This window comes from Vigna umbellata, chromosome 10 (assembly GCF_029865625.1).
Source record: "Vigna umbellata cultivar VRB3 chromosome 10, Vumbellata_1.0, whole genome shotgun sequence".
Lineage (NCBI taxonomy): Eukaryota > Viridiplantae > Streptophyta > Magnoliopsida > Fabales > Fabaceae > Vigna > Vigna umbellata.
This window is the reverse complement of record NC_142174.1, coordinates 8,333,620-8,405,708: the sequence shown is the minus strand read 5'-3', so window position 1 is coordinate 8,405,708 and position 72,089 is coordinate 8,333,620. Positions and strand designations below refer to the sequence as shown.

General features: G+C 37.0%; 1 protein-coding gene, 1 long non-coding RNA gene, 1 other non-coding gene and 2 pseudogenes across 3 annotated transcripts; 4 read left to right on the top strand and 1 right to left on the bottom strand.

Annotated features, from left to right (window-relative positions):
- The first annotated feature begins 21,377 nt into the window (after positions 1-21,377).
- On the top strand, positions 21,378-22,648 carry LOC148191810 (disease resistance protein At4g27190-like; annotated as a pseudogene).
- A 13,801-nt stretch (positions 22,649-36,449) lies between these two features.
- Positions 36,450-39,251, top strand: LOC148191809 (uncharacterized). The gene is made up of 3 exons (XM_088100169.1): positions 36,450-38,786; positions 38,859-38,914; positions 39,074-39,251. Exons 1-3 carry the CDS (start codon positions 36,450-36,452, stop codon positions 39,249-39,251), a joined length of 2,571 nt encoding a protein of 856 aa, XP_087956295.1.
- On the bottom strand, positions 37,024-37,126 carry LOC124841429 (small nucleolar RNA R71). The gene has a single exon (XR_007029111.2). It is a non-coding gene; the product is annotated as a small nucleolar RNA R71 (small nucleolar RNA).
- Positions 39,252-41,731: 2,480 nt separating the features above from the next.
- Positions 41,732-44,156, top strand: LOC148191808 (uncharacterized). Its single transcript, XR_015782531.1, has 2 exons — positions 41,732-42,285; positions 43,629-44,156. It is a non-coding gene; the product is annotated as an uncharacterized LOC148191808 (long non-coding RNA).
- Positions 44,157-54,126: 9,970 nt separating this feature from the next.
- Positions 54,127-54,924, top strand: LOC148191807 (putative disease resistance protein At1g62630; annotated as a pseudogene).
- The last annotated feature ends 17,165 nt before the right edge of the window (positions 54,925-72,089 follow it).

Here is a 72,089-nt window from a genome sequence, read left to right as displayed (position 1 = left end):
TCCTGAATTCGTTTATAAGAGTCGTAAAACCTATATCAATGATCTCGCACTTGTGAAACCTTCTCAAAGAAGAGTATTAACAGTTTTGTTCATACTTCCCCATTTTTCTCATATGCTCTCGCTATATTCTGTTCCAATTCCAATAACAGAGATATGTTTTGTAGTTTATATAAATTTCAATCAACCAATCAATATATGGCTCATTTTTTATTAAGATTTTAAGAAATTTGATTCATACAAAGATAGATATTGCGTACAACTTTTGGATCTTTTAACTGTCGTAGCTTTTACAAAGATTATGATGTTACCAAAATATAATTTGAAGTTTTACATTGCGCACGTCTAACGAACGCAAAAAGGGGAAAAGAAATGGAAAATGGAGCTTGATGGTGATGAATGAGAGATTTCTTATTCTTAATTAGTTCGTCTCACACTAAGGTAAGATTCTTAATGAAACGTTAAATAATTTTATTATCTAATAAATAGAAAATTTATTTGAATCTTCTATTTAATTGTTTTAAAAATTATACTGGTCATTATATTAGATTCATATTCAATGGTTCAATCAAACTACAACCCAACAGATGTAATAAAATTTGAAAGTTGAAGTATCATTTTCCAAAAGATTTATATATATTTAGCCAATGTGTAATTCATTAATTTTGAATAAAGAATTAAACAACATCAATTTGATAAAGTTTGAGGAAAACGATAATTCCAAACTCAAATTATTCAAAATGATTAGCCTACCTTGTTAAAGATGGTTTCTACTTGTTTGAGTAAAAAGTATAAAATTTTCTTTGTGACCTTCCTTGCTTAAGATGTATGTCTCGTAAAAGATAAAGTTAACTTAAGCAAATCTTGTCCTTTGAAAACTTTACTTGCTTTGATCGTTTAATCTTCACTCGTTTACTCTTGAAATTAATCAAACTTTATTTAAGAGTTAATTCAAACTAAATTCTAATTAATAACAAATGCTTATAAATTTTTTAAACCATTAAATATCTAAATTGAAAGAAGCAAATATAATTGCTAAAGAAATTAAGCACGAAGTACAATTATCATTTAAGTCGACGCTTCCCTCTTACACAAAATATATTCTCTATTTATTGAAGGTGGTCAACAAATTCACGCCCACAGCACGATAATTAAGTTTCTTTATAAATAATAAATAATACAATCGCAAACAACTCCGAACTGAAATAGTAGATGAATGTTTTTAATATTTTAAGAAAATAAAAGCTATTAATTTGTTCTTAGTACTCAAAATCAATAGGAAAGGTGAAAAAAAATGATAATGCGTAAAGAACTAAAACATGAAATCAAAACTATTAAAAGGTCGAAAATTTTTGTCTTGGTTTTTCATTTTTGTCCAAACCATTTCAGTCTTTTTAATATTATCTACTTTTGAAAGTTTTTTTAAAATCCATGAACTTATTTAAAACTTTATAAAGTTATAATATTCTTTTAAAAATTGTAAATTCTTTCAACATAAATCCTTTAAATACAAACTACAAAATTTTAATTTCGTAGATTGTTCTTAAAACCAAGATAAGTATGCATAGTCTTTACATTTGCGAAACTTTATCTGTTGTCAACTTAATTAATATCTTATTTTATACGCCTTTATAACTTTTAATATAATTAAGATTGATAGATTTGAATTTAGTACATGTACATGTGAATTTTTATTGATTAAACATATATAATAAGAATCAAAAATTGAATTCTTTGGGGCCTTTTGCCAAAGCTTCCAAAGGAGACATTATATGTCTTTTTATAATTTTTAAAAATATTTCTTTGTATACCATATTTTTAGTTGTATTAGTTATATTTCTATCTTCATATAAGATCACTAACACAGTTAACCATGTGTAAAAATTTGAATACGGAAGATATAATCCAACGTTTGAAAACGATTGAACATGAGTCTTATTTATTATGATGACAAAATATAAAAATATCAATATATTAATATATTTATCATGTATGCTACAATATATTTGCGTCTTCACTATCATAGGTCAACAACATGTAAAAAAATGTTAAGGAGATAGTTTGTACACTATCTAGCTTCTTTTAGTTCATGATAACTTCTTTCATAGTACACATATGTTAGATTAGATCTAGTTTTGATATGATTGCGGAATTTGAACAAATACATAAAAGATAGATGCTAACAAAGAGAATAGTGAGAAAATAGTATTTCTCATTAACTAGACAAAGAGAGTACAGAGGGTTTTTGTATGCAGAAACAAAACTCTATATAGAACTGTCATTTAATAGTTATTACAGTTACAACACATTTTGGATTATCTCAATACAACCCTTAATCTATTGAGAATCATTTTTTATTCTCTTATCTGTCTTTCAACAGTTACTTTATTTTAGGTGTTCTTTCTGTTTTACCCTTCTTCCATGGAACTCTATATATAGAGTTTCTTCCCCCGTTTTCACACACAACATGTATACACAAATTTCATGTTAATCAGAATAAAGAAAGGATCTGTTTTCCTTACTCACCGTGTTACGATCTATATTTTCTTCTTCTGCATCACCGGCAACCACCATCTCGGAGCGCCGTCGAAGGAGCCGTCGGCCACTTCGCACTCCATCGCCTCTCGCCCTCTGTCGCGCCATGCTCTCTCTTGCAATCTTTCACTTACCGAATAATGCCACGCATGCATCCCATTCTCAGAATAATAAGCTTCATGGGCCAGCAGAGATATTGGGCCATCAAGGGTCTAAGTGCACAGTGCTGGGCTCGTTGTAATATGGTATCAGAGCAGGTCTAAGTGCCTGCTCTGCTTCCGTTCGTTCCTCTGATTGTTCTTGATTGTTTCTTGGGCCCTCCTGATGGTTTCTTTCTTCCACCATGGAACAATTCGAACCAGCAACTAACCCAGCTAGTCCCTACTATCTGCACCCAGGAGAAAATCCCGGGCTCACTCAAATCACTCAAGTGCTAAACGAAAACAATTACTCATCCTAGAGCAGAAGCTTAAGGAGATCCTTACTATCAAAGAATAAAGTGAAGTTTATTGATGGTTTCATAAAGAGACCTCAAGAAAGTGACCCTGCCTACGACGCTTGGGAGAGATGCAACGTTATGATTTTATCTTGGATAACGAAAACTTTGTCACCCCACATTTCCGAAAGCGTGATTTACATTGAGGAGGCTAAAGAGTTATGGGATGAGCTCAAAGAAAGGTTTTCTAAGGGAGATTACTTCAAAATCTCTGACTTACTACAAGAAATACACTCCATCCGACAAGGTGAAAGGGGGGTGAGTCAATTCTTCACAAATTTAAAAATATTGTGGGAGGAACTAGAGTCTTTAAGGCCTATACCCACTTGCATTTGTGCCACTCCATGCAGCTGCGATTTATCCAGAATTTCTTTGAAATACAGAGAGGTCGAACATGTAATATGCTTTCTGAAAGGTTTAAACGATTCTTACAACACTGTCAAGACACAGATACTCTTGATGGACCCTCTTCCCAATGTTAACCGTGTCTTTTCCCTCATTATGCAACAAGAAAGGCAAGAAAAACAAATCTCTATAGAGGCTAAAACTCTAGTTAATGTTGCAGGAAGAAATGGTCAATGGAAACCAGACCAGAATTGGAAAAATCAAGGAAGAAATGCTGAGAACCAAGGAAGGGGAACTGGGTTTCGTGGTCAAGGCAGAGGAAGGGGAAGAAATCCCAATTATGGAAAACAATGTTCTTACTGTAACAAAATGAACCATACCATAGATGAGTGTTATTCCAAACACGGATATCCTCCTTGGTACAAAAAGGAAGACAAAAGAAATGAATGGAAGACTACCAATGTTTGCCAGAACAACATTGACTCTGAAGAAGCCCAGAAAATTCAAAAAATCAGCAATGGAAATAGTTTCAATTCTCTCACACCAGAACAGATGCACAAACTCCTCAAAATGATAGACAGAATAGATGAAACCCCCCCACACAAGATCAATCAGGTTCAAAGAAATGAAACTGAGAATGAACAAGGTATTTTTTCTTGGATTGTTGATACTGGTGCTACTGACCATGTCACTCACAGTAAAAACAATTTTATTACCTCCTACAAGATCAAACCAATTTCTATAAAACTACCAAACAACACTATACTGATTGCTGAACATGCTGGAACTGTACAGTTTGCCAAAGATTTTACTATTTTCAATGTTCTTTATATACCAGATTTCTGTTTTAATTTGATATCTGTGCAACGACTTATCAAGGATATGAATTGCAGTCTAACTTTTTCTTCTAAGCATTGTCAGATCAAGGAAAATCATACTTTGAGGACGCTTGGATATGCTAAATCCTGGAATGGGCTCTATTATCTACAAGTCTTACCTAAACTAGTTCAAAGCAATACTTCAAAAGGTGTTTTCTCTTGTAAGAATATTGATGTTAACCTGTGGCATCTTAGACTAGGACACCCAGGACATAGAACAATGAAACACATATGTGAAAGTTTTTCATATATCAAAGCTTATGATAATTCTGTTTGTGACACTTGTCATTTTGCCAAACAACACAAGTTACCTTTTCCTAAGAGTATTTCTGCTACTAGTGAAAGTTTTGAAATCATACACTGTGACATATGGGGACCTCTAAATACTATCTCTGTTCATGGTCATAGATATTTTCTCACGATTGTAGATGACTATACTAGGCACACGTGGATTTTCCTAATGAACAATAAAGGACAAACAAGAGACTTATTACAAAATTTTGTCATTAAAATCAAGAACCAATTTAATAAGATGGTTAAGAACATTAGGTCTGACAATGGACCTGAGTTTAAATGTGAAAGTTTCTATAATTTACATGGTATTAATCATCAAAACAGCTGTGTTGAGACACCTCAACAAAATTCTATTGTTGAAAGAAAACATCGTCATATACTTAATGTTACACGCAACCTTCTCTTTCAATCAAATATACCTAAAGCTTATTGGTCATATGCTGTTGGGCACGCTGTTTTTTTTAAATAAATAGAATGCCTTCACATATTCTCAACAACAAAACTCCCTATGACATGCTTTATGATAAATCACCTGCTTATATAGATCTTAAGGTTTTTGGATGTTTGTGCTTTGCTTCCACTCTTGAAAATAGCAGAAACAAACTTGATTCCAGAGCAAGGAAAGGTGTTTTTCTAGGTTATAAGAGTGGTGTCAAAGGTTATACTGTTTTAGATCTAAATACTAAAGAGCTTTTCATAAGCAGAAATGTTATCTTTTATGAAAATGTTTTTCCTTACAACAACTTGCAAGAAGACAGACAGGATACTTCCAGCAATGAAGAGAAAACTGAATCTCTCAATGATCTTCTAAAGGATTCTTATCCTTTGGCTGAAGATATAAATGATGAGTCAGATGACCAGGAAAGACAGGAACAAGCCCCTGTTAACAGAGACAACAATAACGACACTGAAGATCAAGAGAATCATATAAGCAGAAGATCCAACAGGCTCAGAAAGACCCCTGACTACCTAAAAGACTATGTCCATCAGGTTCATCAATCTTTATCGATTAAAAATACTCTTAAAACTGCCTACCCTATAAATAATGTGTTGAATTGCGACAATCTGTCAGAGAAATACTCGAAATATATCATGACTATTACTAATAACAAAGAACCAGAATCTTATATTGAAGCTAAAACCAAGGCTGAATGGGAAGAAGCTATGGATAAGGAAATCAAAGCTTTAGAAGAAAATAATACTTGGATCCTAACTCAGTTACCCCTTGGAAAATTCCCCATAGGGTGCAAATGGGTGTACAAAATTAAATACAAAGCGGATGGTAGTATTGAGAGACATAAAGCCCGATTAGTTGCCAAGGGTTATACCCAACAAGAAGGAATAGACTATCTTGACACATTTGCCCCTTTTGCTAAACTTACTACTGTTAGGCTTCTTATTGCTCTTACTGCTTCCAACAACTGGTTTTTACAACAACTTGATGTTGATAATGCTTTTCTTCATGGAGATTTGAATGAAGAGGTCTATATGCAATTACCTCCAGGTATGGACACTAGCAAAGAAGGATTGGTATGTAAGCTAACTAAATCTTTATATGGTTTAAAGCAAGCCAGTAGGCAGTGGTTTGAGAAGTTATCTGCCTTTCTTATATCTGTTAATTACAGTCAATCCAAATCTGATCACTCATTGTTTACCAAAAGAACTGCTACTGGTTTTACTGCTCTACTTGTATATATGGATGATATTGTGTTAGCAGGAAATTCTATGGAAGAAATTAACTACATTAAAGAGCTTTTGCACAAAAGGTTTCGTATTAAGAACCTTAGAGAGCTTAAATACTTCCTTGGACTTGAAGTGGCAAGATCCAAGAAGGAAATTCATTTGTGTCAAAGAAAGTATGCCCTGGACATACTTGAGGAAACAGGGATGCAAGGTTGCAAGCCTTCTTCTACTCCCTTTTTAAAAGACACCAGCACTCTATACAAAGAGGATAACTATCTGACCAATCTTGAATCATATAGAAGATTGATAGGGAAGTTACTCTATCTTACCAATACTAGGCGTGATTTATGTTTTACTGTCAATCTTCTCAGTCAATTTATGCAAAACCCCACTCATTATCATTATCAGGTTGTTCAACATATTCTAAGATATATAAAGTCCTCACCTTCTGAAGGTTTATTCTTTGCAGCTGACTCTCTTAAACAACTAAAGGCTTTTAGCGACTCCGACTGGGCCACCTGTCCTAACACAAGGAGATCCACTACGGCTTTTTGTGTTTTCCTTGGATCGTCACTCATTTCCTGGAAATCTAAGAAGTAGAAGACTGTTTCCAGATCTTCCACTGAAGCAGAGTACAGGGCTCTTGCTGCCACTGTATGCGAAATACAGTGGCTCCATTATCTTCTACAAGACCTTCAAATTGAAGAATCTGGGGTTCCTGTTTTGTATTGCGACAACAAATCGGCTCGTCACATAGCCCACAACCAAAGCTTCCACGAACGAACCAAGCACATAGAGCTTGATTATCACGTGGTCCGTGAAAAACTTCAAGAGCGCCTCTTACATCTTCTCCCCGTCCGATCCGACGAACAGCTTGCTGATATCTTCAAGAAATTTCCGCATCGCGTCAAGTTTGGAACAATTATCCCCAAGCTTGGACTGGTAAACATACACTGTCCAGCTTGAGGGGAGGCTATTGAGAATCATTTTTGATTCTCTTAACTGTCTTTCAACAGTTACTTTATTTTAGGTGTTCTTTCTGTTTTACCCTTCTTCCATGGAACTCTATATATAGAGTTCCTTCCCCCGTTTTCACACACAAGATGTATACAGAAATTTCATGTTAATCAGAATAAAGAAAGGATCTGTTTTCCTTACTCACCGTGTTACGATCTATATTTTCTTCTTCTGCATCACCGGCAACCACCGTCGAAGGAGCACCGTCGAAGGAGCCACCGGCCACTTCGCACTCCATCGCCTCTCGCCCTCTGTCGCGCCATTCTCTCTCTTGCAATCTTTCACTTACCGAATAATGCCACGCATGCATCCCATTCTTAGAATAATAAGCTTCATGGGCCAGCAGAGATATTGGGCCATCAAGGGTCTAAGTGCACAGTGCTGGGCTCGTTGTAATATAATCCAAAGAATCTATTAGCTTCAAACCCAACAAATCTCTCAGCTTCTCAAATTTGTTCTCAGATTTGGTAAACACATAAACTCTTCGAACTTTTGTAGCACAATGTACAAGCTCCAATATGCTCTTGCTTACTTGGTCTCTCAAAAAGTGAATTTTCTCTCTATGTGCTTATTTCTTGCGTATAAACAAGATTCTAAGAAAAACTAATAGCATATTTATTTTCTACCAATAACTGAATTGGTTTTCTGTACTCAAGCTTTAACTCTTCGCTTGAATGCAATAAACTTATTTTTAATCTTTAATTTAACAATTCGCTTTTAGATAAAATCTTAGATGTGTCTGACATTATTCTCTCTCTTTTATATATATATATATATATATATATATATATATATATATATATATATATATATATATATATATATATATATATATATATATAATTTGATACTTAGATCCCCTATGTTGATCTAAAATTTTGAAAATTATTTCTTTTACTGTTGGCCGGTAAATGTCACCAGTAAAAAAACGGCTTTAGAACGCGTCTGATATGCCTCGGTTTTGGCACACCCGGTGCCTATACGTGATACCGCCTCGGTCCTTTGCAGAACCGGTGTCTAAAGGGTATACGACTTCGGTCTACAAGAAAACCGAGGCATATATAATTATTTTGAATTTTTTTAAAAATGTTTAGGCATCGGGTTTGTGTAGAACCGCTTTAGTAGCTCGCATACGGCTTCGGCTTTCTATGAAACCGAGGTAATATCCTTTGCTTTATTTTTACCAAAGCCATTTACAGTTCTGTCTTCCACTCCCGTTTCTGAGAGTTTCTCTTCCACCAGCACCAGCCCTTCTTTCTCTTCGACCAGAGCAAAAGCGAACTGGTGCAAGGCGATGCGATTCTCTCCCGCTGCCATCCAACCCTTGCTCGCGCTTCCCCACTACTGCTCCCTCACCGCCGCGGCCTCCCCGTTGCTGCCTCACCGTCGTCGATCCACTACAGATCCGCTCCAGATCTGCTTCGTCCAGATCCACCGCTAGCTTCGTCGATCCGCTCCAGATCTGCTTCGTCCAGATCCACCGCCAGCTTCGTCGATCCGCTCCAGATCCGCTCCGTCGTTCCGCCTCTTCGTCGCCACCACTTCGTTGCTCCGTCGTCGCCACCTCTCCTTCAACACTGCCGCTCCGTTTTCGCTGCCCAAAGCCATGGCTGCATCCCACCCCGCAACCCCAACCCATGACGCGATCTCAGATCTCATCTCCAGCACCGGACGCGATCTCAGATCTCACTCCACCCGATCCAGCCCCCTTCCGGTCCATCCCTCTTCTGGTGCCAGTGGTGGTCACGGCAAACCGATTTGGCGGTTAGGGATTTCAATGGGGTTTTGATTGGATTTGGGGGTTAGGGATTTGAAGGGGTTTTGACTGGATTGGGGGTTAGGGATTTGAACAGGATTCATGTATTGCTGATTCAAAAACATTCATCTGTGATGAAAATCACAAGAACAATCAATTTGCTTGTTCCCTATTTCCTGATTCAATTTTTATTTCAATTTTTGGTATCTGAATCTGCTTGTTTACTTCAAATTTTTGACTGTTCAATTTTTGGGTTTCTGCGTTTCTGCGTGAGAGTTCCAGGAACAGAGGTTCAGAGGCTGGTGGAAAAAATTAAAAAACAAACACGTTACTGCCTCGGTTATTCAAAAACCGAGGCATAAATTTTAATTTTTTTAACTCAGTTCACAACCGAGACATAAAATCTACCTTTTTTTACCTCGCTGGTATATACACCAGTTGTAGAACCGGTGCCTATAACCAAAAGTAACCAGTGTCATATCCTGATAGTGTACTAGCGTGTATAAGTTGTTTATGAGTTTGAATAGTACACTATCTTTTTTTTTATAGCTTACTCTTTAGTTTTACTGTTAATTATAGTTGGTACATAAACAAATAGCATTGAAAGCCTAGGAGATAATATGGAAACATTTAGGATGATGTTGTCATATTCATATATAATCTATGAATCACAACGTAAGGTGTTTTGTAGCTTTATATATATATATATATATATATATATATATATATATATATATATATATATATATATATATATATATATATATATATATATATATATATTAATCTGTATATCGACTCATTTTTCTAAGATTATAATTAAAAAAATTGACCCATACAAAGATGGATATTACTTACAATTTTTTGGATGTTTCAAGTGTGAGCAGCAGTAACCTGTAAACGAGGGGAATGTTGAGTAAGGGAAAGAGAATGCAAGGGTGAGGCAGACGCGTATAAAGGAGAAAAGAAATGGAAAATGGTTGATGGTGATCAATCAGAGGTTTCTTATTCTTAGTTTGTCTCACACTCAAGGTAATATTTTTAAACTACCACTTATCCATGGATCCATTGCTCAAATGATACTGTTTTTAGCTGAATTATAGTGCCGGTTAGTGTAAAATTTAGTTAATATGAAATAATCAATCATCATTTTATCATTTCCGTAACAATTAGTTCTCAGATATTTTAAAATATCAATTTAACAAATCATACAGTTACAATTAACCCAACATTACATTCACGAATCAAGAACCACAAGCAAGAACAAGATCATTACACATACACATATGCAAACAAATTAGCTCGCCATACTTCGTTTGGCTTTCCTCCACCACTAATGTTAACTATGCTAGGTTCTCTTTTTCACTAAACTCTCCCTTCTTCGCTCTGACACCCCTAAGTCACGCACTAGAAACACACCACACCTTACAACTAAGCCAACTTATTTTGGTTGATAATATAGCCATTAACATCCTTTAAAATTTTTCTTATTTTCTTATTCCACCTTTTTAATGCAACGAATAATATTTCTTGTCATTTAAGACTTGTACGCATCACAACCAACTCTACCTTATTAACTCCATGGTTCTAGAAAGTTAACTTTAAAGACAACAATAAGAACTTGAGATCCTGAAAGAAAGACAACAATAGAGAAGAATGCAACTATACACATATTGGAAAGGTACAAAATTCCACCACAAAAATAAAATATTTGAATAGAATTGTAAACAACATATTAGTCTCAAGAACCAAAGCAAGCACAAAAACACACAAATAAAATAAGAAAATAACACTCACCACAATGGAGAAGACCAGCGACTAAAACAAAGAACAGTGGAATTTTTATCCTGGTTCAATTCAAAAGAATCTACGTCCAGTTGTTAATCACTATAAAAAGTGATTAACGATTTTACTAAAATCAGTTTCAACAAATTACAATTAAGAGTGAATAAACAAACAAAGAGATAAAACCTTCCTTCGACCAACGAATTGGAAGCAAGCAATTTACATTTTCCTTCGACTGACGAACCGAAACAGTGCAGAACAATTCTTCCTTCGACCAACGAATTTGAAGAACAGTAGCGTTACCAACTCGAAGAGAATCGCTCCAACCTTTGACCCACAAAGCGCGAGCTTCTCCTTTTCACGAGACTAGGCAGTGCAATGAACTAGCTTATGGAACTTCCTCAGATCACACTGTATTCTCAAAAGCTCAGATATCTTTCTAAGAGTTTTGGAACTCACCTATATAGCCTACTGGTCTAATTTCGCAAAGATGAATTATAACTGCCACAAATAATCGATTATTGTTAGTGATAATCGATTATTCGAGTCCGTTACAGGGTTTTTCAAAAAGTGATAATCGATTATCCTGAGGAATAATTGATTATTCCAGAGACTTTGACAGTTCTCGTCAGAACTAGTGATAATCGATTATTTGGAGTAATAATCGATTATTCCAGAGCAACGAGGTTTTTCAGAAGGGCTCAGGATAATCGATTATAGCTTCTAATAATCGATTAAATACGTAGTAGTTCTAAAAATACGAATTTTTCTAAGTATTACATGTTTAAGGCTTTTCCTAATACATATATAATCTACAAAGTGCTTTTAAAACAACTATAACAATGTATCATCTTTCAGCATCATCAAAATCATTTATCTTCAAATTTACCAATGCTCTTCATTGGTAACAGAAACGGTGCAACATGGAAGAAAAATTACCTGAACGTTAATTGCGAACGAGAGAAAGCAGATGAAGAAGATGCACGCAACAAGAGAGAAAACGCGTAACTGGCAAACGCGAACGAAGCAAAAAATCAAACGAAAATGCGAGAGAAAGTGAGGCTCACATTATGAGTTATTGGGGTTTAAAAGGGAATTTGACGTCAGCCCCCCTAGATCCGACGTCTAATTGCTAAAAATATCCATTTTGGCGCTAGTTTTGGGATATTTTCGCAGCATATTGACGTTTGGGGAAGGGGATTTAACGTCTAATGTCTACGAAAATGAGCTTTCAATTATGATTTTGCAGCTTTTGGCAGAGGATTTGAGATCTGATCTGGAGTCACCAACGTTTTTTTTATGTCTAATCTGCGGCCACGACGTCTAAAGAAGGATTTGACGTCTGATTTAGGGGGCCCGGCGTCTATGTCGTAGAAAAATTAATATTGGGTTTTAAAATGGGATATTTTTATACCTTTTTAATGTCTGATCTGTGGGGGCCGACCTCTAAAGAAAGATTTAACGTCTGATTTTGGGAGACAACGTTTATGTCGTAAAAAATAAATATTATCGTTTAAAATGAGATATTTTCGGATCTTTTTGATGTCTAATCTGAGGGGGCTGACGTCTAAAGGAGGATTTGACATCTGACCCTAGGGAACAAACTTCTATAATGACATTTTATTGACAAAAATGACATCGACCATTTCTTACGTTGAATTTTTGATGGTCAGACATTATACACGTGACGTTAAAGGCCATTTTTGCACTAGTGTAGACCTTGTTCACGAAGGAATAACTTAAACTGTCATCTTTTTGTAAAAATTGATGATTTAACATCCCTTTAGGTTTTATTTGTTAATTAATTAAGACCAAAAGGTACATATGACCTTGGTTCTTTAGTGAGCCGAGACTTATATGTTCACGAAATTTACAAAAATTCTACTATAACATTTTATGCTGTGGTTTCATCAAAATCAAAGCGTATTAAACATATAAATACATATTTGTAGAAGCCTAATTTTGTACTAGTGAAAGAAGACAATTACACGAAGGAAGACTATTTGCTCTGGTGTGCTAGTGAGAGGAGACAATTACACAAAAATGAAGAAGAAGGAAGACTATTTGGTGATGTGCGGGACAACTTAAATGAGGATTATGCAAATGGAAAGAAAGAGGGGAAAAGTCTAATATCACCCAATCACTAGTGCAGAAAGGAGTTTTAACGTCCGATATTTTGGCCTTTTGACGTCCGCCGTACGCCCGACGTTTATGTGGGTGACGTCGCTCAGACGTCCGTTGTGGCAGGACGGACGTCTCTGTAAACGTCCGTTGTGTCAGCACGGACGTCTACATGAACGTCCGTTGTGTCATGACGGACGTCGACATGAACGTCCGTTGTGTCAGCACGGACGTCTACATGAACGTCCGTTGTGTCATGACGGACGTTCACATGAACGTCCGTTGTGTCAGGAGGGACGTTTACATGAACGTCCGTTGTGTCTGGACGGACGCCTATATAAACGTCCGTTGTGTCTGGACGGACGTCTATATATACGTCCGCCTCCTCCCCCCTGACGTCTACCTTGCTGAAATGTTTTAGGTAGGAGCTGGGGGGTGGACGTCCGTGTGTGCACTGACAGACGTCTGTAGACGTCCGACTGTGCACTAACGGACGTCTACTGGGCGTTTTTTTTTTTAAAATTAGTTTATTTTTTCAATAAAACCACACCTGAAAAGCAGAAAAATGTCCCAGAACAATTTTGCAATAATATAAAAATGCGTTTTATATAAACAAAGTTCTACTTAATGTGGAGTTCAATCCACTACCAAACTATCAACATAAAACTTAAACTAAAAAACTAAACAATGTTCAACAAGAAATATAACTATTCCTAACTCCATCTTTGCAGAAGATAAGCTGTCCACTCCTGCCTTATCTGTTTAATTGTGTCTTCTGTAATAGGCGATGTAGTCTTGAAGCGCTGCAAAATTCAACAAAGATTCATTATTGTTTCATATATAGTTGTAGATGAATATGATTTGTAATGTATTGAAGGTATACATCATTACCTCATTCCAGTCATCTGTAATGACTGCTCGAATGATGGTCTTAATCCAACACATCACATAGAAGCCACATTCCCATGAATCTACCTGGTGGTTACACTAAAATAACAAACTAAATAGTTAAGAATTTAGATCATTCAATACATAAATGAAAAGGAAACGTTAAATGACTTACAACCTTTGGATACAAAACTTGAACCAGTTGACCACGAGATTTACCAATAACTCTGTACAGATTGAAAAGACAAAGTATAATTAATATGACTATTTTATCATAAAAGTTGAAGGTGAACATCAAATTCAAAGTCATTTTTGGAGAAACACTTACCCTTGAAGCATGGTTCTCAACTCAGTTTTCATCCTCCTGTGCAACGAACAAAAAAATATAATTTTACATTGTTTGGGAATGATTACCATCAGCTGCCAGTGCGACCTATCACGAAGGACAAATAGTTATTCAACTAATTAACGAAACTATAATAATAAACTGACCACATATAACAACACCTACCCGTCAATGTATGGCACAAGGTATACGTCTCTTTTTGACTCATCCATCCATGTTTGCAAATAATCTTGTCTGTTTTGAAGTGTGTTACCAGACGGTTGAATGGTCTGAGGTTCAACAAATCCGTACATGGAAGACCGACCTTGGTCTACAACGATTGTGTCCATGTACCTAAAACAACAAAGTTAAGTTGTTAGAAACTATATAACAATGTAAATAAAAGTAATATGAAAGACCAAATTGAGTAACTTACATGCACCACAGCTGAATGATGGAAATATTCAACATCCTGTCTCCCCCAATCACCTCCAATGCATCAGAAAATGTGATATAAACTGGCACATGTGGGGGAAGACCAAATACCCTCAAATCCCAGTAGACTTCTAATGATGCTTTCTTTAATCTGGGTAATTTTGTCACTAACTTTGATAGAGGATCATCCTCCGCTTCAGCCATCTCATCATCTTCATGTATGACTGTATCATGAATTGGCTGCTTCTGAGGACGTGTGAACTGATGAAGATAAGAATTTACGTCAAAGCTTTGTCAACAATTATATGAAGAATAAACATAGAAATACTATTTTAAAAGACATTATACCTGTGGAGTAGCGATGTGGGACATGATCAATGCTCTAGGCCATGCAATAAATGATCCTATGGCCTCCCCCACAAAGTTAATTTCTGGAGTGGGTACAGGCACCTGAGCCTGGGGATCCCGAACCTCGTCAATGGTCACACGCACGTGCTGGGGTAATATGGCAACACCATGAATGGTCTCCCCTCCCTCAAGCACTCGTCCGACAGCCACAATGCGTGGTCTTCATGTAACTTTCAACTGGGTACATCCACCTTAAGAAGACCGGCCCACATATTCGAATTTCTCTGACTAGATGAACAATCAAATGTACCATGATGTCAAAAAAGGAAGGTGGAAAATACATCTCCAATTGACATAGTAGTCTTATTCCCTCATTTTCCAATTCATCTAAACCTCGAGGGTCAACAACTTTCTTGCAAATGGCATTAAAGAAAAAACTCAGACCTGTCAGAATACCCCTAACAGAAGGAGGTAATATACCTCGAATAACAACTGGTAACAACTGTTGCATCAATACATGACAATCGTGAGACTTTAAACCAACTAGCTTTAAGTCTTGCATAGACACAAGGTTACTAATGTTTGAAGAATAACCTTGCGGAACCTTCACACTTCTTAAACAGTTACAAAAACTTTATTTTTCTTTTTTGGAAAGTGTGTGACAGGTTGGGGGCAGATAGGTGCGTCTTCCTATTATCTGTGGATGTAACTCAGATCGGATTCCCATGTCAGCCAAATCTTGTCTTGCTTTTATTCCGTCTTTGGTCTTCCCTTTGACGTTTAATAAAGTTCCGATAACACTGTCACAAACATTTTTTTCAACGTGCATCACATCAATACAATGTCTAACATCAAGTTCACACCAATATGGAAGCTTAAAAAATATCGATCGTTTCTTCCAGATTTCTTTGCATAGGTACTTTTATGATGTTTTCCAAACACAATGTCAATGTTTTTCACTTCGTTGTACACCTCTTCACCATTCCGGGGTCTGCACACAACCTCATCCTCAGCACTTCCATTAAATGCTTTTTTCAATCTACGATAAGGATGATTACGAGGAAGAAATTTTCGATGTCTTGTATATACTGTCTTCTGACCATGCTTCAACTGAAGGTAACTAGTGTTTTCTTCACATATGGGACATGCAAAATGACCTTTAACACTATAACCGCTCAAGTTTCCATATGCTGGGAAATCATTTATAGTGCAAAACAACATTGCACGCAAACGAAACTGTTCCTGAACATGTGAGTCAAACACGTCGATGCCTTCTTCCCACAACAATTTCAAATCATCAATTAAAGGTGCTAAGTAAACATCAATGTCATTTCCAGGTTGTCTAGGACCCGATATCATCATGGACAACATCACATATTTTCTCTTCATGCACAACGAAGGAGAAAGATTGTAAATCATCAACATAACTGGCCACGAACTGTGTTTGCTACTTAAGTTTCCATAAGGATTCATACCATCAGTTGCAAGTGCAAGCCTTAAGTTTCTTGGATCTGCACCAAATTCAGGAAATTTGTCATCAATCTTTTTCCATTGTGGAGAATCAGCAGGGTGTCGAAGAAGATTATCGCACTTTCTTTCGTCAGAGTGCCATTTAAGGTTCTTTGCATCTTCTTTAACAGAGAACATACGTTTGAACCTAGGTATTATAGGCAAATACCACATCACCTTAGCAGGTGCACCATCATTACCTTCATCACCAGTGACTCTGTCAGATTTCTTTTTAAAACGGGATAAACCACATGTTGGACAATACTTTAACGAAGCAAACTCCTTTGTGTACAAAACACAATCATTAGGACAAGCATGTATCTTTCGATATTCAAGACCCATTGGACATAAAATTTTTTTGGCCTCGTAATTACGAATAGGTAGAGTATTATTTTCTGGAAGCATCTCCTTCAACAACTTCAACAACTCGGTGAAACTTTTATCGGTCCATCCATTCCTTGCTTTTAAACTAAATAATTTTAAAGTTGAAGACAGACGTGTAAAGTTCGAGCATCCTGGGAACAACGGTTGCTCTGAATCATTAATAAGAGAATCATACAAATTAGCCCTTACAAAATTATCTTCACCGACATCACGTATCATGTCCTCTAAATGGTCACTCATCCATTCTTCCACATAATCCGTTCCTCGTGACGTGGTTTGCTGCTCCAGTAGTTCTCCATGCCAAGTCCAAACGGTATAAGTCCTCATTATGCCGTACATGAATAGATGGTCACGCACATTGCCTAAGTCTTGCCGTATTTGATTAAGACAACGCACACAAGGACAAAAATATTTCCCGTTGACGGATTTAGCATTTTGTTCAACGTATTGCAAGAACTTCGAAACACCCTTCTCATACTCTTCACTGATGCGACGTTCCTTCATCCAGCTTCGATCCATACTATGTTCGTAAAATCATTAGTTCAAGTGTTTTAACTCTCACAAGGTTAGGCCCTACCCATTCAAAAAAACTAATTTTCATAATTGTATCAGCCACGTGCATTGAAGTCTACATCATAAAATTGATAAGATTTCGGCAGCATTTCGCATTGGTCTCCGAAATACACGAAATGAGAGTAGTCAACGATGACCACAATCAAATATGCATCCGGAGAACAACACAAGTACTGAACCGAAATTTTATCAATCTTATCCTTAAACTCCAAATGACATGGAATTGCAAATTATGGAAATTAATTTTCTCAAACTGTCCAATCGGACAATTCAAAATTTAACACAAACGATTAAAAGATTAATCGTTTGTCTTAAATTTCAAACGGGAACTAAGTGTCACTCAATGATTTGATACTTATATAATACACAACTAATACAGATATATTCAAAAGCCAATTACGCAGTCACATTTTACAGTAAAAAATGTGCATTCACAAAACTCAATTACATGCATACAAAAAAATTTCAACCAACAAGCTAACCTGAAAAGTAGATTCGAAATGAAAAGGATGAAAACGGAGGAGTGAACGACCTAAAACGCAGTCCAAAAACAGTCAAAGAAGCCTCCAAGAACACGCAAGAGTCTGCAAAAAAACGGACCGAAAACGATTTTTAATCGGTTCAAATCAAAGGTATTTCATCACAGGGCAATGTAATCGGATTGAAAATGAATTTAAACGGTCCAAAAACGAGAAAACTCACCTGGAAATCAATGGCGCAGCAGCGTTTTGCGGAGGAAGACGATGAACAGTGCGTTTCCAAACGTTAACTGGTCACTGGTTCGCGGGAGCACGATATTATACCCTTAGACGTCCGGCGAGCTTGTGGACGGACGTCTATAATAGTATAGACGTCCGGTTCGTCACTAATGTGACGTCTTTGAGGATTTAAACGTCAGTCCTTGGTTGCGTCGACGTCTGTAATATGATAAACGTCCGTTTTGGGGGGCTGACGTCTATTATATTGAACAGACTGAACGTTTCAACTCCCCATGCCAGGCCCTCAACGTCCGTCCTAAGAGGGCCCGGACGTCTATAATAGTATAAACGTCTGGCCCCGCATATGGGACGTCTCTGGACCTGAAGAGAATTAAATATCCAACCACCCTGTCAGTACATTAAACGTCCGTTATACGGGCTCGGACGTCTATAATATTATAGACGTCCGTGCCCTCTTAGGACTGACGTTGAGGGCCTGAAGAGAATTAAATATCCAACCACCCTGTCAGTACCTTAAACGTCCGTTATAAGGGCACGGACGTCTGTGTTTATTATAGACGTCCGAGCCCTCCCAAAACGGACGTGTAAGGTCCCTACTTGAGAAATTGAAACGTTCAGCCTCGTAGACGTCCGTCCCCCTGAGACGGACGTTTAAGGGCTGCAATGGGTACTTGAAAACGTTCAGCTATAAACGTTCAGCCTTTTAACGTCCGTCTCCGAGGACGGACGTTCGCTATAGTATAAACGTCCGTCTCGGCCAGGGACGGACGTTCAAAGCCTGCAAATGGTTTTCACTGTTCAGCCAAATAAACGTCCGTCACTTAGGACGGACGTTCACTCAAGTATAAACGTCCGTCTCGGCCAGGGACGGACGTTCAAAGGCTGCACATGGATTTTCACTGTCAGCCTAATAAACGTCCGTCACTTAGGACGGACGTTCACTCAAGTATAAACGTCCGTCTCGGCCAGGGACGGACGTTCAAAGCCTGCACATGGTTTTCACTGTTCAGCCTAATAAACGTCCGTCTCCGAGGACGGACGTTCGCTATAGTATAAACGTCCGTCTCGGCCAGGGACGGACGTTCAAAGCCTGCAAATGGTGTTCACTGTTCAGCCAAATAAACGTCCGTCACTTAGGACGGACGTTCACTCAAGTATAAACGTCCGTCTCGGCCAGGGACGGACGTTCAAAGGCTGCACATGGATTTTCACTGTCAGCCTAATAAACATCCGTCACTTAGGACGGACGTTCACTCAAGTATAAACGTCCGTCTCGGTCAGGGACGGACGTTCAAAGCCTGCACATGGTTTTCACTGTTCAGCCTAATAAACGTCCGTCACTTAGGACGGACGTTCACTCAATTTTAAACGTCCGTCTCGGCCAGGGACGGACGTTCAAAGGCTGCACATGGTTTTCACTGTTCAGCCTAATAAACGTCCGTCACTTAGGACGGACGTTCACTCAAGTATAAACGTCCGTCGCGGGCAAGGACGGACGTTCAAAGAGCTGATAGGTGTTTACTAGTTCAGCCTATTAAACGTTCGTCACCCAGGACGGACGTCCAGAACATTATAAACGTCCGTCTTGACCAAGGACGGACGTCCAAAGGGCTGACACGTGTTCACTTTGTTCAGCCTATAAACGTCCGTCTCCAAGGACGGACGTTCATAACATTATAGACGTCCGACTAGCCCCACGACGGACGTCTACAGTTCCACTTATTTACTAATATGCCACCGGTCAATTATATACGTTGGGGCTTTTGTGGACGGACGTCTATTAGGAGACGTTAAAACCCCTTTCTGCACTAGTGAATTTTACCCTTTTAGAACAAACTTTCAAACTCTTTTAATGAACTTCCTCTCACCCAATTATAAACAAACACTTCAAAATAAGTTATCCATGTCAATTTTAATTGAGGCTAAAGTCTAATCTCGTTCAAGTAATAAAACAATCTCATTTATGGCTTTGGAGGTGTCAATGATAATTTTTACTCTCATGAAGGACCTTATTGCATGCTCACAATAACCTTCCTCACTTTCAAAGACTTACACTTGCCAAATTGAGAACAATTCATGTTCTTTTAAACCTATCTTCTTAAGGAATGTTTCTACATGCTTGAGTGAATAAGTAACACTTTTTTTAACTTTCTTGCTTAAGTAACACTGTTTGTTTAAGAAATGCACAAAATTCGAATATCACCTTGAATGAGTGTGCAAGTGCCAGCTATTGTAAGCAAATTCGTGCTTTAAAAACTTCATTTGCGTTGCTTTTTTAATCTTCACTAGTTTACTCAAAAAATTAATCAAACTACATTTTACGATTTGATTCAAATTATTCATGCTAGTTTTAATTTGAAAATATCAAATCTCTAGAAAAAATAAACATAATAAGGAAAATAATCATGGAAAGTAGTTTACCATTCACACCTTTTTACGCTTTCCTACGTGTATCCCTCTTCCGCACAATATATTCTTTATTTGTTGAAGGTCAAATATTCCTTTGTACTGCACAATTAGTTTCCTTGTAAATAATGTAATTCTGAAAAGTTTCCAACTGAACTGTAGTATGCCATTAATATTTTTAATATTTCGAATATAAACCATAATTTGAACTTATTGTTAAAACTCAATAGGGGCAATAAAATAATAATAATAATAGTAATACATAGAGGACTAATATAATATAAAAGAAATGAGCTCCAAACCAATCATTTATTAAAAGACTGAAAAAAGTTATCTTGGTTTTTCTATTTTGTTCAAACATGTAATCATGTAATTTTTGAAAGTTTTATAAGTCAATAAGTTATATCAAATTTTATAAATTTATAAAACTATTTTAAACATTTTACATTCTCACTACATAAACGCCGAAAAATTCAAATTACAAAATCTTAATTGTTTTAGAGTAAAAATCAAATAAGTGTATCACTTACATAGTCCTTCAAATTTGCAACACTTTGATTTTATCAAAAATATTATTTTAAAGTAATAATCCATTACATTTCTAACCAATATTTTTCCCTTCTTAAAAATTTAGCACGCCATTATAAATTTTACATTTCTAACCAATAATTTTCCCATTCTTAAATATTTAGCAGGCCATTATAAGTTTTAACATAACGTTGATTATAGTTTTATTTTAGTACATGTACATATGATTTTTTAAGTAATTAAACAATATCCTCTTTTCTTAATTAGTTATTCACTAATATGTTTCCACTTTATGTTTATGTTTGTTGGAAAATAGATGTAATTTGACCTTGTACAAGATAAATAATCTTTGAAGATGGACTTTTTGGGACCTTTTGGCAAATTTGTCGAAAGAGTGGCTAATTTTGTATGGAAACATGGGGTTCGACACATGACTTACATTGTCCATTACAAGCAAAATGTTGTTGAACTGAGCGACACTGTTAAAGATCTTAGATTTGAAAAACAAAAGATAGATCATAAATGTGACGAGGGTACAAAGAATCTAAACAACATTGAAGGAAAGCTATTGAATGGGTTCGAAAAGTGAGTGAAATTGAGACTACAATAGAGGTGTTTGAGAACGATGATGGCCACACAAGGGCCCGATCACCCAATTGTTTTGTTTTTCCATACTTGTGGAATAGACACAGGTTAGGAAGACAAGCACATAAGATGAAATAATATGATCTTAAAAGACTAATTGATGAGTTACAATGCTTGGATAAGTTACGAATGTTAGATATCAGTGATTGTTCTGAATTGAAGATTATACCACCTAATGTTATATCAAGGTTAACATGTTCGGAAGAGTTATATATAAGAGAAAGCTTGATCAAAATGTTGGTGGAAAGAGAGACAAACAAAGGTCAAGATTTGTTTCTTTCCGAGCTATAGAATTTACATCAGTTGAAAGTGGTGGAGTTAAGTATCCAATGTGTTTCAAATTTTCCCAATCACTTGTTCTTTGACAAGTTAAGAGATTACAAGATTGTGATTGGTGACTTTGAATCCTTTTCTCTTGGAGAATTTAGGATGCTGGATAAACATGAAACATTCAGAGTTTTATCATTGCAACTAAAGGATAACACTAACATTCATTCTCAGGAAAGCATAAAAGTTTTGTTTTAAACAGTACAAACTTTGTTGTTAGGAAAGATAAATGGTGTTTAAGAAGTTGTGAATGATTTGAATATAGATGGATTTCAAGATCTGAGGCACTTATCCATCTTAAATAACAAGGACATCAAATATGTCAATTCAACAGAATTGTTTAATATTTATGTGAATATTTTCTCCAATTTGGAATCTCTCTGTCTCTATAATCTGGGGAACTTGGACATGATATGTTATGGTCCAATTACAGTAGAGTCATTTGCCAAATTAAGAAACATCAAGATTGAGATGTGTCATCGATTGAAGAATCTCTACTCCTTTGACATGGTTAAGTTTTCTATTAGTGCACAAACATGTGAGATTTCTGAATGTAATTATGACATGGATATATTTCTTTCTAGTCTAGAAATAATTGAAGTTTCTGAATGTGAATCTTTAAAGGAGATCCTTCAAATACCAAAGCATTATTGAAGATTGAGTTTCTAAAGTTGCATACTTTGACACTCCGATTATTACCATTGTTTGCATGTTTTTATACCAAAGTGGAGAAATTTCGTTGGCCGCATAAAGGCTCAAACTACAATTAGGGGTCACACTGAACTTACTAGTGAAGAAGAAAAACAAAGTGATGAGGAACCTCCTCTTTTTGGTGAAATGGTATGATATTGCATACTTTTCCTACAATTTTAAATAATAAGTTCAATTGTTCTAAATATATTAATCATGTATGTATGTGTTTGCAGGTTGAAATTCCAAACTTAGAGACCTTGAATTTATCCTCACTCAAGATTTATAAGATATGGAGTGTTCAACATTCGTCAAGTTTCATTTTTCAAAAATTGATAAAATTAGTTGTGAAAGATTGTGATAAATTAACATATCTATGTCCGTTGTCTATGGCTAGAAGTTTGAAGAAGTTGAAAAGCCTTGTCACAAGTGAATGTCCAGTTATGGAGAAGATTTTTGAGACTGAAAGAAATAGTGCAAACAAGGTTTGTATTGGCATAAATAAGTAAATGTTTATAGTTGACCAAATATTAAGTTTACGACTTTATTATTATTGAGGTTGTGAAAGGAATAATTGATGAGATAGAGAAAATATGGAGATAATATAATGTGAAAATAATAGTTGGAAGAAGTGCATTTTGTAGTTGTCTTGTGTTGTGTGTTGTCATAGATGTTGTCTTACATCAAATGGTAGTATACATGGGTAATTATAAACAATAGATTATTATAGAAATTGCTAGCCATAACTTATGTGGAATTGTCTAGATTTTTACCTGTAGAATGTTCTTGATTTTTTCCTACTATCTTAGTTTTTTCAATAATATTTTATAATTTGTATTACATTTCAATAATTCTATCTTAAGGTTTTCTATACTGTTCTAGAATTTTCATTACACTTTAATATTCTTCCTTGATGCAAATTCGATAACTCCATGCATAGTATGCAATAGTTCAAACCTTGCTCTATGTAATGCCTTTGTGAAAATATATGTAATTTGATTTTCTTCCTCCATTACCTTGACCCATTTATCTTGTTTTGCAGTGCCTTCAAATCTTGTAGAGTCTAGTATGGCCAAGTTGCAAGATTCATATATGTCTAATAGAGATCTTGCTTGTCTTGGAGATTAAGGTGATGATTATTCTCAATCTTAAATTGATGTTGGAGTTGCAGGAGATTCTAGAGCATGTATATTGTTATCGTGTTGGCTTGTAATGGATTGATTGATGGGCATGTATATTGTCTTCCTCTCATTTTGCACTTCTTCCTAGTTCCAAGTAGTGCTTTCATCTACTTCAATGTCTCTACTAATGGTTAGCTTCTTTGTCTGAAGATTGTAGGCTCTATAGCCTTTTGATTATGTATTGTATCCCAAGAATATTAATTGTATAGTCTTGTCTTCAAGCTTGTGCCTTCTTTGATCAACAACATGTATGTAGTAGACAGATCCAAATACTTGTAAGTGTTAAGCTGAAGTGTAGAATAACTTGCTTTTGACTACTTCAAGCTTAATATGAATCTTGCTTTTGACTATCTTGGTTGGACATTTGTTTAGAATGTAAAGTGAAGTGTAGAATACTTCAGTCCAAAAAAGTGTTGGGCATACTTTTCTCTTTTATCATTGATCTTGTCATCTTCATGACAGTGCAATTCTTTCTCTCTAAGACACCATTTTTGTTGAGGAGAATATGCTACTATAAGTTATCATTCTATGTCTTACTCCTTTCCATGATCACTTTTAAGTACTTTTATCTGTTTTCCACTTTGCTTCACAATAAGGACCTTGAATTTCCTGAATATTCCAAAGACTTCTAACTTTTCCTTAAGAAATAGACTTATGTCATTTTAGAGAAGTTATCAATGAAGAGCATGAAATACCTTTTATTGTGATGTGACGACATCTTCTCCATGCTTTTCCTGTTAAAAATGGTAATCGATGTTGTATGTTGAGAAGATATCCTTTGCATGATTCATTATTCTCCTTCAAGCATGAAATATCTCTCATCATATTTTTCTTATCTAGAAGCTTTAAGACATGTGTCTTAAAGTGGCCAAATCTCCTATTTCAAAGCCATAAGTCATTAACTTCTACCTTCAAAGAAATATTAGTTCCAGGTTTGAAGCCGGTCACCAAGACAAATCATCGGCTCACTGAGAAGACACAAACATCAATGAGATATGAGCCCAATTATATAAAGGATTGACACCATTCTCTACCCAAAACCTTAAGGCAATGTGTTAATGAGTCTTTCATCTTTATATAGTGCTCTACTTTCTCATTTCTATTCAATGTGGGACCTGGACTCATACTTGGATTCCCAACACCACTATCCAAGTACCAATTTCCTTTTCTGCTAAGAGATTCTTGATTGACATGAAATGAGTGTTGCTCTTGATTATGTTATTCTAGAAAAGTTTGCTTGATGCTTATTTTTATTACAACAATACTTTTTCACATGGCAAAATTTCTTATAGTATTGACATTGAGGTTTTCCATGATGCCAACAATATTTTTCAAGTGACTTATTTTTTTACAGATGTCACATGGAGGATATTTTACTTCATGGGTTATAAAGAAGCTTCTAAAATTTTCTTTATTTCTTGAAATTTCTACTATATTTTTATTTCTTTTATATTCTTTATTTTGAGATCGTAAGTTTAGTTTTGATTGAAATTCATTTTCGACCGAATCTTCTTGACATCTTTTCAATCTTTGTTCATAAGCTTCAAGAGAGCATATTAGTTGTGTAATTGACAATATAGCTAATTCCCTTTTTTTGTTAAAAAACGATTGTGATTGCCTCATATGTTTGGGGATAAGAAATAAAGCCCTTGAATCTTTTTTTTTCTTCCTTCTAGTCTTTTTCCCTTTTGAGTTGTGGTAGAAGTAGAGGTATCTTCTGAAATAGTGAATTCATATTTTATATTGTCTCATAAATATTAGGAGCAAAAGAATGTCTTCATTTTGACACTCCCAAAATCATAATTTTCTCTCATAAAAATATGTACTGGAATTGATAATGTTTGATTGTTAGTGACCATCGGTTGGGAAAATATTTTAGAAGTAGTATAGAATGGAGTTATAAGTAGTTGAAATTTTTTATTTGTGTCTGTAGATGACTGAACGTAGTTCTAATACGAGTGTTATTATTTTGAGGTTATGAATGGAATAGTTGATAGGATATAGAAAATGTGGGTATAATATAGTGTGAAAGTAGTAATTGGAAGAAGTATATTTTGTAGTTGTGTTGAGTTGTCTACTGTCATAAATGTTGTCTTACATTAAGTGATAGTGTACATAGGTATTTATTGACGTATAGATTATTCTAGAAAATGTAGCCACAATTTATGTAGAACGTTCTTGATTTTTCCTCCTATTTTAGGCTTTTCTATAATATTGTACAATTTTCATCACATTTCAATAATTCTATCTTAGGCTTTTCTATATTGTTATAGAATTTTCGTTATACTTTAATAGGTTCTTGATCACACTTTACCTTGTGCATTTCCGCTTGGCTTCTATATGTAATAATAAATTGTTTTCAAATGCAGGTCTGCATCTTCCCTAAGTTAGAGGAAATCCACCTTAGCAAAATGAATAAGCTAATAGATATGTGGCAAACTAAAGTGAGTGTTGATTCCTTTTCTAGTCTCATTTCTATGAAAATTGAAGAGTGTAATAAATTAGACAAGATTTTTCCAAGTCACATAGATGGATGGTTTGAAAGTTTGGACAACTTGAAAGTTTATAGATGCAAGTCGGTTGAAGTGATTTTTGAAATCAATGATTATCAAGAAATAGATGAATTTGGAGGGATAGACACAAATTTGCAGGTAATTCTTCTTGAAGACCTCCCAAAGTTGAAACAATTATGGAGTACAGATCCAAATGGAATTCTTATAACTTTAAAAATTTGAGACCATAGAAGTAGGTGGTTGTGATGAACTTAAGAATTTGTTTCCAGTTTCTGTTGCCAAAGATGTTCCAAAGCTTGAACATATTTCAGTATTGTATTGTGATAAAATGGGGGAAATTGTTGCAAGTCAAGATGCATAAGAAGCTAACAAAGATCTATTGGTGTTTCCTCAGTTAACCTCTGTGAGATTACATCGTCTACTAAACTTGAAGTATTTCTACAAAAAGAAATATCCTATAAAGTGTCAAAAGCTGAAGGAGTTGAGTGTGAGAAATTGTGTGAAGCTTAACACATTTCTCAAAGATATCATTAAAAGAACAAACAAAGAGGAAAAATTTGTTTTCTCAATTGAAGAGGTAAGCAATACTATATCTTTTTTGGAGTTCGTGAAAAAAACATTTTAGTAACTTTTTTATTATATGTTTGGTAGAAAATAAAAAAGATACAAAGAAAATTAAGTATAAAAAAAGAAATAGGTGACAACTTAAATGAAGAAAAAACTATTTTGTTAGATAGAAACAAAATGAGTTAAATAAAAATAAAAATTCACTTAATATTTTATTTTATTTACTTTTATTTGTTTTATTCTTTGGGTATTCCCGAACTTGGAGCATATGGAAATTGACTTCAACGAAGCACAAGAATTGTTACCAAAGTACCAAATGCACCGCCTAAAAGAACTTAGTTTGATTTCAGTCGAAAGTGTCGATCTTCTCAACCAATTTCCATTCAGAATACCAAATCTAGAAAATCTAAAATTCGAATCCTCTTATTTTGAAGAGTTAGCGCCAAAAGCAAACATTAAACGACAAAAAGGATTAGGGATTGTATTGCAACTGAAGGAATTGGTTTTCTTGGATTCAGATATGAAGGATCTAGGATTTGAACGAGGCCAACTTCTACAGAGACTAGAGGTTTTAAGATTAGAACGTTGCTATGAATTAAGCAATCTGGCTTCTCCCTCTGTATCATTGACTTACTTGACACATTTGGAATTGAAAAATTGTTTTGAATTAAAGAACTTAATGGCATCCTCCACTGCCAAAAGTATGGTTCAACTCAAGACAATGAAAGTAATCAATTGTGACAAAATTGAGCAAATAATAAGCATGGAGGAAAGTGAAGAAGGCAAAGGGATGAAAATTGTATTAAGCAAATTGATTTCTCTAGAACTTGTGGGGCTAAAGAACCTTGCAACTTTTTGCAGTCACGGAGTGTGAATTTGAATTCCCATCACTGGAAATATTGATTGTAAGAGAATGTGAGAAAGATGGAGAAATTCAGTGAGAAAAGGTCAATAGCACCGAACTTAAAGAATATATTTGGTGTGGAAGGAGATGAAAAAACCAAGTGGCAGTGGGAAGGTGACTTGAATGCCACAATACACAAAATTTTCAATGATAAGGTACTCACTCTTTCGCTTATTTAATTTCCACTAGTACAAAATATATTTTTAAACTCGCACAATAGACCTCTTTTTACACAAAACCGCTGTCTATTCAGACACGGTGGCAGTTTGGTAATTAACGAGACCTTATACGTCTCGGTTCAGACGAGACCGGTGCCAAAAAGAGATATTACTTCGGGTGTAAAGGCAACCGGTGCCTAATTATTAGTGTCTGACGCAGTTTCTGACGCGGTTAAGAGAAACCCGAGGTGAAAGAACTATACGGCATCGGTTGGTAGGAAGGACCGAGGCATAAGCCTCTACTGCTCAGACCCGAGGCATATAAGCCTCTCTTTTTTTCCCCAAAATTTTCCCCAAGTTAACCTATATCTCCCTCCGCACTCTCGCCTCCCCTGGCTCTCCCTCCCTCCCTCCCCTGGCTCTCGCCTCGCCTCCCCTCCCCTCGCTCTCGCCTCCCCTGGCTCTCGCCTCCCTCCCCAGGCTCTCGCCTCCTCTCGCTCTTGGATTCTTCTCTCCCTCCATTCCATTGCCGCTTCTTCCTTACCCCCACGAACCTCCCACAACTAAACCACACCACGCCACTGCCAGCCCCAGATCTGCCACCGTTTCCGTAAAGAGCACCCGATGAAGAGGAAGGAGAGGCATCGCGCAGTCGGCGGCGGCGAAGGAAGAGCAGCGCGCGACAGAGGAGTGGACAATCTCCGATGAGATGCGGCGGCTGGAGGAGAATATCGGAGAAGAACGACGTGAGGATGAGGGCCTTGTGGCGGAGGCAGATGCGGAGGGCGCGGGGGCGAATGCGGAGGGCGCGGAGGGCGCGGAGGCGAATGCAGAGGATGTGGCGGAGGAGGAGGAGAAGCGACAGAGGCAGCGGTGATGGCGGAGGCGGATGCGGATCCAGATTTCATTTCTTTTTGTCCAGCTTGTGGCGGATCCAGAAGCTTTTTTGTCCATATTTCATTTCTTTTTGTTTTGAATTGAATTGAATCTGAGTTCACACCGAAGATTTGATTTTGTTTTGATTTGTTTGGTTCCTTTGTTAAATTGAATTTGACTTTACTTGTTAAATTGATTTGTTGAATTGAATCTGAGAAGCTTGAGGCACCAAAATGATTTTTGTCAAGAAGCTTGAGCAAAGACAGAAGCTTGAGGCACCAAAATGATACGAGTGGCTAAAGAAGAAGAAAAAAAAAATAAAAAATGGATCCTACTGCCTCGGTTCAGGCTCCAACCGAGGCAGTAAAGGAAGTGAAACGATTTCGGTTATTAGAACCGAGGCCTAATCGTATCATTATATGTCCCGTTTCAAAACCGAGGCATAAAGTCCACTGCTTTTTACCTCGCCCGAATATGCCTCGGTTCAGGAACCGGTGCCTATCAGCGAAAATAACCGCTGTCGTTTCCCTTAACTGTACTAGTGTTCATTTATCCTAATCTTATGAACTTTTCTTCTGTCAAAAGGGAAAATCACATGATGGGAAATTATAAATCCTTGTTTTTGGCATAAAAGCTTTAAACGTTAATTAGTATGTTTGTTGAGAATTTGAAAGAGTGAATTCGATCTGATTCTTTTAAAGCATTGTATTTTGTCTTAATTTTCTGTAAAAGCATTCATTCAATGTTATCAATTTCCATTTAAACAAAAATACACCCTGAATTGGAAGAGATATTTAGGAAGGATGAAAGGAGTGGAGAAGAAGAAGGATCAACACAAGAGTCTGTGTTTCATCGTCTCACCACATTGACGCTACAACAATTGCCACGCCTCAAATACTCTATCCACTACTCCAAACAACAGGTTTCTCACACTTTTTACTTTATCTATTCTTACTCTTATTATTTCAATTTTACCTTAATTAAAGTAAAAAATTAATAATCTCCGACCTTAATCAATGTCTTTTTGTTTTATTTTCTAACATCAATCAATTTTCTTTTGTTTTTTTAATAAATAGTGATACATTTCTATAACTTTACCAGCACCATAAAGAGGAAAAACCAAATGTAATTTTGACGTTTTATATATTTAGAATTCAAGTATTAAATATGAACTATAAAAAAAACTTCACAAGAGAATATACTATAGTGAATATATAATAATATTAACTTGGTATTTTTCGTTTTTGATAGTTATGGTTATTGTTTTTGGTTGGAATATTTGTTTGAGCACTCCTTAGAACCCTTATTTAAGAGAAAACCCCTAGGAACCCTTATTTTGTGTCTAGTGTGAACTTTAAAAATTATTTGAAAAGTTAACTACGACAGATCTTTAAACGATCATAACATTTGGTCTAGTTGCTTGATTTGGCAGTATTATATATGTATTTGGAGTAGAAAAATATTTCCATTCACGTGGAATATAGTTAGCTATTCTTCTAGATTTTCTAGAAAAAAATGTCATTTTTTATTTTTTTGTCAATTTATTTTAATTTTTCTATACTTTGTAAAAATATTTCATATACTTAGACATTGAATTTTGATCTAAGTGAGAGGTTTCTCATGATATTTTGGTGCTTTGAACAAATTTTCAAGTCCTTTGGAGTTATTTTGAATACACTCTCAATTTTATCCATAACAAGCAAGTTTGACAATATCAATATGAATAATACAACAAACAAGTTCAATAATATCAATATCAACAATACAACAAACAAGTTCAACCTTCTTCAAAATGAAAACGAAAACGAAAACTAGCCTTCTTGAAGGTGAGTTCGTCAGAATAAAGTGTTGTCGCTAGTGAGGGAGAAAGGAGAACACATTTATGCTTCAAAGATTACCTGTGCATGAAACCAATCGGTCAAAACGAAAGAAAATCAATGTGCATTTGTATAAAATGAAAAAAAGATTACATGTGTTGGTCGTTGAAAGCTTCGTCCAAGAAGGGTTTGAGCATAGAAGAGGGTCTCGGACAAAGATAAAGTGAATGAATTTTCAACCTCTTGCTCAAAATTTTAATGAATTCACTAACATATAACGTCTTAAAAGTGATATTCCGACTTCTTATAGCCTTTTGACGTTTGAAACTAAAACATTTGACGTCATACATGAGTACATTTTCACCTTTCCATCAAAGATTTTCATAAAATTTATCCAATATGATGTCGGAAATTCAGAATTCTGACGTCTAATAACCAATTGATGTCGGAAAAGTCTAAATTTTCACGTCCTACTTGAAGTTCTATAAACAAAAATGCCACCAGCCATTTTTAATATTGGCTTTTTCATTTTTTGACGTTGAACATAAGACGTTGAAGCCTTATTTTACACTAGTGATTGTTTAGAACAAAGATACCATAACCTCATTTTCTAGTTGATCCAATTTCTTAATGTAGATAACTTTGTTATATATTACATTGAAAAAGAAGCACAATTTTGTTAATGTGTCTTTAACGTTCTTAGGTAATATGCCCCAAATAGTTATTGGTAGAATTTGATACATTAATACATGACAACCATGAGATTTTAAATGAAGTAATTTATAATCTTTCATAGATACAACTCGTTTAAAATTAGAAAAGTAATGGTGGAACTTTCACACCTTGTAAAAACTTCCAAAAACTTCTCTTCTCTTCTCTTGTTTACACAATGTGTAATATATTGGAGGCAAGTATGTCCATTTACCATGTAATATTGGGACTAATTGTTCTCTTATACCCATTTCAACTAGGTCCAAGCGAGCATTGAGACCATCTTTCGTCTTCCCTTGAATATTGAGGAGTATTATGATAATACTGTCAAAAAAATTTCCCTCTATATGCATAACATATAAACAATATTTAACATCAAGCACCCTCCAATATGGGAAATTAAATAAAATTAATATCTTCTTCCATATGTTGGTTGAAATGCCTTTTTTTTTGCGTGTTTTCAAGAATACCCCAATGTCATATACACACTCATATACTTGTGATCCACTTAAAACCATTGGAGCTAATTCATTTTCTTGAAACTCGTTAAATGTTTTCTTTGATTTATTATATAGATGGTTTGTACTAAGAAACCTCTAATGTCCAAGGTATATTGTTTTCCTTTCATGTTGTAGTTGATGGTAACATGTTCCTTCTTCATATATAAGGCTTGCTTTATGACCCTCAGTGCTATAGCCACTTAAATTACTATAAGCTGAAAAATCGTTCATTGTACAAATAACATGACATGCAACTTGAACGAATCATCGGTGTACCCATCAAACATATCAACTCCTTCCACCCATATAACATCTCCAAATCTTCAACTAATAGGACTAAATAAATATCAGTGTCATTTTCTAGTTGTCTTGGACCTGAGATAATCAAGGATAACATCACATATTTGCGTTTAATGCACAACCACAAAGGTAAATTATAAATCACTAACATCAAAGGACATGAGTTATGTTTAATGATCAAGTTGCCATATGGATTCGTTACATCTAAAGCAAGTACAAAACTAATATTCCTTGAATCATTAAAGAAATTTAGGAACATGGAATCAATATTCTTTCATTGTGAACCATCTACCAAATGCCTCTAATTCCCATATTTTATACGTTTATCTGCCTCCAATACATGGAATTAATATTCTTCCATTGCAAAGCATCTATCAGATGCCTCAAATTCCCATATTTTATACGTGCATGCCATGTCATGAGTTTTGCATAATTTGGATGAATAAATCATTGTTTCAACTGTTGAACAAGAGGAAGACATCACAAGATTTTTGTAGGAGGACCCTTTAAAATACAAGAAAAGCGCTCGAAATTGGGGGAGGGGGGAGGGGATTGCGAGAGAGCGGGGTTGAATAATTTTTTCAAAAAATCTTTCATAAAACAATGCGTGTCAGCGATAGCAGGGGGTTAGACGGTCTGATATAAGCGTTAATTAAATGATTGTGTTAATAAGGTGTTTTAAGTAAACATTTCAAGTAAAGAGAATAATAATATAAAAGTTTTATAGTGATTCACTCAACTTAAGCAACGTCCAACAGTCTCCCTCAAGAATTGTTGAGAGGTTCCATTAATCTTATCCAAGATTACAACTGAGTTTAACCCATTTCTAGTTGCAAGTATATTATCACCACTCCTGGTCCCTTAGTCAATCCTGAGTAGTCCGAGTATTCTAAACCACTCTTGGTTCCCCTAGTTAATTTTGACTAGTTCGAGTTTAACCACTCTTGGTATCCAAGTATTCTAACCACTCCTAATATCCCTAGTCAATCTTGACTTAATCTGAGTTTATCCATTCCTAGTTTTCAAGTATTACAACCACTCTTGGTTCCCTAGTCAATTCTGACTAGTACATATAGCTTAATACAATTGTTTCAATAAAAACATAATTAATGTTCAATTACAAATCAGGTTTGCATAACTCTCAAGGAGAGGATCAATATAATACAATACAATATGTAACCATTTAAGTTTCTTCCTCTTAGGTTGAAGAGCATAAGGCGATATATGCTTGAGGTAGAGAAGAGATAATGTTTAATGATCTTTCTTGAGCATATATTATCTTTCTTTCTCTCTATCTCTCTCTCTCCTTTTCTTTATTCTATGTTCATTTTCCTCAATTTGAACAACTTCTTCTCTTTAGTGGATCTTTTTTATATAGCCTTCTTGAGAAATGACTGTTGGACATAGAGTTGACTTTTGGATAGACTTCATAGCCTTTTTAGGAAGTTGGTCAGACTTAGGTCTATGTTACAACGTGACAATACTTTATTAGTGCTTTCATTCAAATGTAGTTAATACGCTCTTTTAGTGTAAAGCGTGAGGAAACATTCTAAGAATGTCTTCTTATCACTCAACACCTTTTTGTCCTTTGTTGAACACTTATGAACAAAGCTTTTTTATTGACATTACCTGCACAGATAACAAGAACAAAACATGCAAGCAAAGAAACACATTTTTGTACAACATTAAATGTTTTAAACGTTTATGATTGTTAAGCACATCGTGTGTTCAAAGCATTTTGTCACATGTTAGCATGTTTTGATAAATTTGCATTGTACGGAGGAAAAACATTTGGTATATGATCTTTTAAGCCTTTTCTTTCATAACGTCGTTGATGAGTCATTATTTTCTTCACTTCACTTAGTTTATTGTGCTAGAATTAATCGGGGAATTGTGCTTAATTGTCCAGTATTTTCCCGTTTTTACTGATTGTGCTTAATTTGATCAGAAATTCTTATTTTAATTAATTTGAATTCTCTGAGCTAATTATTTTCATTATTGATTGTAGGGAAATTATTGGATAAAATTTAGGGATTAAATTCTTTTGGAAAGCAATTAATTACGAGGTGTATATTTCATTTTCAATAATAGCATACGGTCATGGCCATGGAGTACTCTCGGCTGCACAATTGGAAAATTGGAATTGGTGTGCACGTGATGTGCAACTAAAAAGTGCAATTGGAAAGGGTGCATTCCATTTTTTGAATTAAGAGGCCACTACACGTTGGAGGCAACATGTGCCACGGCTGAAAAGAGTTCTTTTCTCTTTTCTTCTAGGAACTCTCTTGACAGCAGAGAAGCTAGTGGTGTCACGTCTTGAGCCAGCCACCCGTACCACTTCACGGTTCAGTTTGGAGCAAGCTAGGGAGGAGATGAGAGAAAACTCGTCCCATGGCAGCTTGAAACCATCACCGGAGGGGAGAAGGTGCTGGAAGGGAAAGCAACAGCCACATCCAGCTTAGGAGGAGCCTTCACATAGAGGTCCAACTGAGATGGAAAAGAAGGAAGCATGAGAAGGTGCAGTACACATCCAGCAGAGTGGGCAGTGGCAGGAGCAACCAATAGAGGAGTAGCAGCTCTCGTTGGTGACATGGCTGGCTGGAAGAAAAGTGAGGATGCTGCACGTAGATGGAAAAGAAGCAAGACCATAGAGGAGTGATGTTGGTGGGCTTCATGATAGGTGTGAACTTTGCTTATATTTATTGCTTAAATTGTCGTGCTTTTGAGCGAGTTTTAGTGTTAATTCTTATGAAAAGTATATCAATGTTGATGTAAATATAGTTTTAATTGTTTAAATGTATTTTGATGCTTTTGTTTGCTTATTTCGAAGTAGAATAAGGATTGGATACTATCACAGACTTGGAGAGCGTCATTTGCCGAAGCCAAGGAGATCAAATAGCTGAACGAGCGCTCGCCCAGCGAACGGACGCTCGTCGCCCAGCGAGCGCTCGCCCAGTGAAAGGACGATCGTCGCCCAGCGAGTGGACGCTCGTCCAGCGAGTGGACGCTCGTCCAGCGAGTGGACGCTCGTCCAGCGAGTGGACGCTCGTCCAGCGAGTGGACGCTCGTCCAGCGAGACCAACAGAGGACTCTCGTCCAGCGACGAAAGGACGCTCGCCCAGCGAGTGCTCATCCGTGACCAAAAAGTGGACGCTCGCCCAGCTAGAGAACGCACGCTTGCCCAGCGAGAACGCTCATCCAGCTAGCGGTGGACGCTCGCCAGCGAGAGGACGCTCGTGACTGAAAAGTGGACGCTCGCCCAGCGAGCTAGGACGCTCGCCCAGCGACAGACGCTCGCCCAGCGAGCGTACGTTCGTCGCCCAGCGAAAAGTCACTTACAGCCCTTCTCTTTAAAAACACGATCCAGAGGCAGAAATGGAGTTCTGGAGAGGGGAGGAGACCAGAGGACGCTGCAGCTCGTGTTTTGGGTGCTTCCGTGGTGGAGAACCATCAATTTCCACCGTCCAATCCATCATTTATCGCTTCTATGATGTATATTTGTAGCTAGAACTCCATTTCACTGGGGTTGAGAGTAAATTTCTGAACTTCTATGTAATTTCTCTATTAATGCATGAACTTGTTTGAATTATGTGTTCTATTCTTATTATTCATGCCTATGATGGGAATCTGAGCTATTTGAACGGTTAAATCATTGGGAAATGTATGAGACCGCGGACCTAGGATAGAACTGCTAAAGGATTTCGAGTCCTAGACATAGGAGGGAATTTTTAGTCATCTGTGACATTGTGTTTAAGGCAAATCTGATAACTGAATTAGCTAAGGGATTAGTAATTTAGTTTGAATGATTCTGAACTCTCACCTGAGGGATCAGGGACTGCATGCGCCTAGAATGTCGATGCTTAATTTCAAGGAATTGTGTTAGTAGAAAATTACCGGAGTGATGAACTTAAATTTCAACCCAGTGAACTTTAATTCGACTGTTTTTACCACTTTAATTTCATCTGTTTGCAAATCTCTTGGGAAAACGATTTCCGGACTTACCGGTTTATTACTTGAACGATCCGGTGCACTTGCCGAGGTCTCAACAAGTTTTTGGCGCCGTTGCCGGGGATTTGTTTTTGTTTTCGTTGATTGTTTGTTGTTTATCTGGTTTAGTTGATTTTAGCTATCTGTTATTTAAGTGTTTATTGTGATCGTATTTGAATTCTTGTTCATAATTGTTATCATCTGTAGAAATTGTGTCTTTTTGGATTGTTTGTTTTTAGTTTGTGTTTTGTATGAGAAGCAGAGAACAGGTTGAAAATCTACTCTTTGATCCGGAAATTGAAAGAACCGCTCGAAGGAACAACAGTAGAAGAAGGAGACAAAGTAGAGAATCCAGAGAATCATCTGCTATCTCTGAAGACATTCTAGACTTTTCATCTGGTCAACAAAAAGAAGAAATGGAAGATAATCATACTGGAGAAGGTTCTGGGCAAGGAAGACGTACTCTTGCAGATTATAATACTTTCTCAGGACCTCTGCACTTCAACAGTATTGCAAGACCAGTGGTGAATGCTGCTAACATGGAGATGAAGCCAACTCTTATTCATCTGGTGCAGAACAATCAGTTTCATGGATTATCTCACGAGAATCCATACACTCACTTGGCTACTTTCATGGAGATCTGTAATACAGTGAGGATTCACCAGGTTCCAGATGAAGCAATTCGACTCAGCTTATTTCCATTCTCATTGGCTGGTAATGCAAAAATGTGGCTGAATTCCTTTCCAGAGAATAGTCTGACAGTCTGGGATGATGTGGTTGCTAAATTTTTGAATAAGTTCTTCCCTCAGTCCAAAGTCAATAAGGGAAAGCAGGAGATCTCTTCTTTCCAACAGGATGCTGATGAAACTCTAGGTCAAGCATGGGATAGATTCAAAGGCCTACTGAGAAAAACCCCTACTCATGGATTTGATGAGCCTACAATGCTAAATCTGTTTCTTGGAGGGCTGAAATCTCAAACAAAGTTAATGTTAAATGCATCAGCTGGAGGTAGTATCAGATGGAAGACGCCTGAAGAAGCACATGAATTGATTGAAAATATGGCCGCAAATGATAATGAAGTTCAGAGTGAAAGAGCCCAATTTCAACAAAAAGGTGTTCTTCAACTTCAATCTCAAGATGCTTTACTAGCCCAGAACAAGATTATGACTCAGCAACTTGAGACATTAATGAAGAAGTTATCTCAGCTACCTAAAGAACTGCAGAATGTTTCTCAATTTCAACATCAGATGGTTCAGAATTGTGAACTGTGCGGAGGAGATCATAATAATGGTCAATGTATTGTGCAAAGCAGGTCTCATGAAGAAGTACATTATATGGGAAATCAAGGTCTTCAGACAAATTATGATCAACGTCAAAATTTTAATCAAGGATGGAGACCTCATCCGAGTATGGGACAAGCTGTTCCTTTCAACAGACCACCTCCACAGAACTTTCAGCAACAACCTTCTTTGACAGAAAGAACTTCAAAACTGGAAGAAACTCTTCAGCAGTTTATGCAGGTATCAATTTCCAACCATAAAAGTACAGAAGCCTCACTCAAGAATTTGGAGATTCAGGTGGGTAAATTAGCTAAGAAGTTGGAAGAAAAACCAGAGAAGGACTTTGGGGCAAACAATGAAGTAAATCCAAAGGAAGACTGCAATCTTATTACTACAAGGTCAGGTAGAATTCTTAAAGACAGAGAGATTGAGAAAAAAGTGAGTGAAGAAAAAGATGAGATGAGTAAACAGGGAGATGAAGAAGAAGAGAAAGAGGATAGAGAAAGTGAAAAAGTGAGAGAGGGAGAGAAAAAGAAAGAACATATGTATGAGAAACCTCTTCCATATCCAAAGGTTTTCTCTAGAAATGAGAAGGAAAAACAGTTCAAGAGTTTCATTGATATTTTCAAGAAGTTGGAAATCAAGATGCCCTTCTCAGAAGCACTGAAACAAATACCTGCTTACTCGAAATTCATGAAAGATATGCTCACGAAGAAGAAAAAGTATATTGAGGAAGAAACTGTAGAAGTACAGGGCCAGTGCAGTGCTATCATTCAGAAGTTGCTCCCACCAAAGTTTAAAGATCCAGGGAGTTTTACAATTCCATGCACCATTGGTAAACTGGCTATTGGGAAAGCGTTAATTGATCTTGGAGCCAGCATCAATCTTATGCCTCTGTCAATGTTTAAGAAGATTGGAGAATTAGAGTTAAAGCCCACACGCATGACTCTACAATTGGCAGACAGATCAATCAAATATCTGCAAGGAGTAGTAGAAGATGTTCTGGTAAGGGTAGACAAATTCTTATTTCCAGTGGATTTTGTTGTCATGGAAATGGAAGAAGATACAGAAATTCCTTTGATTCTGGGAAGGCCATTCATGAAGACTGCTCGAGTGTTGATTGATGTTGATGATGGAAAGCTTAAAGTGAGAGTTGAGAATGAAGAAGTAAATTTCAATGTTTTTGAAGCAATGTCTCACCCAAATGATGAAGATACATGCTTTCAAACTGATGAACTCGAGGAAGTCTGCATGATTACACAGAAGACAATGCATATATCATCACCTCTTGAAAGGACTCTTATTGATGCTTGTGAATTCTTACTTGCAGATGAAGAGAAATTAACTGATGAATGTATACAGAGTCTGAATGCTTTAGAGGAGATTCCATCTGATGAAGAAGAGATAAAAGAAAAGAAGCTGGAATTGAAGTTGCTGCTTCCACAATTGAAGTATGTTTTTCTTGACAAAGATGATAATAAACCTGTGATCATCAGCAATGCTTTATCCACTCTGGAGGGAGAAAAGTTAATTGAATTCTTGAAAGTGGACAAAGGAGCTGTAGGTTGTTCAAATTCTGATCTGAAAGGAACAAGTCCTTCTTCTTATTCCATGCATATAATATTCATGAAGGATGATTTCAAACCATTGGCTCAACCACAGAGAGCTTCTTATTGTCAAGCTAAAGACGTTAAACAAGCGCTTACTGGGAGGCAACCCAGCTTTCTAACTCTATCTATTTATGTTTTCAGTTATTTTGGTTGTGTGGATTGAATCTGAATCTGTTTGATTGTGTGGATTGAATTATGTTTCTGCAATGATGTGTTTGTGAAATATGTGTTTGAAGTTTGATTTTGAATTTTGAATTCTGTCCATGATAACTGGCATGATTGTGAGATTGTTATTGCAAAATCTGAGTTTTAGAACTTGTGTTATGATTATATATGATTCGTTCTTGAATCTGATTGATTGTGACCCAGAAGTTGAATATCTGAGTGTACTGAGACAGCTTTGAAAGCAAGTGAGAAGTTGTTATTGCTATGAATTTGGTTTTTGCATAATTCTTATTATTACAGTTGCATTCTGATTTAGAAATGAGAAAGGCAGTTGTTGTTTTTGAAATTAACTACTTGGCCAGATGACTACCCATTGTGAATATTCATCCTTTGTTATCCTGTTTGAGCCTTGTATATATTTTGTGTGAACCCTGAACTTATTACAGAACAATCTACCTTATCCAACACTCTAGAAGAAGAGAATAAGAAACATATTTGACAAGAGATAGGTAGAAATTAAGTTTGGGGGAAATCATAATCAGTTGAGTCTTAAACTGATAAAAAAAAAAAAAAAAGAAGAAAAAGAATCTGGGTTAGAGAAAAATTCAGAAAAAGTGTTATGTGATGAATGAAGAGGAAGTTGATAAATAAGTTTCAATGTTGTTATGTTCTTATTCTCCTCTTCTTTAGTGTTGTTTTGTTTCCCTGTAAAACCATGTTTCTTCTAGCCAAGCCAAGTTATAACCTGAGAAAGTCCTTTTGATTTAAATCAGAATGTTTGAATTGTATATAAGATGACTTGCAAAAGTTGATGAAGTAGTTGATGACACTTTGAGTGTGAATTTGAGTGTAAACACTTGCAGGTTGAGGTAAACACTGATTGAGAATGTCTTATCATTTTGGATTCAAGAATTTGTCAATATAGAAGTTATAACATTTGATCTGAATATTTGGAGGTGTAGGTACAATCCTTACTTTTGTGACAGAGATCATGTGATGGAATACTAACTGCTTTGTTGGGTTCGTTTTCTGTTGATTTTGTTTATTTTCATAAGGACATGAAAATATATAAGTTTGGGGGAGTTTGATAGGTGTGAACTTTGCTTATATTTATTGCTTAAATTGTCGTGCTTTTGAGCGAGTTTTAGTGTTAATTCTTATGAAAAGTATATCAATGTTGATGTAAATATAGTTTTAATTATTTAAATGTATTTTGATGCTTTTGTTTGCTTATTTCGAAGTAGAATAAGGATTGGATACTATCACAGACTTGGAGAGCGTCATTTGCCGAAGCCAAGGAGATCAACTAGCTGAACGAGCGCTCGCCCAGCGAACGGACGCTCGTCGCCCAGCGAAAGGACGATCGTCGCCCAGCGAGTGGACGCTCGTCCAGCGAGTGGACGCTCGTCCAGCGAGTGGACGCTCGTCCAGCGAGTGGACGCTCGTCCAGCGAGACCAACAGAGGACGCTCGCCCAGCGAGTGCTCATCCGTGACCAAAAAGTGGACGCTCGCCCAGCTAGAGAACGCACGCTTGCCCAGCGAGAACGCTCGTCCAGCTAGCGGTGGACGCTCGCCCAACGAGAGGACGCTCGTGACTGAAAAGTGGACGCTCGCCCAGCGAGCTAGGACGCTCGCCCAGCGACAGACGCTCGCCCAGCGACAGACGCTCGCCCAGCGAGCGTACGTTCGTCGCCCAGCGAAAAGTCACTTACAGCCCTTCTCTTTAAAAACACGATCCAGAGGCAGAAATGGAGTTCTGGAGAGGGGAGGAGACCAGAGGACGCTGCAGCTCGTGTTTTGGGTGCTTCCCTGGTGGAGAACCATCAATTTCCACCGTCCAATCCATCATTTATCGCTTCTATGATGTATATTTGTAGCTAGAACTCCATTTCACTGGGGTTGAGAGTAAATTTCTGAACTTCTATGTAATTTCTCTATTAATGCATGAACTTGTTTGAATTATGTGTTCTATTCTTATTATTCATGCCTATGATGGGAATCTGAGCTATTTGAACAGTTAAATCATTGGGAAATGTATGAGACCGCGGACCTAGGATAGAACTGCTAAAGGATTTCGAGTCCTAGACATAGGAGGGAATTTTTAGTCATCTGTGACATTGTGTTTAAGGCAAATCTGATAACTGAATTAGCTAAGGGATTAGTAATTTAGTTTGAATGATTCTGAACTGTCACCTGAGGGATCAGGGACTGCATGCGCCTAGAATGTCGATGCTTAATTTCAAGGAATTGTGTTAGTAGAAAATTACCGGAATGATGAACTTAAATTTCAACCCCAGTGAACTTTAATTCGACTGTTTTTACCACTTTAATTTCATCTGTTTGCAAATTTTACTTCTGTTGTAAAAATACGTTCATTAATCGCTAAATTAGTAAATTTTAACAATCTGTGAAGCGAAACAAATCTCTTGGGAAAACGATTTCCGGACTTACCGGTTTATTACTTGAACGATCCGGTGCACTTGCCGAGGTCTCAACACTTCACGGGGGAGAGCTGGGATGTGTTTTGGAGCCGCCACCTAAAGGAGGAATTTGGTTGAAGACGAGGAGGACGGTGCAGTGGAGAAGGAGCTGTGAAGGGCTGGAACGGTGGCTGCAGCGTGAAGAGGAGAGGCTACGGATGTGTGAAGGGAGAAGGAGATGTTGATCACATTCCAGAAGCTTGGAGTGGGAGCCACGGTTGAAAAATATTTTCCATGAAACCCAATAGCAGCATGAGTACAAGAATGGAGGGGCCCCCAACCTTATTTTCTTTGGCACATTAAGGAACATTTCACGGAAGAAATTCCCTCTGCCAGTTAGAGACAAAACAAGACGCGGAAATCAAGGAGAGGTTACAGGAGTTTGTTATGTGATTTGGCTATAAATGAAGCAGCGGTAGAGAGGATAAGGCAGTAGATTTGAGTGTGAGATTAGCATTAGTTTAGGAAAAGTCACGGCCTGGAGGAGGCTCTTGCCTCTTTCCATCTTCCAGTGGCCAGCTCTCGGTTTTTCAGTTCAAACAGTGGAAAATGTAATTTTACTTCTAAGCGTGTAGTGTATTAAAGTATTTGAAACAATTTGTTCGTTTTATTTTTATCTTTCAGTATTTTGGAATTTTAATTTAAGAGATAATCTTTGATGAATCCCATTTCCAGTGTTTTATTTTTATCTGTTGTATTTCACCGTTCAATATTTTCTGCATCGCTATATTCCATCATTTTACTGTTCATCATATTTCCAAACGTTGTTTTTATGATTTTATTGATGTTTTTACTTTTGCGTTTTACGTTTTCTGCACAGTTTTAATTTTAATTTAATTTTCCCGCATCAAAACAAAATCACAAAACCCCCCCTTCGTGACTAATATGAGACTGAACCCAAAATTGATCCTTGAGAGACGACCTAGGAGTCACTTCCTAGTCTATACTGCATTCTTTATCTGTATCAAATTTGTATGACCGCGACAGTCGTATCAGTCGTTTAGGCTCAAGTATATCATTTAACGATGCTTATCACAACTTGATGTTAATATGCCTAATCATTTTGTTCAAGTACTATGGTGATTAGACATTCTGTTTGGAGTTTTATAGTGTTTGACACTCTTTATGTCATATGCCTTGGACATTTTTGAGATGTCAGATAATTATGTATCTACTAAAGACGTTTAGCGTGTTATTTTGATATCCTAGGTAATGTTGTGTCACACTGTTGGTGGCTTTCCACATTTGTATGTTGAATTTTAAGCATGAACACTCAACTCAACATTTACATAGATTATGCTTCTTATGTATCAGACGTTGCTTTCATTTAGAAAAATTTAATTCAAGCATTGCATTCGTCATGTTTATCTTATTTGATACACTGGATATATGGTTATATCTAATAGACACATGTGTCATCCAACAGTATCCTTTAGTACATGTCATCATTAAACATTATATCTTATGATTAATATTTAGTTGAGTTTTTTTTTGTTAAACTTCAAAACACGAGTTGTTGGATAATCTAGTTTCTCTAGACGATCTTGTCTCAACACCTTTACTAATCACTTTCAAACTTACTCTCTTTCTATTTGTATCGTGATACTTCACATTGTAGAGATTGATGTAACTTGGCAAACTTGCTCTTGTATAAAACACAATCATTTGAGCATGCATGAATTCTTTTTATACTCCATACCCACGAGACACAATATCTTCTTTTTATACTCCATACCCATGATAACAGTTGAAAAACTGTTATTTTCATGCTTAAAATTCATACTAAAAGCAACCTTTACACTTAAAAACTAGCTTGAAATCATGCCTTTTATTGATATTTTTAGAAATAAGAGAGCTGGACAGGTTTATGCTTGATTTCAGTGTTTTTGTGCAGGTTTTAAGGTGAATTTGGTGAAAGAAGTGAAGAAGGAGAGAAGTGAAATCAGAAAAGACAACAAAAAGTGCAAAAAGGAGAAGCCGAAGTCACCGCTCAGCGGCAGTTTACCGCTGAGCGGCACTCAGGAGCTTGCGGGAGGTCCGCTGAGGGGCAAAATGGCCGCTGAGGGGAGAAAACCAGTCACGCACTCACCGCTGAGCGGTATTTTACCGCTGAGCGGCATTTTAATGGGCTTGGACTTGACTTTTTGTAAATTACGAATGATATATAAGCTTTAGGGTTTCCTAGGGTTAGGTATCTTTGGCAGAAACGAGGCAAACACTCTCTCTTCCACCCCTTTGAAGGAGGATCTTGGATGCTGAGGCTTCCTCTTCACCTTTTTAGGGTTTATTCTTTCATTCTTTCATTGTTATTCATCTAGATTCACCATGAATATGATGAACTAAACTTGTATGTTTGTTGGGGAATCAATGTAATCTTTTGAAACTCTCATATATGGAATCTGTTGTTACATCTTTCAATTAAGACTCATGCTTTCTTTCATCATTAGTTAGGGTTTTTCCTCTTTGATTAATGCTTGCATTGTTTAACTCATTCAATGCATGATCATTGGTTTTGTCGATACGGGCACGTACGGGGAAGTCTAGATCCGGGGAATTTCTCCCAATAGTATATTGGTTGCCTTAAGCTCCTGCGCAAAATAAAGTAATCATTAGGAATGCTAGGAATTGTATGAACTCGTGATTAGGGAGAAGCCATCTAGAATGGTACTTTAGAGAGTGGCATTAACAATGATGATTTGACTGTTGAATTCCTAAAATATATGAGAGTGGATAAGATGAAATTGACCCCCAACAACATATTCATATCTATATTTCATTGAAAGTGTTTATCTTTTGCTTTTTGCCATTGATCAAAATTCATGCATACATGTTTATTTTCTGTCTTGCATATTAAACTCCAAATATTTCGTTCTTAAGTCTTAGCTAATCAACAAACCACACAACTAAACTAGGCCGTGAGTCCTTTGGGAAGAACGATACTTGGTCTTACCAAGTTTATTACTTGAACGATTCGGTCATACTTGCCGATTGTGAAACAAGTTTGTGACATCATATTTTGGTGATCATAAATTTGTTCATCAAGTTTTTGGCGCCGTTGCCGGGGACTTGTGGTTTAACTGGTTAATTTGTGTGATTATTGATTATCTTTGACTTATTTTTTTATTTTTAATTTAAATTTCGAATTTTTTTTATTTTATTTTATTTTTCTGTTTATATTTTTCAGTTTGTATTTTATTTGATTTGATTTTATTTTATTTTTCTGTTTTTCTGTTTTTCTGTTTTCTGTTTTTTTGTTTTTATCTTCTGAATCTTATATCTTCTCTTATATCTTTTATTTGACTTTAATTTTGAATTTCTGTTTTTTATTTTTTCTGTTTTTATTTTATCTTTTTAGATTAGATTAGATTAGATTTGATTTGATTTTATTTGATTAGATTTTATTTTATTTTATCTTTTAGATTAGGTTAGATTTTATTTTATTTTATTGTATCTTTTAGATTAGGTTAGATTTTATTTTATTTTATTCTATCTTTTAGATTAGGTTAGATTTTATTTTATTTTATTCTATCTTATTTTATTCTATCTTCTAAATCTTTTATCTTCTGAATCTATATCTTCTTCTCTATCTTTTTGTGCTAACAATTGTTTTTAGGGTTTTGTGCCTAATGTATGCAGAATGCAATTTGGTAAAGAATTTAATTATAGGGGCACTCAATTCTACCAAAGTAATCTCAACCACTGGTGGGAACATGACTCAAGCATGGATCAAAGCCAATTTTGGCAAGCTGCCGGATAATTTGAGAACCAACCACAACAACAATGGCAGCAACAAAGCTTTAGAATCAACAAAGGGAAGCAAGAGATCTCTTCATTTAGACAAGGCATGGAGGAAACACTAGGTCACGCATGGGACAGGTATAAAAGCCTATTACGAAAGACTCCCACGCATGGATTTAACGAAGGAGAAGTAGTCCTAATCTTCCTTGGAGGTCTTGGTTCACAAACCAAGATGATGCTTGACGCCTCAGCTGGAGGCAATATCAAATGGAAGACTCCAGAGGAAGCCACAGAAATAATTGAAAACATGACTACTAATAACAATAAGTGGAACAGTGAAAGAAGAGCTCCTATTCAACAAAAAGGAGTTCTACAGTTGCAATCCAATGATGCCTTGATAGCTCAGAACAAGTTAATAACTCAACAATTGGAGAATCTCTCAAAGATACTTGAACAATTGCCACAAGAGTTAAAGACTGTTGCACAGGTACAATCCCAGTTATGCGAATTGTGTGGAGGTGACCATATCAATGGTCAATGTGCCTTTCCAGTTGAAGCCGTAGAGGATGTAAACTACATGACCAATCAGTACCGTCAAGGGAGCTACAATCAAGGGTGGAAACCACACCCAAGTATTGGTCAGGAACAAAGTGGGCAAGCTGGACAAACTGGGCAATTTAACAAGCAACAGCAACAAACCTTTCTATCAGGAAGTTTGGATAGGTTGGAGGACACCCTTCAACGATTTTTGAAAAATTCCGACTCTACTCAGAAAAGCATTGAAGAATCATGTAAAAGAATGGAGATGCAACTTCGTCACATTAGTCAGAGATTAAATGATGATGTTAATACTGAAGTTAACCTTAAGGAGGAAGGGCAAGTCATTATCACTGAAAGTGACAAGATTCTTGATGAGGAAAAATTAGAGGGAGATGAGGAAAGGGTAGAGAGAAAAGAGAAAGAAGAGTTGAGTGAGAAAAATAACGATGAAGAAAAAGAAAAAGAAGTGGTTGAGAGAGAAGAGAGAAAGAAAATTTGTGTGAAAATAAAGAAGTTGAAAAGAAAAAGAAAAGGGAAGAAAAAAATAAAAGAAAGGAAAAAGAGAAAATTTAGGGAGAGAAAAAGGAAGAAAAAGAAGATGAGAGGAAAGAAGAAGAAATCATATGAAAAATCACATCCTCATCTAAAGAAGAATCATAGGAAGGAAAAGAAATTTAAGTGCTTTATGGAAATCTTCAAGAAATTGGAGATTAAAGTTCCTATGATTGAGACACTACAACAGGTTCCCGGTTTGATCAAATTTCTGAAGAAGTTCAGTAGAAAGAAGAAAAAGAAGAAGGAATTTGAGGTTGGGTCAAGCTAGTGACGTTAAAAGAGCGCTTGCTGGGAGGCAACCCAGTGGATTTAAGAACTTTTTAATTTTTTTTTGGTTTGTAAATTTTTAATTTGTTGAACATTACTTTGTCATTATTTTTGGAGATAGCATCTACTGAAGGATGCTAGTTTGACATAGCATCTACTGAAGGATGCCAAGTTTGAAGCACCTACTGATGGGTGTTGGTGAGAAAATTTTGCACCTACTGATGGGTGCTGGTAAGTTTGTAACACCTACTGATGGGTGTAGGTAAGTATGGTAACACCTACTGATGGGTGTTGGTGGATTTTGGGTCAGGCTCGTGACGTTAAACAAGCGCTACCTGGGAGGCAACCTAGTTGATTGATTGTTTTTGTTTGTTTATTTTAGTTAGGGTTTGCATAAGCCTTTTTAACATTGAATTGCAGGGAACCTATGAGGGACATGTAGGGAAGGCACGTAGGTCAAGAAAAGAAGGAGAGGAGCACATCACGAAAGTGCCGCTGAGCGGTATTTTACCGCTGAGCGGTACTCTCGCAGACTGGGCTTTAGTTCCCCTTAGCGGGACCCGAGCCCATTAGGGTATTTTTATACCCCAAGCTGCATTTTAGGGTTTATTTCCAGACTTCTCTCTGCACAAACACTTCCACACACCTTCTCCTAGGTTTTCCACATCTTTTCACTCTTCCCTCTTTAGAAAATCTCTCTTTCACTCACTTTTTCACTAGTGTGCCATCAAAGTTTGGGGTTGGAAGAGAGCATTCTAGTTTGAAGGCATTCTCATTGCATCTAGTATCTCCACCCAAGTAAGTAAAATGCATTTTGTTCATTCTAGGGTTCTTGAATTTGAATGTGATTGTCAAAGCATGAATATTTAGGGGTTTTGATTTTTATGTATGATTTGATGATATATTTGATGTTTGAACCGATTAAACTGCATGATTATGAACTGGAAAACTGAAAATTGCATTTGGGTGGAGTTAGGACAGTTTTAAAACTGATTTTTCAAAAATCTGCAGAGTTACCGCTGAGGGGTAAATTACCGCTGAGCGGCACTCTGCCAGACTTGGTTTTTTCTGGTTTTTGCGTGTTGGAATGTGGCACTAGTGGCGCTGAGGGGAAATTCTGGCCCTCAGCGGTGGTTTAGCTTCGAAAGGAGTTGTGTTCTGTGTTTTACTAATGATTAACATCATGTTCTGTGGTTTTGTTTGTGTCTTGAATGTAGGAATGGCATCCTCATCAGGAAAGAGATTGAAAACCATGGCAACCAAGAGGAAGGAAAAGGAACCAGAGCAACCCTACTCTAGCAGATTCCTCTCTAGGAAACATGAGAAGCACTTTAGGGTGGTTCAGGACAGGAGACTTCTGATGGAGAGAAAAGTTGGAATGATACCTAACTTTGCTCCTCAATTTGGAGAGCAAGTGTTAGGGAATGATTGGGGAAAGCTAGCCACTTATCCAGCACCTGCCAACATAGCAGTGGTGAAGGAATTCTACACCAATGCAAAGAAGATTGGTGATTATCCAGCTGAGAATTATTTGGGCTATGTCAGAGGCCATGCTATCAGGTATGATCCTGATTCTATCAACAACTTCCTGGATACTGTGTGGGCTGGTGAGCAATGTCAGTTTGCTCTTAGCATGGAGGAAGGTGCTGATTTTGAGGATGTGGAGAGAGTATTGTGTATACCTGGAGGACACTTCCAAAGGAATAGATCTGGCTCAGTGGTTAACATTAGGAGGACAGATTTGACTCCTCTTGCAAAGTATTGGATGGCGTTTTCTCATGCCAACATTCAGCCATGTTCACATGTGTCAGATATTACTCTCAGCAGGGCACTATTCATCTACTGTGCTATCAGAAGCTTAAATGTTAATATTGGGCAGGTAATAGCTGATGAAATTAGTATGTGCGCCAACACCTCAAACAACAAAGCACCATTAGGACATCCCTCCTTGATTACTCACCTTTGCAAGCTAGCTGGGGTGGATACTTCTGTTCCACCATTTGAGAGGCCAAGAAAAGCTATTGATGAGGCTTATTATAGACAGTACTGTGGAGGTGAGGATGCAGCTCAGCCAGTTCCACCACGCCGTGCTCGTAGAGAGAGAGGGCCAGCACAGAGCCAGACATCTGCTGAGACACATGAAGCAGAGCCATTCCAGATGAGGGACATGTATATGTCTCTTATAGGGGCTCAGTTGCAGTCCATTCACAGAGGGCAGGTGGCAACTGCTGAGATGATAGTGGGGATGTATGATACACCTCCAGCCCACAGGTGGACTATGGATGAATTCCATAATGTAGTAGCTTGGCCAGAAGAACCAGTACATGGAGGAGGAGCTGGAGCAGCTGAAGCTTCAGCTAGAGATATGGAAGAAGATGAAGCTGAGGAGGAGGATGCGTTTGATGATGATGATGATGAGGAAGAAGAGGAAGATACAGAGGACAGCTCAGACTGAGGAGGAGCTGAGATAGCATTTACTGATGAATGCTATCATATGATTATGCTTTTTTGGTTTAAGTTTTCTGAACTTATTTGTTTTTGTTTTTAGATTAGGGTTTGATGTACTCTATTTGAAACCTGGTTTCTTGTGATGGTTTGCTATTAACTGTGATTGTGTGATAAGTAATGCTGAATGATGCTTATGATTAATTGATGTTGAGATGATGTGCACATTAAAATGCTTATACAGTTGATTCACAAGCTTTGTGAACAAATGCATGATATCATGATTGTGATTGTGAAATTAAGCAGGATGTGTATGTCAAATGTGAATGAGCTTATATGTGAGATTTTGAGCTCCAGAGTTGTTATTGTTAAATGCTATTACTTTGAAAGCATGAATGATTTTGCCCAGGTTTTCTATGATTGAATCAATTGCTTGTTTTGCATCATATGATCAAGGCCGTTTGTTGAAACCTTTGTTATTGGCCAAATTCGTAAAATTAGCCCACTACAAGAGAACACTTTGTGTTTAATCCTTTTGAACCCTTAGCCTTGAATATACACTGAAAACCTTGATTGAAAATCTTTACCTTGAGTTAAGTAGAAGATCTTGTGTGGTATTGTTAAATGTTCAAGTTTGGGGTTGTTGGGAAAACATGAAAAGCATTGAGCTAAGAGCTAAAAAGTAAGAATATGCAAAGAAAAAGAAAAGAAAAGAAAAAGAAGCAAAGCTCAATGCAAAGGCAAAAGAAAGTTGGGAAAGAATAAGATGATTGTGTTGTTATGGTTCTCTTAACTCAAGGATTTTGTGATCCAGAAAAACCAATTTTCTTGTTAGCCCAGCCACATTATAAGCCATAGAAAAGTCCTTGAGATGATGCATGCTTGTGAATGTTTTGATTATGGTAAAATGAAAGGCAAAGTTGATTCATGTAACATTGTGATAGTAGAGTGAATGAGTGATCATCTCTTATACACTTGAGTGTGAGTGAAACACTTGACTTAGTGAGGAAATATCACATGAACACATGAACATCCATGCTTACTTGATTGATCATTCATGAAAATAGCATTTGTTGGAATTTAAATGACTTTGTGAACACTAAAGCATGTGCACATCTTGATTGAAATTTTGGTCATAAGTTTGATTGAAGTTTTTACTTATCATTGAAAAGAAGATTTTGAATGAAGTGAATCATCATATGAATTGGTTGAAGATAGAGTTACATCTTGTTTGCTTGAGGACAAGCAAAGTTCTAAGTTTGGGGTTGTGATAACAGTTGAAAAACTGTTATTTTCATGCTTAAAATTCATACTAAAAGCAACCTTTACACTTAAAAACTAGCTTGAAATCATGCCTTTTATTGATATTTTTAGAAATAAGAGAGCTGGACAGGTTTATGCTTGATTTCAGTGTTTTTGTGCAGGTTTTAAGGTGAATTTGGTGAAAGAAGTGAAGAAGGAGAGAAGTGAAATCAGAAAAGACAACAAAAAGTGCAAAAAGGAGAAGCCGAAGTCACCGCTCAGCGGCAGTTTACCGCTGAGCGGCACTCAGGAGCTCGCGGGAGGTCCGCTGAGGGGCAAAATGGCCGCTGAGGGGAGAAAACCAGTCACGCACTCACCGCTGAGCGGTATTTTACCGCTGAGCGGCATTTTAATGGGCTTGGACTTGACTTTTTGTAAATTACGAATGATATATAAGCTTTAGGGTTTCCTAGGGTTAGGTATCTTTGGCAGAAACGAGGCAAACACTCTCTCTTCCACCCCTTTGAAGGAGGATCTTGGATGCTGAGGCTTCCTCTTCACCTTTTTAGGGTTTATTCTTTCATTCTTTCATTGTTATTCATCTAGATTCACCATGAATATGGTGAACTAAACTTGTATGTTTGTTGGGGAATCAATGTAATCTTTTGAAACTCTCATATATGGAATCTGTTGTTACATCTTTCAATTAAGACTCATGCTTTCTTTCATCATTAGTTAGGGTTTTTCCTCTTTGATTAATGCTTGCATTGTTTAACTCATTCAATGCATGATCATTGGTTTTGTCGATACGGGCACGTACGGGGAAGTCTAGATCCGGGGAATTTCTCCCAATAGTATATTGGTTGCCTTAAGCTCCTGCGCAAAATAAACTAATCATTAGGAATGCTAGGAATTGTATGAACTCGTGATTAGGGAGAAGCCATCTAGAATGGTACTTTAGAGAGTGGCATTAACAATGATGATTTGACTGTTGAATTCCTAAAATATATGAGAGTGGATAAGATGAAATTGACCCCCAACAACATATTCATATCTATATTTCATTGAAAGTGTTTATCTTTTGCTTTTTGCCATTGATCAAAATTCATGCATACATGTTTATTTTCTGTCTTGCATATTAAACTCCAAATATTTCGTTCTTAAGTCTTAGCTAATCAACAAACCACACAACTAAACTAGGCCGTGAGTCCTTTGGGAAGAACGATACTTGGTCTTACCAAGTTTATTACTTGAACGATTCGGTCATACTTGCCGATTGTGAAACAAGTTTGTGACATCATATTTTGGTGATCATAAATTTGTTCATCAACCCACGAGACATAATATCTTTTTATACTCCATACCCACTAGTAATGTGTTACTTTTACGAAGTATGTCACTCAACAACTCAAGCAATTCTATAAAGCTTTTATTAGTCTACCCATTTCTTGACTTCATATTGAACAATTTTAATACCACTAACAATCCAGTGTACTTAGTGCATTCTAGATACAAAATCTTTTTTGCATCACTACACAAGTTTTCATACACATGAGCAAATTGGAAAGAATCATATTCGACATCATCTATCATGTCCTCTTATCGATCACCCATTCCTAAATAAACTTCTTCTGCTTCTAGTTGAGGGTGAGTTATTGACATGTTTATTAATTCACCATGCCATGTCTACTTTGTGTGGATCTTTAGGAGTTCATCACCTAGAATATACTCTCGAAAAACTTCAGTTAGTAGTTTTATCTCATTAAAACAATTAACACACAAGTAATTAAATCTTTCGATAATTTTTGGATCATTCATCTTTGAAAATTCAAGTAATTGCTTCACTCCTCCACTTTCATATTCATTTGTGCGTATCAAATTTATCTAACTCTGATCCATTGTTTTTTGTAAAAACCAACACCTCTCCTTTTAGGTTGAGTTAAGAAACAAATAAACACAATTAAGAGTTTCCAATCTATTGGACCGCCTATCTGGTTTGTAATAAAAGATTATTGTTTCATATAAAATGAATGGGTTCATTCATTTCATGAACTTAAGTTCATAAACTCTAACGAGTTTATGAATTACCTTGAAATCATAACAAGTCATTCTAATAATGCACGTTGCATACAAAGCTATCGTATAAAATGCACATAACTTAAGTTGTATTCATAACTTACCAAACTAAACTATTTTCTTCAATGCTTTCAGTTCACTCATTTCTTAAGATCATAAACTCGTTAGAGTTTATCACTTACCTTAAAGTCATAACAAATCATTCACGTAATGCATTTGAGATACAAAATTGATCGTATAAAGCACACATCACCTAAGTTGTATTTACAACTTACCAAACTATTTGCATGTTGTCTCCAAGAAACCTGTAGCAAAAGACAATTGTCAAAGATAGACTCAATATACATTAAGGACCTCAACAAAGAGGAAAAATAACTACTTGTCAAACGGACCCTAAAACTAACACATTAAAAGTCTATTTCTAAACTAAAACTATTTAATTTCTAGTGTTCACAGTGAAGCTTGAAACTTATCTATCCAACAATGCAACAAATATACATACTTTTAAGATTTAAATGTACATTCATAATTCATCTTAAAAGTTATCAGTTCAAACAAATTTGGATGTTATGAAAATCTAAATCTAATTTCTTTTGCAGGTGAGTACATCAAATTTGGGTGAGAGAGACATATAAGAGTTATGTCTTGGCTCACGACCCATCCCAAACTCCAACTTCAGTTTCTTGGAATCTCTAACTATGGATGGTTGCGATTTTTTATCATATGTAGTTCTACCATTCAGTTTGCTTCCTTTCTTAACTAGTTTGGAAAAGTTAGAAGTTCAAAACTGTGATTCTGTCAAATCCATTTTTGATGTCAAATGTACATCACAAAGCAGAGATGTGACATCTATAGGGCAAACACTCCCTTTTTCTCTGAAGAAATTAACTATATCGAAACTGCCAAATCTGAAGAATGTTTGGAATGAAGATCCTCAAGTAATTGTAAGCATGAACCATTTACAAGAAGTTTGTGTTGAGAAATGTGAAGGGCTTACAAGTGTGTTTCCAGCATCAAAAGACAAATATCTTTTGAAACTTGAAAATCTAGTAGTGAAAGAATGTAAAGGATTGTTGACTATTTTTGCAGAGGATAATATAAATCCAAGAACAAAGCTAGAGCTTAAAATTTCATGTTTGTGAGATCATTGCAACTAAGGGATTTACCCAACTTGAAATATTTTTACTACAGCTCACTGTATTGTGACATTTTTACAGATCTAGAATCACATACCGAGAATCAAGTCGGTTCTGGAAAGGTATGTACTACTGTTTTGTCACTTCCTCTTCGACTGTAAATTAAAGATAGAATCATCGGTTTCTATAATTGTTTGTCATTGTTTCATGAGTTGTACGAAATATTGCGAAAATTAAAATATGAAAATTTCACGTACAATGCCATCACGTGGCTAATTTGTCACCAACTATAACTTATTAGGAATCTGTCATATTTATGTCATTGTATACAAAAGAGATGGATCTCTAGTTATCAAAAAATAACATCCTTTTTCATGTGCTTTTTCTCACCTATTCAAGTGTTTGTCATTGGGGGAAAGTGGAGTAGATATGATTTTGCAAGGAGAATTTAAGGGAAACATCCTACACAACATAAAAGCACTTACTCTCTGCTTGGGTTCGGATGTATTTCGATATAAAATTCTAGAACAGGTTCCTAATATAGAGAAACTTGTGGTGTGTGATGGCTCCTTCAAGAAGATGTTCTGTCGTGAAAGTCCTGATAATGTGTTACAGCAGCTGAAAGTATTACAGTTGGAGTGCCTTGGAGAGCTGGTTTCCATTGGGCTAGAGAACTCTTGGACTGATTCCTTTGTCAGAAACATCGAAACCTTTGAAGTCATTAGTTGTTGGAGATTAAAAAACTTGGTAGCCTGAACAGTGTCTTTGTCCAATCTGACGTGTTTGAAAGTAGAAGGTTGCCATAAGTTATCATATTTGTTGACATCCTCAACAGCCAAGCGTTTGGGTCAACTCAAAAGAATGGACATAAGATGGTGTAATTCAATTGAAGAGATAGTGTGTAAGGAAGATGGGGAGGAATCAGATGAGGATGAGATAATATTTCCACAGCTCACTTGTTTGAATCTTCATTTGCTACGGAAGCTCAAAAGGTTCTACAGAGGGAGTTTAGGTTTTCCATCCTTGGAGGAACTGTCAATAACGTATTGCGATGAGATGATAACTTTATGTGTGGGTACTATAGTAAGCGAGTTGTCTGAAGCAAGAATTGATTCCGAAGAGGTTATTCCATTGGGAACCGAGCTCAACTCTGTATTGTGGGAGAAATATCTGAGAAAGGTACGTGTTTAATATTTTTAATGATTCTTGTCGTTATAATATATAGTGATTTAATTTATCACTTTGCCATATATAGAAAAACATCTAACTATAGGTTATATTATTATTCAATCATAATTATCTTGTTTATTATTCAATCATAATTTTCCTTGTTTATTTTTTAAAAATAATTATCTTGAATCATATCTAATACTAGTAGAAAAATAAGAAATTATTACAATTTTTCAACTAACATTAGTTAATTTTAGTTTATGAAAGAATTTTTTTTCTTATATATATTTATTTATTCCTAAAAGAACTCATGACAGAATAATTTGTTGTATATAATTTAGTATTTACATAAAGTTGTTTTAAAGTTTATTAACAATAAACTATAATGTGATGGAAATTATTCAAAAATATGACATTGGAGTGAAATGAGTAGGTATTAAATGGCATGGGCACTATTCATCATCAACGGAGTTCTATTCATTGTTGAACATAGAATTGTCTTAAATTGTATATAAGAAATTTTAGAAATTTCTAGATATAATGGTATTTGAATGATTTCAATTGAAATCCCTTATTTTTAAGTTAGTTTTGCATAAATTAATTAAAATATGTAAGATTTTAATTTTTTATAAAGCAACTTAATTTAAGGAAAAATAAATCTATTTAAAAGTTATTTTGATAACTTGATTCTAATATTGAGTCTAAGTTTACTTATTCGTGTGATTCACCTAAATACCTTGGTACAACCTCCAACCCATTCCTTTATTAATGTGATTCACCCTTGTCTTGTATAAGAACATCTTAATAGTGTATAACCCAACCCAAACCCAATATTTGTTGGAGAATTTGGAAGAGAAAAATGAAGAATAGAGAGTCTATATTGAACTGAAATATAAAGCAATGTTTTTATATACAACGTGTATGTGATAACAGTATATCAGAAGAAAACGAAAATTGTCTAAACTGAAAACCAGTAAGCTATTAAAAGTTGTTTGACTTGACTTTTCCAATACCCCCCTTCAAGGCAAACTCACACAGCCGATCCCCTTTCTTAACCACTCAAATCTTTCAATCTTCACTGCTTTCGTAAAGACATCCGCAAGTTGGGTTTCGGTGCTGCAGTAAGTCAGAGCTATTTTTCCTTTGTTCACCATAGAGAAAGTGATATCTCACTTCTATATGCTTGCTTCGACCATGGCTCACGAGGTTTTAGAGAGATTGATAGCAGACACATTGTCTATCTTCAACTGCAAAGGCGTTTTCACTGGAATCATCAACTCTCTCAATACTTCTTCCAACCAGATCCCCTGACAAGCTACATAGCTGCCTGCTATGTACTCTGCTTCACAGTTGGACAGAACCACCACAGGCTGTTTCTTCGAGCACCACGAAATTGGAGATCCATTCAACATAAACATATAGCCTGATGTGCTCTTCCTCTCAACACAGTCTCTACCATGCTCTGAATCCGTGAACCCAATAAGTTCTAAACTTCCTTCATCAGCGTTGCGCTTCCCAAATGGAAACAATATACCAAAGTCTGCAGTGCCTTTGACATATCTCAACACCCTTTTTGCTGCGAGCATATGCATTCTCTTTGGCTTCCTCATGAACCTGCTTTTCAGCCCCACACTGTATGACAGATCTGGTCTACTGTTGCACAAGAATCGTAGAGAACCTACAATCTGCTTGAATGTGGTTTCTTCAGCATCCTCTTCTGTTTCATTATTAGTCAACTTTAGATTCACTTCAATTGGGCTCCTCGCAGGATTGCACTTAGTCATACCAAATATTCCTATCAACTCTTTAATATATTTCTTCTGATGCAAGATCAAACCTGTTGATGTGTAGGTGAACTCCATGCCTAAAAAATAGCTCAATTTGCCCAGATCAGTCATTTCAAACTCTGACTGCATGACCTTCTTTAACTCATCTATACGTTTTGGGTTTGATCCAGTGATGAGAGGATCATCCACATACAAACAGATGATCAACAAGTCTTCTCCTTCACCCCCTTTCACGTAAACACCCTGTTCAACAATGCATCTGGTAAATTTGAGCTTCAGTAGGAACGAATCTATACGTTTATTCCACGCCCTGGGAGCTTGCCTCAGTCCATATAATGCTTTTTCCAACTTGTACAATTGGTGTTCTCTGTATTCATCAATGAATCCAAGTGGCTGTTGGACATACACTTCTTCTTCCAATGGACCATGCAGGAAAGCGGACTTCACATCAAGCTGAAATAAAGACCATTGTCTCGCACAAGCCACGGCTAACACCAATCGAATAGTTTCCATTCTTGCAACTAGCGCAAACACTTCGGTGAAGTCCACGCCTTGTCTCTGGAGAAAACCCTTTGCCACCAGTCTGGCTTTAAACTTGAAGACTGATCCATCAGGTTTTAGCTTGCGTTTGAACACCCACTTCACCCCAGTACTCTTCTTCCCAGTCGGAAGGTTAACAAACCGCCATGTTCCATTTTTCTCAATGGATTTGATTTCTTCTTTCATCGCATTCCTCCATACAGGTTCTTTCAAAGCCTCAACTTCGTTTATGGGTTCTGCTCCAGCCAACAGAGTCATGTGCACTAGATCACCTTCATCACCTATCTACGCATCTGAGTAGATCTCACAGTCGTCGAACCTCTGCGGTTGCACTCGCTGCCTCCTTGGTCTATCAGATTCATTACACTGAACTTGCTGCCTGTTTTCTGATATCGTTGTTGACTCTGCTGTGATTGGGTTATCCTCATCTTCCGCCATTATGGTTTTTATTAAGCTGATACGCTTCTGATTCTAGTCCCAGCATTTGTCTTCCATAATCACCACATCTCTGCTCAAAGTGACTTTCTCTTCAATTGGATCGAAGAGTTTATACGCGCCAGTGGGATGATACTCGATGAACAACATTACTCTACTCTTATCCTCCAACTTAGATCTCTTTTGATCTGGGACGTGCATGTACGCGAGTGAGCCGAACACCTTCAGATTACCAACTATTGGTCTCTCACCGCTCCACGCCTCAAGTCGCACTTTATCCTTTAATTTCTTCGTAGGACACCTGTTGAGCATGTGGAAAGCTGTGGATACTGCCTCGTCCCACAACTTCCGTGGCAGTGCTTTCTTCTTCAACATGCTTCTCGCCATGTTAAAGATTGTTCGATTCCTCCTCTCCGCAAGCCCGTTATGTTGAGGAGTGTATGGGGCGGTGATCTCGTGTGTAATCCCACTCAACTGACAATGGCTCTCGAAGGCAGCAGACGTATACTCTCCTCCTCCGTCTGTCCTCAATATCTTTAGCATAATTCCGCTTTCCCTTTCAGCATGTGTCTTGAAACGAATGAAGGTTTCCAGTGCATCACTTTTCGCCTTAATCAAATATACCCAAGTCATTCTGCTGAATTCATCGATGAACGAGATGAAGTACCTGTTTCCAGCAACTGTAGGTACTTCAATTGGACCACAAATGTCCGAATGTACAACTCCTAGGCAAGCCTTTGCCCTCGTACCCAACTCAGCTTTGAAAGGCTTCCTTGTCTGTTTCCCAGCAATACATGTTTCACACTCCTTTCCTGGTAATACAATCTTGGGCAGGCCATAAACCATCTCCTTTGCGCTGAGCTGCTATAAGCTTTTGAAGTTTAGGTGGCCATATCGCAAGTGCCATAGCCAGCTTTCTTCACTGATCTTTATTGAAGTCATGCACTTAAAGTTTTCCACTGTTTCCAGGCTAACCTGAAAGGTTCTGTTATTGGAAATCTTGCTTCTCAAGATCAGATTCTTTTCGCTATCGAATAGCTCAACCTTATTGTCTTCCACCACTACCTTAAATCCTCGTTGGATCAACTGTCCTGCACTTAGCAGATTACATCTCATATCTGGAACAAGAAGCACACCCGTGACCATTGCATGCGAGCCATTCTTTCTCCGTATCACTACATCTCCAATGCCCTCCACTCTCAGAGTACTGTCGTCAGCAAACTTGACTCTACTCTTCTTCGTGGCATCTAAGTTGATCAGCCAGTCTTGATGACACGTCATGTGGTTCGAACACCCCGAGTCCAGATACCACATGTTAGCGTGAGAGCTTGAGCCTTTTCCTGAAGTGGTCACCATCAATGTTAAAGGTTCAAAGTCTGAATCCTCTTGAGTGACATGTGCTTCTATGCCTTGATGTCGCTTTTGTCTTCCTTCTTCTATGTGACACTCAGACGCAAAGTGTCCATACTTGTTGTAGTTAAAGCATTTAAAGTTTCTTTTATCCTTCCTTGAATAATGACTCTTCTCTAGCTTTCCATCTTTCTCCACTGATGCAGACCCATGATCAACCTTGTCTTTATGAGATTTCCAATTCCCTTTTGATCGTTTTCCTTTCCACTTCTTTTTGACTGGGTTTCTGTCCATCATTCTCATTTCATGGGCTTCCAGTGAACTTTGGAGCTCTTCAACTTTCATCATCGAAAGATCCTTCGATTCTTCTATCGCGACTACTATATAGTCGAACCTCCGTGGTAGCGATCTCATGATCTTCCCCATAATCATAAGATCATTGATAACTTCCCCGCACCCTTTCATTTGATTCGTAAGGGTGATTATCCTGTTGAAGTAGTCACCAACCTTGTCATTGTCCTCCATTTGCAGTAACTCATACTGCTTTCTAAGGGTTTGAAGCTTCACCTTCTTGATCTTCTCCCCCCTGCGTGACAACGTACCAGTATGCCCCAGGCTTCTCTAGCAGTGCTGGCATTCTGGATCTTCTCGAAGTGGGCATCATCAACATATTGATGGATTATAAAGAGTGCCTTGTTATCCTTCTTCTTGATAAGGACTTTCTGTTCTTCCGTTACACCAAGACCAAGCTCTCGGTCATCACCTTCAATAACATCACTCACATCTTGAAACTTGAATAACACCCTCATCTGTGTGCTCCATCTCGTCCAGTTCTTCTCTGTGAGTATTGGAAGGTGTGCTGTGGAAATATCGCTCCCCGCCATTCTTCAAACACGTACTCTTCAAGAACTCAATTCTTGACAGACACTTTTCTTCCTTTTGCTTCAATCACCGATCAGCCGCACCGTGCTGTGTTTATGATCTTTTGAAGCACCACAGGTCTTTCTTCGGAACCTGGCTCGGATACCAATTCTGTTGGAGAATTTGGAAGAGAAAAATGAAGAATAGAGAGTATATATTGAACTGAAATATAAAGAAATGTTTTTATATACAACGTGTATGTGATAACAGTATATCAGAAGAAAACGAAAACTGTCTAAATTGAAAACCAGTAAGCTATTAAAAGTTGTTTGACTTGACTTTTCCAATAATATTAACATCACCCAGCGAAGGCACGATCAATCAGGGTGCGTTCAAGATCTCACATATCACACAACCCCAAACACAACGTCAGGTTATATCTCACGATATTCCCTCTTAAAACCCCATGCATCATGCAAGGCATTTTTGAAAATGAAAAAAAAAAGGCCAAGAATCTACACCCTCTTGCATGAACTAAAGAACCCTCATGCCCATTACATAGAAACATAGTAACACAACCCAAAACACAAGGAACCCCATTTAAAAATCAAGAAACCCAATGCATCAAACCAAGAACCCATGCTACACATGTTGTTTACGTGACTATCAATAGGAACCATGCACATGTATTTAGACTGACCATATCATTATTGGGTCTATCAAAGACAAGGTTCACGAAAGATATAAACACCAATAAAATATGAGTTAAATCACATAAAGGATTGACATCATTCTCTACCCAAAATCTTAAAGCAATAGGTTAATGGATCTTTCATTTTTATATAGTACTCTACTTTCTCATTTCTATTCAATGTGAGACTTTGACTCACACTTAGATTCCTAACAACCACATGCATTCACGACACATCTCAAAAAGGAGAAGAAAATGTGATTTCATACTACCAACATAATCATACACAAAAATTTAACTCCATTTACCTTCACTCACCCAGGTAGTTTCCCCTCATTTGGTTGCTACTCTAGCCTGATCCTCTTGCCTTGACAGCTTCCAATACTTGCTTCTTTCCAACCCTTCACACGAATCTTTTTGTACTCCTTTCCCTTCTCTCTTTCTTCTCCTTTTATATCTTAAACCCTAGGAAAACCCCCTCCTTTCTATCCTGTTCTACCTTTTAAACCATTGGAAGTCTATTTTTATCTTCTTTTGTTTCTGGTTCTGTTTGCAAAATAAAAAACTATTTGAGATTTTCTGAGTAAAAGCTACATCTCTTATTGAATTGATGAACACTTTAAATACAACAAAAAATTCAAACTGCACAAAGCATAAAAGTAGGAATACATGGGACACGATTCCATGTTTAACAACTTCCTAAAAAATTTGAAACTGACTAAGATGTTTGAAACAGTCAAACATCTTTTAAAAAATAAAACAGAAATTAAATGAAAGAGTAAATTGTTGTAACTACTGCTGCAACTGAAGTATAACTTTAACACTCCTCCTTACTTTGGTTGCTACAAACTCCAAGCTTTTCTCTAAGAAATTCGAACTTGCTTTTTGCTAAAGGCTTGGTAAATATATCAGCAAGTTGCAACTCAGATTTGCAATATGTCAAGCTAACTATACCTTCTTTTTGCACTTCTCTGAGAAAGAATAATTTGATATTGAAATGTTTGGTTTTTCCATGAAAAACAGGATTGCTTGAAATAGAAATAGCAGCTTGATTGTCAACAAATATTTTAGTGCATTTTTCTTGCTTCATATTTAAATCGACTAGAATCTTTCTTAACCACAAATCTTGATTTACAGTAGCGTTGGCTGCAATAAATTCAGCTTCTACAGTAGATTATGCTACAGTGTTTTGTTTTTTACAGCACCATGAGAACACACATCCAAACAAGAAACAGTAGCCTGAAGTGCTTTTCAGGTCATCCAGCGAGCCTACCCAGTCACTATCAGAATATCCTTGCAGTGTATCATCCTAACTTGCAAAAGAATTGATTCCAAAAGTTAATGTTCCTTTCACATACCTCAGAACTTTTTTTGCAGCAATAAGATGCGTCTCAGTTGCAAAATTTGTAAATCTAGATAATATCAGGTCTAGTAGTTGTTAAGTACATTAAGCAACCAACTAGAGTTCTATAAAAAGTTTCATCAACTGGTTCGGCTTCATCCTTTTTGCTCACCTTTTCCTTCTGGCACATTGGAGTATCTACGCTCTTGCATTCATCCATTTTAAACTTTTTTAGAATTTCTTTAATATACTTCTTTTAACAGATGAATACTTCTCCATTTTTCTGATTTATTTCCATTCCTAGAAAATAAGCCATTTCCCCCAAATCTGTCATCTCAAAAATTTGCTTCATATCTTCTTTGAATTTTCTCACGAGTTCTTCATTGCTTCCTGTAACCAGCAAATCATCCACATATAATGAGATAAAAATGCACTAGTGCAAAATTGATCTTTAACGTCACCCCATAGACGTCCGTCCACCAAAACACCAACGTAAATAATTGACCGGTGGCATAAATGTAAATAATTGAGTGTGGAGACGTCCAACCTAGAAGGGGTCGGACGTCTATAATATAGTAGACGTCCGACCCCTCTAACGGACGTTCAAAAGCCTGACAAGAGAGTTGAAGATTCAGCCTTTTGAACGTCCGTCTTAGAGGGGGCCGGACGTCTATATATAGTAAACGTCCGGCCCCCTAAAGGACGGACGTTCAAAAGACTGACGGGTTAAACTACCCTGTCAGCCTCTTGAACGTCCGTCCTGGAGGGGGACGGACGTATACTATATGTAAACGTCCGTCCCCCTCAAGGACGGACGTTCAAGAGACTGATGGGTTCAACTATCCTGTCAGTAGTTGACATCCAGGAAGGACGTTCAAGAGACTGACAGTATGTCAACCCATCGATCTCTTGAACGTCCATCCTGGAGGGGGACGGACGTTTACTATATATAGACGTCCGTCCCCCTCCAGGACGGACGTTCAAGAGAGTGATGGGTTCAACTACCCTGTCAGCCTCTTGAACGTCCGTCCTGGAGGGGGACGGACGTCTATATATAGTAAACGTCCGCCCCGCTCCAGGACGGACGTTCAAGGGGTTGGCGTGTTCAACTAATCTGTCAGTCTCTTGAACGTCCGTCCTGGAGGGGGACGGACGTTTAATATATATAGAGGTCTGTCCCCCTCCAGGACGGACGTTCAAGAGACTGATGGGTTGAACTACTGTCAGGCTCTTGAACGTCCGTTCTGGTGGGGGACGGACGTTTACTATTTATAGACGTCCGTCCCCCTCCAGGACGTACGTTCAAGAGCCTGACAGAGTAGTTGAACCCGTCAGCCCCTTGAACGTCCGTCCTGGAGGGGGACGGACGTTTACTATATATAGACGTCCGTCCCCCCAAGACGGACGTTCAAGAGACTGAGAGAGTAGTTGAACCCGTCAGCCCCTTGAACGTCCGTCCTGGAGGGGGCCGGACGTCTACTATATTATAGACGTCCGGGCCCCGCCACAACGGACGTTCAAAAGACGTTTAAAATAAGGACTTACTAACCAAAACGCGAACCCGCGAGGAGTTATGCGAACCCGTGAGAGTTCCCTCTGCGCCTTGCATTTCCAGGTTGGTTTTTATCTGTTTTGGATCATTTAATCTTACTTTTATTCCGATTAAATTGTTCAGTGATGAAATATCTTTCATTTGGACCGATTAAAAATCGTTTTCGGTGCATTTTGGTGCAGTTTGTTGCGTGTTCTTAGGCGGCGTTTTTGGCCTACGTTTTAGGTCGTTTACTCCTCCATCTCCCTCCATTTTCATTTCGAATCTGTTCTTCAGACGTGTTGCAGTGCACAAACAAACGTCCAAACTCTGTAATCCTAAATAACCCGTAAATAACCTTAAATAACCCATCTAATAAAGCCCTTTCTGCAGTAGTGTATAGACGTCCGGCCTGACACAGCAGACGTCTATATAGACGTCCGGCCTGACACAACGAACGTCTACATAGACGTCACCCGCAAAGACGTCGGTCGAACGTCGGACGTCAAAAAGCCTAAAGAACGGACGTCTATAGCCCTTTCATCACCTTTAATCTAGACGGTAGCTTCATTAAGACTTCTCTTGAATCCCAATTTCATCAAGCAATTATGTTGTACCATGCTCTAGGGGCCTGTTTTAGGCCATATAAAGCCTTTTTAAGCAAATACACATCATCTTCTTACCCTTTCATAGTGAAACCTTCGGGTTGTTCAACATAAATCTACTCTTCCAATAAACCATTTAAGAATGCTGACTTAACATCAAGTTGGTAAACTTTCCAACCCTTTTGTACCGCTATTGCAAGCATAAGTCTAATTGTGTCTAATCTGGCAACAGGAGCAAAAGTGTCAGAAAAATCAACACCAAAAATTTGAGCATACCCTTTTACAACAAGTCTCGCTTTTTGCTTGTTGATTGAGCCATCAGGATTCAACTTTGTTCTAAATACCCACTTCACACCAATCACTTTTCTATTTGTGGGTCTTCTCACCAACTTCCACGTTTCATTTTTTTCAATCATTAAGAGTTCTTCTTTCATTGCTGCAATCCATTTGGAGTCTTTTTCTGCTTCCCAAAAATCTGTTGGTTCAAGTACAGCCACAGTACATCTTTGGTAAATATCAGAAATTGATCTCATACCTCTAATTGGAATGTCATCAATCAGATCATTTGTATCAAGCTGAGATTTTGAAACTTGATCATGAAATTCAGCTACTTGTTCTTTATCCCACTCATCATTTTCCATGAAATGAACATCTCTGCTTATTAAAATTTTCGTAGTGTTTGGTTGGAAAATTCTATAAGCTTTAGAGTTTGAGCTATACTCGACAAAAATCCCTGCTTCTGCTTTTTTGTCTAACTTATCTCGTTTTATTTGTGGAATATAAACAAAACACAAGCAACCAAATACTTTGAGATTTTTCAGAGAGGGTTTAAAACCATACCAGGCTTCATATGGAGTTTTCTTTATGACAGCTTTTGTGGGAAGCTTGTTAAGAAGGAAAACTACAGTGTATGTAGCTTCAGCCCAATACTCTTTTGGCAAATGTTTCTCAAACATTAAACATCGAGCCATTTCCATAATGGTGCGGTTCTTGCTTTCACTAACTCCATTTTGTTGTGGAGTATATGATGTTGTGAGTTGGTGTTCGATTCTCTCTTCTTCACAAAACGAATTAAATTGATTTGAAGTGTACTCCTTGCCGTTGTCAGATCTCAATGCTTGGATTTTATAACTACTTTGTGTTTCAATCCATTGCTTGAATTTCCAAAATATACTAGCAACTTCTGACTTGTATTTAAGAAAATATATCCAACACATTTTGGAGTAGTCATCTATAAAAATCAAAAAATACCTGCTGCCATTTAGAGATAGAGTGTTGTGAGGTCCTGCCACATCTGTGTGTATCAATTGCAACTTTTATGTAGCTCTCCAAGTTGACTGTTTGAATGGAAGTCTTGATTGCTTTCCTTGTTGACAAGTTCTAAAGTCTGGAATTTCATATTCAAGACAAGGGAGATCTTGAACCAATTTCGTTCTTTGCAGATTCACAAATGCTGGATGATTGAAGTGTCCAAGCTGCTTGTGCCAAACTTCAGTGTGGACATTTGTTGCAGAGAATGTTGTTTGCTCCTCCTTCATTGGATGAAGCGCAAAGCTTTCTCCTTTCATTTGTACATTGAATACTTCATTGTTATTTGTATCTTTGATGAAACACTTATCACTTTCAAAAATGACTTTGAAACCTTTTTGAATCAACTGTCCAACACTCAACAAATTTTGACTGATGTTAGGTACAAATAACACATCTTTGATAAGTTTTGTACCTGAAACACTTTCAATTGCTACTGTGCCTTTTCCTTTGACTTCAATATATTCTCCATTTCCAATCTTTACTTTGGAAATCACATAAGTATCCAATTTCTTAAAGAGATCACGATCAAATGTCATATGATTAGTGCAACCACTATCAATTAGCCAATTCTCACTTGAATTGGGAATGGCAAGGCAAGTGGCCACGAAAAGTTGCTCTTCTTCTTCATCAACAACTTGGGCAACATTCTTTTGTTGGACATTCTCTTGTGTGACTATCTTTTGCTGATTGTTGCTTCTGCAAGTTCTTTGATGATGTCTCATTTTCAAGAATTTTTATGGATGATTTTTTCTTCCACAATGTTTACAAGGAGAGAAATAAGGGTTGTCCCTGTAATCTTATGAAACAATTATTCAAAATAATTGTCATAATTGGATTACCTTCTTGTTATTACACAAGTTTTCATAATAAATTGTCAATAAAAAAGAATTGAATTTCAATTTCATACACTCAATTTAAGAGTGTCAAAGCAAACCCACATTATATGAATTGACTTATAACAAATTGAACTAATGAGTCACTTTAATCAATTATTTTTTGGTGAACTAATTTTTTTTTTTTAGAATCAACCAACCAGAGATTGATAGATCAGGTGGATTGATTCACTTAAAAATATTTTGTTATTTTGCTCTGCTAATTTATTTTATACATTCATTATAATACAATCAAAATATATTGACTGAATTCATCTATTAATAATAGCAAAATTAACATATTTACTAAATATTATTATAAATATAGTAATTGAAGATTTAAAATATCAAGCTATGTAATTGGACAAAGAAATAAATTAATATCTAAACTATTTATACATTCCTTAACAACATTCTTGGCTTTATAAATATCAGATATCAAATTTTCAACCTACATAATTAATGAAAAGTAATATATAATTATAATAAAAAATATGAAAAAAATTATAAAAAATAATAATGAATTGTTGTTTGTGAATCACAAATCCACTATCTTCAACCATACTCAAATCCATTTAACTCGGATTAAGTAAATCGGTTTGAATTTGACCCATTTTTTTTAAATAATATATAAAAATAAAATGTTTGAAAAGGAAAGAAACATAACAATGTTTAAATTAACTATAAATTTTCATATTCATAAACATAACTTTTATTTATTCATTTACATGAGCGGACATACCGAGGAGAGTATGTATGTGAGAGTTATATTCAATGAGTCTTAAGCTATGAGTTACTCGACCCTACCACCAGTCTACAACTTTCAAACAATGGATATTTGTGGGGTTTTTTCATTATATAGTTTTTTTTTTATTAACAATAAGAATAAATACATTAGGAAACACTTGTCAAATCTAAAGAATGTTTGGAACAAAAATCCTCATGGAATTCTACGAATTCCCCATCTACGACAAGTACATGTTACGAAATGTAAAGACCTTACAAGCGTGTTTCCAGCATCAGTAGCCAAAGATCTTTGGAAACTGGAAGATCTAGTAGTGGAAGACTGTGAGGGATTGATGGCAACTGTTGCAGATGAATCTGATGAGGATGAAGAAATTATATTTGATCGGCTTCAGGTTTTGGAGCTTAAAAAATTACAAGAGCTGAGGTGCTTTTACGCTGGTAATTTCACTTTAAGGTTTCCATCCTTGAAGGAAGTCCACGTCATCGAGTGCAGCTCTATGAGAACTTTCAGCGCAGTCAGCAAAATAGATCATTTGATAAAGTGGTATTATTCAGAACATGCGAGACCCCGAAAGGAGGATAATCTTAATTATGCTGTACGCAGAACTTCTGAAGAAGAGGTTTAAATAGGCTCCAGATGCTTCTAATGTCATCATTTCAGTTCTTCTATAATTCATATACCGATGAAGATAGTGAACATGGTACATCAAATAATAACTAATGCTACTTAAATTAGTATTTCTTTTTATGGTGAGTTATCGTTTTCTCTATGCGCATGCAGGTGATGATTAATTAGAAGCAGTATTTTCACAGCATTGCATCGTGATTACGTCTGATTACGTAAGCAATTTTATACTATTGTCATTTTATGTTTTATTCACATCTATTTATGTGGATATTTCTTTCTTGTGCTCTATTACGAGACTTGTATTTATATCATGAAATTCAGTTAATGCTACTTATAATTAAATTCATGTCTTTTTTCTAATCAATCTTATGAAAGCATGTAATTGTTTTCATAATTTGTCCAGGTTGAGTTTGTGTTACCGCCTCCAATATTGCAGTGATTAAGAGGAGATTGAAGGCTTAAAGAGTGGATGAACGTGTCCGTATTTTTTTACGTGTGATTGTGTTTTCAAAAAATAAAAGACAAATTGTGTTGTTCTACCTAGTTCAAAATGTATTGACTGTATTCACTAAATATTGACTGTATTCACACGTGTGGTTATGCTGGTAAAAAAAATATATTATGTGTGCATGTATTCATTTGCTGTTAATTTTATCTTTGATCATAATAATTCTCTCTAGTACTCAATTTTTATCACTGTTTGCATTTGAGCCCTCTGTTAACGTACAAGCATCATTACTCTGAATTGAGGTTTGGTGAAGGTTCCGTTCAAGTCCCTAGTCATGAGTGTAGGATAGATAGAAAATGTAGACAGGGGGAATCTTTTTGGTGGAATGATCTTCGAAAAGGTATGTGGATATGGTGAAGAGAAAATTTGGTTTGAGGAGAGTGTGACTGGGAGAGTAGATCCTATGATAGAAAATAAGGTAAGAGGATAGAAGGTGGAAAAATGAGACAGCGGTTAGGAAAGGCAAGGCAGGATGAGAGATCTTATATAAATATAGTTATATTCATTGTTAGAAGGTAGCTAGTCATTTTTTTTCATATAGACAGGTTTTGGACCTTGTGAGGGGGGTTGGGCTTCCGTAAGATGGAGGGAGGTTATGTCCTAGATACTAATTGTACGCTACTTCTGTTAATGAGAATACAGATAATTCATTCTTTTCCAATCGTTTTTTTCTTGTGATTGTGTGAGTGAGTTGTCATCGTTAGGTTTCATACTCAGAAACTTAACAAATAGGTCTGACCTGCTGGATCTTTATCGGAGGAGACAACAGAGCGTGTGTGAAGAAGAAGAATGAAGGGAAGAAATGAGGGACGCCTGAACGTGGTAGAAAGCCGACTAGACGCGGTGGAGGTTGCAATAGACGGATTGAAGGTCGAAACTGCAGTATTGAGACAAGATTCGGCGGCCATCCGCCAAGATCTTCAAGAGGTGATGCGATTATTGGGGGGACGACACCGCACTCAAGGGGAACAGTTCGACGACAGTCCGTCACCTGTGAACGCCAATAGGAGTACGAGATGCGAGGACGAAATTGGGGGTGGAGAAGATGAGCGGTTCAATTGGAGGAAGAGGGTGGAGTTTCCCATGTTCGAAGGATTAGATCCATTGAACTAGATTAATTGGGCGGAGCGATTCTTCGAATTACAAGGAGTAGCGGAAGAGGAGAAGGTACGATTGGCGTATGTGAGCATGGAGGGGAGTGTTGGTTACTGGTTCAGAGCTTGGAAGGAGAAAGCCAAGAATCGTTCATGGGATGGTTTGAAGGAAGCCCTGGTGATAAGGTTTGGAACCATTTGTTAAGCGGTTGACGACATTGAGACAGACGGGGACGGTGGACGAGTATGTACAATACTTCAAGATATTGGCGAGTCGAACGAAGAGAGCGCCGGACGAACAACTATTAGGATATTTTCTTGCGGGATTGAAAGAGGATATCTGAAATCAAGTCCGACAGCATGACCCGCAGGAATGGATGGTGGCGATGCAGATCGCAAGGGATGTTGAGGAGTTCCAGAGAGTCGTCGAATGATCCGAGGACAAGTGTTATAGCCCATGCCGATCGGGAGTGGCCGAGTGGTCCGAGGCCAATCACCTAGGCCGATCGGGAGCTGCCAAGAGTGAAGAATTCTAGGGAAGCGAAAAGGAGAGGACGGTCGGATCCGAATAGGAGAGGACCGTTGGACCCGAATGGGAGAGAACCGCCGAATCCGAACGGGAGATGACGGCCGGAACCGAACGGGAGATGACGGCCGAAACTGAACGATCTTACTGTTACAGTTACATGTCGGACGATCTTACAATCAAAACGGTGTCTCATTCATTGGCCGAGCGGTCCGAGGCCATAGAAGACTAGTCGTCTGGGGGACAAACGAGCAGTGAGATGACAAGGTCCAAGGTTAATCGCTATAACCCAGGCCGATCGATTGTTGCCAAGCGGTCCGAGGCCTTGAGCAACAGCCCAGGCTGATCGGGAGTTGCCGAGTGGTCCGAGGCTAATTACCCAGGCCGGTCGGGAGCCGCCAAGAGTGTGGGGTCAATACGGAAGATGCACGCTCTAATAGGGGACCAAATGATATTGGCCATTAAAGGACAAATGGTAGCAGAACGAAGAGGAGAAGTAACTCTAGACTGGGAAGATCTGGCAGCAACTCTGTTCAAGGTTGTTAACGCGAGCCGAACGGTTGAATGCAGGGGAGAGGAGCCGAACGACATAAAGATAGGGAGAAGAGATCTGAACGACATAATGAAAGGGAGAAGAGAGCCGAACAGTATAAAGATAAGGAGAAGAGAGTCGAACGGTAGAGGAAGTTATTTTACAGGAAAATATAAGAAGCTCCTCGCCTTCAAGGAAATAATACAAAGACAAAAATGGATCCATAATTTTTATCTCTCAATTCGACCACCACCCAAGCCTCCAGACAGGAAGTTGTAGGTAGTAGCCAGCGGGTTCTCTTCTTGTGATAAGACCATATCAAAATGTCATGGACTCAAACTTCATTGTTCCAACCTTGAGGACAAGGTTGTTTTGCAGTAGGGTGTAAAGATAGGATCTATGGTAAGAGGATAGAAGGCGGGAAAATGAAAGAGCGGTTAGGAAAGGCGGCATGGGGATCTTATATAAATATAGTTTTATTCATTGTTAGAAGGCAGTTAGTCATTTTCTTTCGTATAGACAGGTCTTGGACCTTGTGAGGGGGGTTAGGCTTCCGTAAGACGGAGGGAGGTTATGCTCCCAGATATTGATTGTACGCTACTTCTGTTGATAAGAATACAGATAATTCATTCTTTTCCAATCGTTTTCTTGCTGTGATTGTGTGAGTGAGTTGTCATCGTTAGGTTCCATACTCAGGAACCTAACATCCTAAGACTACGATAAAGTTTTAGGAAGATGTAAAGACAGGTGAAAGAGTACTTAAAGATTCGTATCCAAAAATTTATACAAATTCTAAGAAAAAGAAAAAACTATTAGTGAATGCGGAAAGTGGGAAGAGGATAAATGAGAATGGAATTTGAGTTGGAATTTCTTGCAGAGGTTATGGCCTTAAATCTTAGTTTCACTTAGGGGTTAGTTCTTTTGGTTTGTTTCACTTCTTTTGTTAGAATGTTTTGGGTTGTTCTATTGATGCATTGAATTGATCTTTTGAGTTAGTTTGAATTCGTAGTGTTGACTGGTTCTTCAAAATTATCTTCAAACACCTTGGGAGCTAAGAAGAGACTTCATCTTCAGACTTTAATTATCATAGTTGATCATCTTTGTCAACTTAGACATGGACATACTCTGTGCAAGGTTGGCCTTCTAACTCAAGCTTTCTAGCTCTCAACCACTCTCTAGCTCTCTAACTCTTTCTCAAGCACTTAAACACTCAAGCTCTCTAGCTTTAATGCCAATTTGCTGACAAGTCTTTCTAGATAAACACACTTTAATATTACGACTTGTTGTATGAAATTTTGAGTAGTACATGCACTATTTCTAGGCCCTTTGTCTTGGCCCTTCAACCATTATACTATTAACAAACTTCAAATCTTAAACATAGCTACCTAGCTACTACCAAAGTACAATTTAATGAATTTCCTAATTATTACTAGAAGTACTCAAATCTTTTGCATTTTTCTAACTACTCTCATTTAAGTTTATATAACATTTTCAAAGGATGTAGATCTAGCTTTCTGTTGCCTACCATCCTCAAATGAATGGACTAATGGGGATTTGTTGATAGATTTTTGGTCAAAATGGTTACCTTTGACTGAGTGGTGGTACAATACAACTTACCACACTATACGCACTACTTCTTATAAGGTAGACCAGAAGCAATAAATACAACTACTACCAAAATGTTATTGATAAACTTTCAATCTTAAACACAGCTACCCAACTATTACCAAAGTATAATTTAATGAACTCCATAATTATTACTAAGTACTCCAATCTTTTGCATTTTTACCAACATCACGTATCATGTCCTCTAAATGATCACTCAT

Excerpts from the sequence above, each read along its gene's own strand:
- LOC148191809 (XM_088100169.1), top strand. The coding sequence starts at position 36,450 with ATGAGAAGCAGAGAACAGGTTGAAAATCTACTCTTTGATCCGGAAATT. Across the intron at positions 38,787-38,858 it reads TTGAAAGGACTCTTATTGAT|GAGATTCCATCTGATGAAGA; the intron begins GCTTGTGAATTC and ends AATGCTTTAGAG. Across the intron at positions 38,915-39,073 it reads AAGCTGGAATTGAAGTTGCT|TCCTTCTTCTTATTCCATGC; the intron begins GCTTCCACAATT and ends GAAAGGAACAAG.